Raw genomic sequence first — 72,089 nt, 5'->3', positions numbered from 1 at the left:
TGCTTTAGAATAATTTACTTACCTGGTTCAATTAAGTATTTCATAGAAGCTCTTTAAGTGTATTCAGTTTTTTTAGGTCATTAAAATATAAGTGTAACTTATCGAAAATTCCTTTATAATATTTACTTGCTGTCAAACTTTTGTATTAACTTCAGTTTGATGTTGAAGAATTTTTAAGCAAATTTTGATCTCCATAACAACGTTATGTAATGAAGCTATAAGGTTTAGAGAAATATTTAAAGATGCAGAAGACACTACAGGAACGTTAAATTTATTATTTAAAAAACGGATTATATAATTTTCTTCTCATTGAATGGAACACTTGCTGATGAAAAAAGCTCTGTGTTATTTGATAAAGAAGATCCAAATAAACCTGGTGAAAGCAGTTTATTAGTAAATATGTCCTTGTTGTAAATAGGTTGGTTTGGCATTGGCAATGATATTTTAGGAACTTAATTCAATGCCTATAATTGTTATTAAATTTATTTGCACCATTACCACTTTTGTCCTCATAATATCAGTTACCATTCTTTCTGAAAATAAGTTCATCAATGCTGTCATAAAAATGATAAATATCAAAAACAAGGCGATCACATTTATTTATACTCAATTCTAATTTTGGATAGAAATTCTAGTAAAACTAAAAATTCTAAAATTGATAGAAATTTTAGTAAAACTAAATAAAACAAGATATAAATTTAACAAAAATCCTAAAACAAGAAAACCAATATTAAAAAAAATAATTTGTGAATTAAATCATAAATTTCACCAACATACTAAGTATTTAGGTATAACTTATTTGACTAGAAATGTTAGGAAGCCTTGTCAGTATTTCTAACCTCTATTTCTTAAATATTAGACTAACTATTTTCTAGATTTTTTAATTTTTAAATAATTTTTTAAAGCATTAACAAAATAATATAAGCAAAATTATAGCATGTATCCTTGATACAAGCTATGTTTTTGTTTATATTATTTTGTTATCATTGCTTTAGAAATTTGAAATTAAAAAATCTTTAAATATATTCATAGTTTATTTATAAACATATTTGAAACTTTTTGTAAAATTGTAAAATATTAGAATTTTAAGGGAACCAAATTCATTATTAAATATTAAAATTTTAAATTGAACTTTATAAATAATAACATTAGTAATTTTAACAACATTTAAACATTATTTTATATTAAAAATAAATTGCTTTTAAACTGTTAAGTTTGTTATTTTTAAAGTTGTTATTGTTAATGTTCGCCGTTTTAACACTGCAGCAAAGTTCAGGCAAACAGATGTTGGACCGTGATGTTGCGTTGCCGAGTTCGACATTCTGTAAAAAAACAACAACGCTCCAACGTGCCCTAGCGTCTGTTTGCATTTCATAGGAAAATCAAGCTATGGACCGCTTTCAAATTGCAAGCGGAAGCATTTCAAATGATGGTCCTCTACCGGCATGTTTCCTGGGTGGCCAGAGGTTGCATAATTTTGAGATGCGTTAGCTCAAATAATGGTTTTTACAGCTGAAAAAATTATGGACTAGGACTAGAAACAATTTTAATTGCAAATATAATCTTAGGTAAAAACCTATTGTTGACACTTTCAAACTATAAAGGTAAGAAATACCGAAAACCTTCCAGACTAAATGTTAGTTGCTTTACTGTAAGTTTTACTTTTTGCATTTCACTTTATTGTACAAAATCCTTTCAAAGTTGTAGAATGTAAGTAAATTTACTTATTAATAACAGATTTTTTTTAACTGTAACTAAAAATTGTATTAAATGTAAGCTTTTGTGGTTGTAATTAATTTTATATAATTTATTTAAAAACCATTTAATTCGACTTGAAAAACAATGCGTCTAAAAAAAATAGCAATTAATGGCGCATTACTTTTATGTAATTCATTTTTAGATAAAAGTTTTTTTTTTCACAATCACGGTAATATATATTTATTAACCAATTATTTTTTAAATGTGAAAGTGATGTTTGAGAAACAATTAAATTATGTAACGTAATTTAAAAAAAGTAATTTACCTTGAAGTATAATAGTAAACTTCTTTTTTTGTGACATTTTCATGTAAATTACGTTTTGATATAATCTACTTTTACATAACTTACTTTTAAAAATAAATCCACTTTTATTTATATAATAAAGATTATTTTATGAAAGTAATTTTTTTTTTACACAAAAGTAAATTTGCTTTAAACTTTTACAATTATTTATATAGTTTACTTTTTTGTAAAAACTTAAAAAAAAGACAAAAAAGAGACATTAATTTTCAACTTTTTTTGACTTCAAGTGACTTGTAGAATATACACATATTTTTTAAACGCGAATAGCTCTGTCTGTTAGAAATACATACAACTATTGTTAAAGTGAGATCCATTGTTCATAAAATAAATATACAAGTTGAAAATAAAACTTGAAACAATTTATCAAAGTAAAAGTTTTTTTATAAAGATTTTAGCTGTGTTCTTTGAATTGTTCAAAAGCAATCTTTTGTATTAAAAAATTGCTCAAAATGAAAAAAAAAATGTTTTAGTTTTGTGTCTTTTATCATAACTTATGGTTACATATAAATACACCTTAATTTTGTCTGAGCCGAATTAACCACTACCCAATTGAAGGTGTTCGTAAATTTCATAATCACTTTTTTTTTAAATTTATTTAGGTGCCCCAAGAAGTGCCCCAAGAAGTGTAAATCTTATTACAGAGCACCGCGGAATAGCATTGAACTAAGAGATTCATCTTACCAATGTTGCATTTATGGAATGCATGCAATGCATTTATGGGCAAAATTAAAAGTCGGCTTCAAATTAAAGGTACAAAAATAAAATTTAAGTAAAAATGTAAACTTTTACATATGAAATAATATTTATTTTCATTATTTAAACTATTGACTAAATGAGCTTTTAATGTTGTATACTTGAACAGAAATTTTAAAAAATTTTTAAATTAAAAAAAAAACTTAAGCTTTATCAAATAAAATGTTTTTGGCGTTTTGAGTGGTGACCAATTGCAACCGAGTTGTATTTAACGTGTCTGTAACCTTATGATTAGCGAAAGAGTTGTTAAATCGCAAAAAATTGGTTTAGACAAAACTAAAAGATTTCGAAAATGTATTCAATAAGCTCTATATAATGCTTCCTTCTGGAGAACTTTTTGATTTTCTTAGATGAGATTGATTGTGAATTTCATCGGGTAAAAAGTATACTTTGATTCATTTTTTTTTTTTTTTCATTTGGTTTAAGCCATAACTTTTCGTTCGTGCCTGTAGAGAGGGGATCACCTTTATATTATTTTTTTTTTTTTTTTTTTTTTTTTATACTGTTATTTAGGTGCCCCAAGAAGACCTAATGGTCTTGTCACAGAGCACCGCGGATGTGCATTTAACCAGAAAGTTCACGCCTCATTCCTTACCGTGACGCGAAAATATATCCAAGGCTCGTTTCGAACCTGGATCTCTTGCTTATAAAGCAAGCGCTCTAACCACTATATAATAGGGTTGTATTGAATATATAGGCGGTCTCTGCGTGATACTAAAAATATCCAGGAGAGAATGACTTCAGAGATAGCAATTTTTCAGCCTTCTTAAAAGAAATAATTTTTTATTTTCGCTTTAGTTTCAGTGTAAACTTTGCAGACGATAGTCTATCAAAAAAATTTTTTACATAAAGGTAATGACGCTGCAGAGTGGGCTCATTGATGTTTGTTTATTTGATACTAATGACGCAGTTTATAGTAACTAAAAGAATTAACTTTTGTTTAAAAAGTTGCAAGTTACTTAAGAAGTTACGTAAGAAATTACTTAAGTAATCTGAATTTTATAGCTTTAAAAAAAAAGTTTTTAAGACAAAGTGATCAATTTATAACAAATTTATTAATATTACACTTTTAAAGACTTGGTCCTTCATATTTGTAATGATTAATTTATTATTGAAACAAAGGAAACAATTTTGTTGACTATTTAAATGAAATTTATTGGTAACTATTTAACTTAAATGTTATTTATTGGTAATTATAGCGTTATTCAACCGTTACAGACGTGGTATCACAAAAGAAAGTAATTCTACGTAGGTAACTACGTAAAATAAATTTTTTTACAAAATCACTTCCGGGTTTTGTTTTGCGAATAAAGTAAAGTACGACATAATCTTTAATTAACGAAAATCAAAATATTGCAATTTCAAAGTTATGTACTAAGATAAAAGACAAAATTTCTTTTTTAAATTCTGGTTACAATGAAAAATAAACTGAGATTGATATGCATACGTATAATATTGTTAGCTATAGGTTTTTCTTATTTGTATGTTGAATCTAATCTGAAAGAAGAAAGAGTCAACAAAGAGTCGTTAACTGATATTTTATTAGAAACTCATTTAACACAACCAGATTCTAATTTTTATAAAGAAAATAAGGAATCTCCGTATATATTGTCTTACTCCCTTTTTGGAAACAATTGGGAAAGGTATGGTAGTGCTGTTGAAAAGATTGCTTTTACTGCTTCCCGAAGTAGTCTTTATAAAAACTGGAGCGTTCGATTATACCATGATGGTAGGATGTTTAGTAAATCGTTACAAAGTACTTTAAAAAAAAAATATAAAAATCTTTTCTTTTATGATGTGGGATTTATACCTGAATTCGGAAATGTATCACATATAAATGGAATGACATGGCGGTTTCTTGCAGCTGGCGATCACAATGTTGACGTAATGTGCAGTAGAGATTTAGACTCACTTTTATTACCACGAGAAGAAGATGCTGTAAGAGAATGGTTAAATAGTAATAAGCTATTTCATGTAATGAGAGACCATCCCCTTCATGGGGTTTATATACTTGGAGGAACATGGTGTTTTCGAAACATGAAGAGACCATTTGTTGGTGATACTATTGCAAAGTTAGTAATTGAAAAAAGTATCAAACGTACTATTGATACTGAAGCACCCTGGGGAGATGGTCAAGATGTTTTAGGACAATATATATGGCCTTTGATAAGTGATGATGTTATGCAACACGATGCGTACCTGTGCACTCAATTTAATGGTAGTGTTCCATTTCCATCAAAAAGAAAAAACAAACATAGTTTTATTGGAATGATAGCAAATCTTCCGGATAGTGAAATCAACCTTCCAACTTGCCCATTAAATTGTAGACCTAAACAACACCAAGACTGGTTGTATTGTTAAGGTTGATGTAATTTTAATAAAACATTTTGAGGGATGTGGCAGAACTTTTTGATGTTTCAGAAATGTAATTTTTTAGTGGGCGCAACCTCCAATAGTGGGCGCAACCTCCAAACTTATGCTTACTCATTTTAAATGAGAGGAAGTGTTATTGAAATGAAATCAAAATGTTTGTTATTCTTAAACTGTAAGAACAATAAGTTAAATAAACACATGTTTTAAAATTTCAATCTAAATTTAAGTTCATTTACAGGTTCTAAATTTCATCTAACATTCTTTTAGAGTTCAAAGGGTATGAACATTTAAAATTTTAATTTGTTTTAAATGGAGAGGATAGTAACTTTTAAATGACTAAAATGTATAAAAATAATTTTATCAAACCATTGTTCTCATATTTAGGATGGAGAGGCAAACGTTTTGGAATATTTTTATTTCCAGGCTTACGTTTAACGTAAACATAATAATGCCTAATTTCGGACTTTACACAATGCCTGAAAGATATATTTGATTCATCATAAAATTCTGCTGGCGTCCCTGTATATATTTTTAAACATTTTTTATCTGATTATTTAGTTAGAATACTTATCAAATAATTGTTTTAAATTTATTAGTAACTATTGATTTTTTTTTAATATTGTTACAAATGTCAATAGCTAGTCGCTAGCCGATTTCCCACAGGGAATGTCGCTAGGTAATCGGCAGCTGAATTCTTGGTAGGAAATCGGCTAGCAAATAGCAAATATAATAGCAATAGGGCAGCAACTTGGCCACGAGGATTGCTAGCCAGAGAAGCTAGCGACAAGCTAACCATTTAAGCTAACGACTATGTAGCTATATAAGCTAGCGACTAGCTAGCTATATAAGCCAATGATTAGCTAGATATGTAAGCTAATGACTAGCTAGCTATATAAACTAGCGGCTAGCTAACAACAAATCACAACAATAAAGACAACGATTTGGCCACGAGGATTGCTAGCCAGATAAACTAGCGAATAGCTAGCTATATGAACTAGCGACTTGCTAGCGTCAACTCGTAACAATAAAGACAGCAATTTGGCCACGAGGATGGCTAGCCAGATAAGTTAGCCACTAGCTAGCTATATAAGCTAGCAGTAACCAGGGTCATCCCAAAGAGGTCTCTCATGGGTAGGGGGTGTTGTATTTGTTTTTGCCAACTAAAGACACACACAAAAAAAAATTCCTCTACATTTGACATTTACCAACTATACTTCAAAATTGGTAACTAAAATGCTAAATGTACAAATGTGCGAAATCAAATGCATGTATAACAGCTTTGGGGGGATGAAACGCCCCCTACAGCCCTTTTAGGATGGCCCTGGCGATAACTCGTAACAATAAAGATAGCAATTTGGCCACGCAGATTGCGAGATTTTAACTAACGACCAATCATAATAATAAACAGGGCCGCACCAAATGGGTGGATGTAGAAGGTGTCCCCCTTCCCCCCTTCCAAAAACTGCTATATATGCTTTTGAGTTGTAGCACATTTGAATTTTGAGTATACATTTAACATTTGAGTTGGTGAGTTTTGAACTATAATTAGGATATTTCAAACATCGGGGACCTTATTTTTTTTTTGGTGTCTCTAGTTTGCAAAAAATATATACAACGCCCCCCCCCCTTATCCTTTCCCCCAACATTATGAGAGACCTTTTCGGGACGACCGTAACAATTTAGACAGCTATTTAGCTAGGAAAATATTTAAGACAGCTATGTATGGCAGTTATGTATGACAGGGAACTACATTTTAATAAACATTTAAGTAAGATTACTTTTTACAAAATGAAATACAAAATGTAAAAACTATTTTTATGAAAAGATTGAAATTTCTGTCTAAGTTAAATATATTATAAAATGGATTATTTTTTAAAGTTAAAGCTGAACATTTTTGTTTTGTAAAGACTTTTAAAAAGATAATAAAATATATTTATAAGTATTAATTTTAGCTTTTCTATTCCCTTCTAACTTTTAAAAATAAATGGTAAAATATACATTAGGGTGGTCCTTAAAACAACTTTTTTTTAAAAAATCTGCTCCCACCCCTTAAATGTGTTCTATATAATACGAAAACATTAGGTTTAAATTTTTTTTGAAAAAAACATTTTTATAGAGGTCCCCCAAGACCCTTTAATATTTAACGGGTCCCTAATAATTTCAAAAAAAAAGTTTCTCAAAAATAGGTCAACCTGGTACTCAAATGAAGCGCAATTATATAAAAATTTCAAAAATATTATTCATTTTGAAAAATAAATTTGAAGTTTAAACTTATTTATCACAATTATCATGAAAAATTCACTTATTTCATTTTTTGCTAAAAAACAAGATTTTTACGTAGTAAAACCTAAAATAACTTTATTATTTTAAAATGAATGTTATTTTTGAAATTTTTATATAATTTCGCTTCATTTGAGTACCAGGTTGACCTATTTTCGAGAAACTTTTTTTTTTAAATATTAGGGACCCGTTAAATATTAAAGGGTTTTGGGGGACCTCTAAAAATATTTTTTATTTAACAAAATTTTAAACCTAGTGTTTTTGTATTATATAGAACACATTTAAAGGGTGGGAGCAGATTTTTTTCAAAAAAATTGTTTTTAGGGCCACCCTAATATACATTCCGTAATTTACTAACAAAATATAAATATAGCAGGGGCGAGAAGAAGACTAATATGTCTTATCACCAAGCCCCTTTATAAATTCTGTAAATATAAAATTTAATTTTAAAATAAGAAACTTCGTTAAATTTATAAAATAAACAATGTACAAAAGTGGTAAAATAATAAATAAAACATCTATTAATAAAAAATAAAAAAGTGAAGAATTAGCTAGAAGCGCTATAGGCTTAGCAAAAAACAAAAACAATAAGAATATATATATTAGGATATAAATAGATTTAACTCAGTCTTTTTCTAAGATTAATATACTTTTCATGTATTTGATAGATAAATCATAATGTAATTTCAGAAATAGTTTTGTGGTAAATCATTCTTTATTAATAGCTGTCTTAGTTTTGTCTTAAACTCATTAAGCATTGTTAGAGTTTTAAGTTCAGTTGAAAGTATTTTATTCCATGCCTTTGGTCCTCTTATTGAAATTGAAAAATCAGTTGCTGCACTCTAACTCTGCACACATAACTCTTGGGCTGTATATATCTGTTATTTGAATATCTAGTTAAATATTTGTTTTCCTTTATTTTGAATAACGGGTTAAATATTTTTGGAATGATACTTTTATTAATTTTGAACATAAAAATTAGGAGATGATAAATATTTATTTGGTAGATATTTAGTATATTTAAGTTAATAAATAAGGGTCGAGAGGGTGTATAGCGGCTTTATTGGATATAATTCTGATAGCATGTTTTCGCATATTAAAGAGTTTTTTCAATTTATTTTTATTGGTACTACACCATGCAATGCTAGCGTAATTAAGATAGGAATGAATAAAGGAGAAATATAAGAGTTTTAAACAACTTAGATTTAAAAATGGTTTTGCCCTATATAGCATGCCGATGTTCCTTGATATTTTACCTTCAATATATTTTATCTGACATCTCCAAGTTACATTTTCGTCCAGGAGTACGCCTAGAAATTTTAATGATACCTCTCTTTTTATTTCATAATTGTTAATACAAACATTTGTAAGTTTTAATGGAATTTTGTCTCTTTCATGATAGCGATGGAAAAAAGTATATTTTGTTTTTATTACATTTAGAGATAATTTGTTTGCTCTAAACCATTTAGAAAGATATTGAAGTTTGATGTTTACAGTTTTAAATAAGATTTTTATGTCATTGTGAGCATAAAATAGATTAGTATCATCTGCAAACAAGATTGAGTCTAATATATTACAAGATTTACTTAAGTCGTTGATATATATTAGAAATAAGAGCGGTCCTAATATAGAGCCTTGAGGTACTCCACAAGTTATATTCATATTGTTAGTTTTACTGCAATTATGAGAAATGTATTGCTGTCTATTTGACAGGTAGCTTTTAAACCATTTAAAGTTCGAGTGTTTAATACCATAGTTTTTTAGTTTGGTTAATAAAATATTATGATTTACAGTGTCAAAAGCCTTACTGAGATCAATAAACACGCCTAAAGTATATTTATTTTCATCAAAAGATTTCAGAATATCGTGAACAAGATAGGCAATTGCCTGATCAGTGGAGTGACCGTTTTTGAATCCGAATTGTTTATTATAAAGGATGTTATTAATATCTAAGAAATGGTACAATCTTTTATACATAATATGTTCTAGTATTTTTGAAAAACATGGTAGTATTGAAATAGGTCTGTAATTTGCGACACAAGTTGCATCTCCAGATTTTAGAACTGGTATCACCCTGGCCACTTTTGGTTTGTCAGGAAAGATACCTTGTTCTAAAGAAAGACTGAAAATGTGCAAAAGCGGAGTTTTTAAATAAAATATTGATTTAATTATTATATTGCTACTTACATCATCAACTCCATTACCTTTATTTGATTTTAATAAATTTACAGCATGAAGTAGTTCTTGTTCAGATAACTTATTATTTTCCATGAGATCATTATTAGAGGTCAAATATGACTCGAAGCTAGTTTTGCTGTTTTTTACTTTGGAAGCCAAACTCGGGCCTGTATTAACAAACTCATGATTGAAAGAATTAGAAATTAAGTTTCATTAGTAATTTCATAATTATTTATAATGAGTTTTTTGGGAAGTTCATTAGCGCTTATGTTTTTTTTCCTATCACCTCTTTCATTATGCGCCACATTTTTTGTGCATCATTTTTGCAGTTATGTAATTGGTTGGTATAATACTGTTTTTTCGAATACTTTATAACTGTCTCGAAAAGACGTTTGTAATTTTTATATTTTGTATCATTTTTATAAGTTCTTTTTTTTATAAATTTTTCGTACAAACGTTTTTTTTTTTGTGATGACTTTATTATTCCCGCCGTTATCCAGGGATTCTGATAGGATTTGGTTTTGATTAATTTACTAATAATTGGGAAGGCTTCATTATAGTGGTCTTGAAATATGCAATGAAAAATATTATAAGCTTCCTGTGCATTTTTAGTTTTTAAAATAGTTTCCCAGTTTGTTGTGGATAAGAGATTCATAAAAGTCATAGTGGATGTATCATTAATTATTCGCTTTTTAATTTCTTTTTTTTCTGATATTTTATTGATGCTTTTTTGTGAAATTATAAAAACCGGAAAGTGGTCTGATACATCAGTGACAAAAATTCCAGTCTTAACTTTTATGTTTTTGAAATTGTTTATTATGATTTGATCGATCAGTGAAGCACTATTTTTTGTTATGCGAGTTGGTTTATTAATTGTTGGAATAAAACCATTTTGAAATATAATATTAGTAAGATTTCTGACGTTTTTATTATTTTCATAATCGAGAAAATCTAAATTGAGATCGCCTACACAATAAATTAGCTTGCCATAAGTATCTTTTTTTGTAATTAAACCTTTAAAGTGTTTGCTAAATGCTTTTATATTACCTGAAGGCGGTCTATATATGACATGCAGAATTACGTTTTTGCTGGCATCGTTTAAGACCTCAACGGTTAGTAACTCAAAATCCTTTGTTATTGAGCACATTTCTTTACGCAGTTTAAAATCTAAAGAGTTATGTATGAAAATGCACACTCCACCTCCTATTTTTTCAGATCCTCTTATTTGATGAATAACTTTATAATTATTAAGTTGAAAGTTAGAGTTATTTTCGATTTCTTTATTCCTGCACCATGTTTCTGTTAGACATATAATTTGAAATTTTATTTTAACGCTAAACAAAAATTCTTTAAATTTATCAAAACTATATAACTAGTGATAAACTAATATAATAATATGATAAACTAATATAACTAGTGATAGCCGGAATCACTACATGAGTCAATAGTGTTAAATTCTATTCTTATTTTTTTAACAAGACTATGCCTGCTTATTAAAATAGACGTTCTTTTTCTTGATGCATAATATCGACTTTTTGATTTTTTAAAAATTCGTTCACAATTCAGTGGCCGTTTGAAATAAAAAGTAAGCTGCTTCAAAAATCAAACTTCAAACTGGCCCCATAAACTTAAGCTAAACTTATCTGTCCCAGTTTATACTGCAACACAACTTGTACTATAATAACAATACAAATACCGTAAAAGTTTTTAAAAAATTTGTAAAAGTAATTTTAGTAATAAAAACAATCCCGGTGGGAAATGAGCTGGCGACTAGGGAGCGACTAGCTAACTTTATAGCAATTTTCAAGCGATTTTTTTTTCTTATCTTATTTTTTCCTGGTGTCTTTAACATCTTTAAAAATTCAATTTTTAGTCTTGAGCCTATTGTAATTATGAGAATAATTGAACTTTAATTATTGCGATTTTGTAGCAATGTGTTGCAAGCTATATATTGTAGCTTTGTAGCTAGCTACAAAATATCTACAAATCTCTAGCTGGTTCCCAGCGGGCACGCGACGTTGGAATAACGTTGAAATAACGTTGATTGACGTTGATCGACGTTGATCAACGTTATTTCAACATTATTCCAACGTTATTCCAACTCCGTGTACCCGCTAGGTTGATAGCTACATATCAAAATTTTTTAGACAGCGATTTTATTACGATATGATGGTAGCAACAATAGCCAGTGGGTTTTTAGCTTATTAAGCTGCTGTTCTCGAAGCCAAGTTGCTGTCTATATCTTTACAAATATCAAAAGCTTTTCGTTAACTTAAAAAAGCTAGCGATCCTCGTGGCTTAGTATTAAATAAAATCGAGTAATTAAAACCTGTCGTTATTATAAGTAAATGTTAAATTGCATAATTAAAAATAAAAATTAATAAACATACTTACATAATATTAAATAAACTATATTTATACTTTTTTTCTAATCTTGATAATATTATTTTTAATCATTATTTCAGTTTCATTAAATCTCAAACACTAGAAAATGCTGGATCTGCCCCTGGAATATATATATATATATATATATATATATATATATATATATATATATATATATATATATATATATATATATATATATATATATATATATATATATATATATATATATATATATATATATATATATATATATATATATATATATACGGTCTTGTCGTCGAATACCATTAAGAAATAACCTTGTTAAAATTTAAAAGATATTTACAAGATAAAAAATAAGTTAACGAAGTAAGAAACTTAAAATATTCCGTTACAAATACAAGATACATTATTACATATTACAGTTGTTAATGATACATATATAATTTTTATAAATTAATGGTTAAATAAAGGGTAAAGAGAAAGATCACTAAAAAAAGTATCAAAAGTATATTGTTATATTTTCGATTGTGAAAATGAGTTCCTTAAGCTTTCGTTTAAAATAAAAGTATCATCAGCAAACATAAATGTTATTAAATCCGAGGCTTTGTATAGTACATTAATATAAATAAGGAAAAGAAGAGGTCCTTATATGGATCCTTTAGGAACTCCACATGTAATGTATAAAAAATTTAATGAAAATGTTTCATTGGTGTAAACAAGTTGTTTACCATTAGTTAAATAACTTTTCAACAATTTTAAAACATAGTCTGTTATACCATAATATTAGTATTTTTTAGCAAAATTTTTATGATCAATGGTATCAAACGCTTTTGCTAAATCAATAAATATTTCTAATGTGAATTTAGAATTATTATATGAGTCTGATATACTTCTTGTAAGCTGAATAATAGCATGCTTTGTTGAATTACTTTTTAATCCATACTGCATGCTATATAACAATTTGTTTGATAAAAGGTGATTGTATATTATGTTGTACAAAGTTCTTTCTAAAATTTAAAAAAAAAACAGAGAGGATAAAAATTGGACAATAGTGTTTTACATTAGTTTTTCCTCCTTCTTTAAATATAGGAATATTTGCCCATTCACATCATCTGGACCAGCTGCTTTATCTGACTTTAACAATTTAAAAGCACTTTCAAACTCTTCAAAAGACAAATCAAAAAAGTTTAGATACGAGTTTAGAGGGTCATATGTTGCCTTTAATAATTTTTCAGGGTTTGGAATTTTTTCGGCTAGGTTTGGTCCTACAGATACAAAAAGTTTATTAAATTCGGAACCAATTGTTTTTTGATCAAGATAAAAATTATCATCTACTTTAATAACGAAGGGCAAAGATTGCGATATTTTTTTAGTGTTACCAGTAATTTCGTTTTTTAGTTGCCAAGTGCGTTTTGAGTTTAATTTGTATTTTTCAAGTAAATTTGTGTAGTATATTGAATTTGAATTTTTCCTTAGGCGTTCAAATAGTCTTACGTAATTTTTATAAATGGTCATACTCTCAGCTGAGAGTAAGGCCATTTATAAAAATTACGTTTATATTTATAAATTTTAATAATAATGATAATAATTTAATAATAATAAGTACATTTATAAAAATTACATCTTCTAAACTGAAACCAAAACTTTAAAATTTTTATTTAAAATCAAAAACAGCAGTTGTATTTGATTTTAAATATTTAATATAAAGTTTTTGTTTAATTTTAGAAAATGTTAGAATACCCTTAGCAATCCATGGCGATTTAATTTTTTTGTAATTTATTTCTACTTTGGGAAAATTGATGTCATAAATTTAAAAAAAAATTAAAAAAAAAGATTTGTATAATGAATTAATGTCTTCAGAAAAGTTAATAATGTCCCAATTCACTAAAGAAAGTTGATATTTAAAAGACTCTAGGTTTTTATTACGAAAAGTTCATTTTTTAAATGATTTTTCTTCATTATATAAAATTTTCGCATTAATATCTATTGAAAAGAAAATAGGGAAATGATCAGATATGTCGCTTTTAATAATGCCATAAAAGTTTTTTAAAAGCTTTTAAAAGTATTATTAAAAATATCGTTGTTTTAAAAATATCGTTGTTTTAAAAATATCGTTCTTTTAAAAGTATTATTAAAAATATCGTTGGTTATAATGTTATCAATTAAGGAAGTTGTTGTTTGATTAATTCTAGTTGGGTTTTTTATTAGAGGAACTGCTCCATTTTCAATAGGCCATTATAAAACCCATTCATGTCTTTTTTGACGTGATACTTAAAGCAATTTGAGTATCACGTCAAAAAAGACATGAATGGGTTTTGTAATGGCCTTGGTTGCTTTTATTTATAACATCATCATGTAAAAATGTTCTAAATGTTTTAATTTCGCCAGTGGGCGATAACAACAGCTAATCACAATGGTTTTAGTTTTATTGATCAATATTTCTTTAAAATCTCTTTATTGACGTCAGAAATGCTCATGTCATGTCTGATATAATACCGTAGATTTTCTTTTACATAAATAATTAAACCACCGCCGCGTTTATTTGTTTTCCGCCCTAATGCAATCAAATTATATTAAAATTATTATCTAAATGTAAGTCATCAGAACTACACCAGGTTTCAGTTAGGCATATTAAATACTAAAAACGTTAGATTTTCCTCAAAACTATTTCAAAGATTTTCAAAATTTTTTTCTAAACTTTTTATATTTATATAAATATATATTTATCACGCTCAAGAAATTCTTTTATTTCAAAATTATAGAAATAAAAAAAAAGTTTTACAATCTGCGAAATTTCTGCGCTGGCTATAGTTTACCTTTCTACTCTTTATCGATTTATATTTATCATTGATTTATAATTATATTTATAATTATCATCGATTGATATTTATTGAACCTTTGACGTCTTGACTCTAAAATCAGCTTTCTAACCACTAAGGCATGGCTGGTCTTGTTACCGTATACATCAGGGAAAGTAATTCATTTTTTAAGCAATTAGTAATATTCAAGCAAATAACCTACGATATACTAGACTTATTAAACCAATATGCATATAATTCAAAGTTTATAATTTTTAAATTTATAGAATATGCATATATTTAAGAGAAAGTTATATAATTTAAAAATAATGCATATAAATAATAAATGTATATTAACTTTCTTATTAAGTCTCTTTTTTCATCTCTAATTTGATTTACAGTAATTATTTAGAATTTACAGTAATTATCTAGAATTTACAGTAATTATTTAGAAAACAATTTTCTTTTAGTTTCACATAAGTTAATATTATGTCAAATTAGCTTATGATCTTTGAAGTATTTTTTTCTTACAATTCGGTATCGAATGTCTATGCACATATATGCAAATATATGCACATATATGCAAATAAATCATGAAATAAATTGTAATAAATTTATGAATCTTTTATGCAAAAAAATGTTAATTTTTTAATGAAATGAAAAGTTTTTATAGTTTATAATAAATCATGAAATAAATTGTAATAAATTAATGAATCTTTTATGCAAAAAAAATGTTAATTTTTTAATGAAATGAAAAGTTTTTATAGTTTGTACACTTTTATGATTCATTGTGAAGAATTTTTCAGAATTACCATATAGTATGACCCCAAGGTTTTTTTTACCTAAAAAGTTGCATACTTATACGTTTGTATGCATTCATTTTTCGTTTTATTTTTATTTTGATGTTTGACGTTCCATATCTAATGATTTTTATTCCCATCTCAGGTTTCTTAGTACAAAACTTGGGAAAATAACGAATAAAAAATGTATGGCTTTACTAGTGTTGACTGTTATTATTGTTGAATATTAGTCAAAAAATACAAAGGTTTCCTTAGGTATTACATGTAAAAAAATATTAGGAAATAAAATTATTTAAAAGAAATCAATACAAAGGTACTAATTTACTCTATTGAAGTATCCCATTCCAATAATTATATTTTAATTCTCAATTTTATTACTCTGTTGTATTGTTTTTATGTAATTTTTTTATTTATTATGGTGACTCTCATACTGATTTGAATAAATAAACATGTATATACAAACCCCATGAACATGTATATACAAACCCCAGTTAGGACACATATACTGGGCCAGCCATGGCTTACTTTATTTATACGGCCGGATATTTTGCATTTTGAAGAAAAAAAGAGAAGGACGGTTTTTAAAATTGTAATGTTTTAAAAACTTAATACGTTTTGAACATTTTCAAAATTAATTTACTTTCCAAATTTAAAAAGTCCACTAAAGTTGTATATATTCATAATTTTAGATATTAAACGAACATTTATTAAGAAATAAATAAATAAAAGGAGTCTTTATTTTAAAACTTAGAATTAGTAAAAACAATGTAAGAAACAAGAACAGTTATAAAAAATATTAAAATATTTTTCTTTTTTCATTAAAAAATAAAATAATTATATTATATATAATTTATCAAACTTTCTCAAATTTTTTCTTTTTAAAAGATTTTACATGATCAACAGCTACTTCGCTGGTAGAGATAACTCTTTTACTATTAAGAAAAATATTGATAACAGTTCTTCCAGCAAGTTTTATCCCAATTTTCTCATGCATGGGACAAGAAAAAGTCTGAAAAGAGTCATTAAAGTGGTTTAAAAAATATTTTAAAGCTTATCGTGCATGTAAATTAAATTTCTTTATTTTGTTTTAAGAGTAGTCAATCATAGCAAAGGATGTGCAAACACAATCGAAAAGTGATGGTGAAGAATTGTGAGACCACCCCTAGAAATGATTGTTATATAAGTATGATCAGGATTGCTTTCATCAATATTGACACAACATAAAAATTCTTAACAACATGTACCAAAACGTTTTTTAAGTTTCTGTGCTATATATCCAGCAATATGAGCACCTACTTCCCTACTTTCTGGTGCAAGTGTCATGATTTCTGGAGTACAATCAATATAAAGCTTTATCAATATCAAGAAGAAAGTTTTTCAAATTTGTTAAATTATTTTCTGACACAAGAGGCATTTTCAAACTATCGTCAAAGTTAATACTTTCTTTAACTATACTTTTGATTTTTAATATTTTTTCAGAAATAGTGACATCTTTTAAACCCACCAAAAATCTTCCACCGCTCATTTGTCTATATTGTTCAAATCTCCTTTCTAATGGGTCACTTTGAAATCTCGCAGTTAAAACAAAGTGAAATTCATCATTAAGTAAGTCGTCGATCAATGAGGCATGACTATTAAGTGTTCTTATTAGTGCTGCAGCTGTCTGAACACTTAAAGTAAACTTCTCACAGTTTGGTATCTTTTGTGATTGCCAAGCTTCAATCCAATGAGTCATTTCCTTAAGAAATTCAGGTTTTTTATTACCAGAAACGACTGCATTACCTAAAATATTACATGTTGAATATTGACATGTAGAATTTGATAAAACCCACCACTTGTTAAATAATGTAAGAAAATCTCCACTACTTTTAAGATCAGGAAAATATGAGTGAATCGCTGCAGATGAAGTTTCATCAAAAAATCCAAGTGCTAAAGAAACATTTTGTTTAAAGTTGCCAGGATGCAATACTTTCATTATTATTTTTGGTGCTTTACGCAAGCCAGCTTCAAGAGCGAGGTCTTTTTCATAAATATTATGGAAGGTGCTCCATTTAATTTCTCCCCCACATACAATTATAGGATCTTTAAATCCATTAAAGTTAAAATCTGGAAATAAAAATCTTTTGCAATTTAACAAATTATTTCTGATGTTTTTAATAAGATGTACAGCATCAAAACAAAGGTAAATTTTGTTTAGATTGTAAATAAAAAACAAATCTTCGGCTTGTTGATTCGATGCACAAAGAATTTTTTTAAAACAAGAAACATTAGAGAAATGGTTGTCACACACAATAACTCTAACATTAAATTCACATTCAGTTAAAATACGAAGACATTTAAAAATTTCTTCTTTCAACCATTCAGCATTGATTATTTTTTCAGGAGACGTTTTAATCACATATGGAATGTTTTGTTTCAGGCCAACTATCATAAAACAAACTATTCCCTTATACATTTTTCCAGACTCATCACTACCCATCATCTCTCCAGCAAAATACTCCTCACATTTTTGCAAGTGCATTTCATCAAAAATCAAGCAAATGTTTTGAGATATCTTACCTTCTAATTTTAAACGTTTTGCATAACTTAGAGCATCAATATTTCCACTAGTTATTTTTTTAAGTAAATGATAATGATGGTAAAGGCAACTCTTCACGCAAAAGTTGGTATGACTGCATAAAAATATACCGTAATATCAGTGAATATTTTATAATATTGGCTGAATAAATAGGTTTTTTATATATTTAATTTGCTGTAATTCAGTCAATACAGATGAAAATTGTTCGGCTTGTGGTTTAATGTAGGTGGGAAAATTATGAAGCATACTTTTACAAGAGAAACGACAATCTCTTCCTTGACGAAACCACTAAGGCATTGGCAGAGGTGAACCTTTGTAAAATGATTTAACATGCATCTCATTGTTTACACGAATGCACTCTGTAACTTCTGGAATAGATAAAGTACTATGACTTAATTTATAAAAAATTGCATGATCATGATACTTCAAGAATGAAAAACCATCTGGAGCAAGACTTTCAGTAATATTGTCAAAGCTACTAATCAAATCATTCAATAAAAACTGTTCATATTGATCTGGCTGAAATATTCTTTTAGTTGGTGATTTTCTTAACGAAATTAGTAGATTTTATAAGTTGTGATGAATCTTCTTCAGTCAAATTTGTGCAATCAAAAATAGTTGGAATAGGCTTTAGTTTTTTTCATTAATTTAAAACGTTGATTCCTGTTACCTTTCTTAAAATATTTTTTAGGAAATAATTTTTAGGAAAGGTAATATTTTAAGAAAGGTAAAGAATTAAATTTGTAAATAGAAAAGATTGGACTCCACTCTTTTCTATTTACAAATTTAATCCAATTTTATTTTAACTCTTCATTTTTTGGAAACGAAAATACTACTGAAGATACTTCACCATAAGTATGATAATTTGAACGACAATTTACAACGCAACATTTGTTAACCATCTTTTTAAACTTTCAAAGCTGCTTCTTTAAAAAACTTTTCGAGAAAACTAGCCTTCTTTTTTTTTCTTCAAAATGCAAAATATCCGGCCGTATAAAAAAGTAGGCCATTGGTCAGAGTATAAAAACCCAGTAGACACGGGACCTTAAAACGATGCCTTTTGAGCGTTCAAAAGACGTCCAAAACATTTAAAAGACGCTCATAAGACGTACAAAACGTTCAAAAGAAGTTTAAAAGACGTCTTTTTTACGTCTTGGACGCACTGGAAAACCATTACAAATTCATCAATGGTTTTCCAGTGGGCCTATTACTTTTCTGATGCGCGTTCAACGTTGATCCAATATCATGTGATTAGCAATGATATCAATTCCAGTTAGCACACACATTGGAAAAACGTTAGAATCTCTTCCTTGACGAAACCACTAAGGCATTGGCAGAGGTGAACCTTTGTAAAATGATTTAACATGCATCTCATTGTTTACACGAATGCACTCTGTAACTTCTGGAATAGATAAAGTACTATGACTTAATTTATAAAAAATTGCATGATCATGATACTTCAAGAATGAAAAACCATCTGGAGCAAGACTTTCAGTAATATTGTCAAAGCTACTAATCAAATCATTCAATAAAAACTGTTCATATTGATCTGGCTGAAATATTCTTTTAGTTGGTGATTTTCTTAACGAAATTAGTAGATTTTATAAGTTGTGATGAATCTTCTTCAGTCAAATTTGTGCAATCAAAAATAGTTGGAATAGGCTTTAGTTTTTTTCATTAATTTAAAACGTTGATTCCTGTTACCTTTCTTAAAATATTTTTTAGGAAATAATTTTTAGGAAAGGTAATATTTTAAGAAAGGTAAAGAATTAAATTTGTAAATAGAAAAGATTGGACTCCACTCTTTTCTATTTACAAATTTAATCCAATTTTATTTTAACTCTTCATTTTTTGGAAACGAAAATACTACTGAAGATACTTCACCATAAGTATGATAATTTGAACGACAATTTACAACGCAACATTTGTTAACCATCTTTTTAAACTTTCAAAGCTGCTTCTTTAAAAAACTTTTCGAGAAAACTAGCCTTCTTTTTTTTTCTTCAAAATGCAAAATATCCGGCCGTATAAAAAAGTAGGCCATTGGTCAGAGTATAAAAACCCAGTAGACACGGGACCTTAAAACGATGCCTTTTGAGCGTTCAAAAGACGTCCAAAACATTTAAAAGACGCTCATAAGACGTACAAAACGTTCAAAAGAAGTTTAAAAGACGTCTTTTTTACGTCTTGGACGCACTGGAAAACCATTACAAATTCATCAATGGTTTTCCAGTGGGCCTATTACTTTTCTGATGCGCGTTCAACGTTGATCCAATATCATGTGATTAGCAATGATATCAATTCCAGTTAGCACACACATTGGAAAAACGTTAGAATCTCTTCCTTGACGAAACCACTAAGGCATTGGCAGAGGTGAACCTTTGTAAAATGATTTAACATGCATCTCATTGTTTACACGAATGCACTCTGTAACTTCTGGAATAGATAAAGTACTATGACTTAATTTATAAAAAATTGCATGATCATGATACTTCAAGAATGAAAAACCATCTGGAGCAAGACTTTCAGTAATATTGTCAAAGCTACTAATCAAATCATTCAATAAAAACTGTTCATATTGATCTGGCTGAAATATTCTTTTAGTTGGTGATTTTCTTAACGAAATTAGTAGATTTTATAAGTTGTGATGAATCTTCTTCAGTCAAATTTGTGCAATCAAAAATAGTTGGAATAGGCTTTAGTTTTTTTCATTAATTTAAAACGTTGATTCCTGTTACCTTTCTTAAAATATTTTTTAGGAAATAATTTTTAGGAAAGGTAATATTTTAAGAAAGGTAAAGAATTAAATTTGTAAATAGAAAAGATTGGACTCCACTCTTTTCTATTTACAAATTTAATCCAATTTTATTTTAACTCTTCATTTTTTGGAAACGAAAATACTACTGAAGATACTTCACCATAAGTATGATAATTTGAACGACAATTTACAACGCAACATTTGTTAACCATCTTTTTAAACTTTCAAAGCTGCTTCTTTAAAAAACTTTTCGAGAAAACTAGCCTTCTTTTTTTTTCTTCAAAATGCAAAATATCCGGCCGTATAAAAAAGTAGGCCATTGGTCAGAGTATAAAAACCCAGTAGACACGGGACCTTAAAACGATGCCTTTTGAGCGTTCAAAAGACGTCCAAAACATTTAAAAGACGCTCATAAGACGTACAAAACGTTCAAAAGAAGTTTAAAAGACGTCTTTTTTACGTCTTGGACGCACTGGAAAACCATTACAAATTCATCAATGGTTTTCCAGTGGGCCTATTACTTTTCTGATGCGCGTTCAACGTTGATCCAATATCATGTGATTAGCAATGATATCAATTCCAGTTAGCACACACATTGGAAAAACGTTAGAACAATGTTGTGAGTTGCGTCGGTCGCCAACTTTGTTTATGTATCTATTTGGTTAAAATGCGATGTTGCCAACAACAAGAAAACCAACGTTGGCACAACATTGTGTTTTAAGTTGGCGAAGTGTAATATTGTACATTGATAGAACGTTCTACTTTAAGCTAGATACTGCTTGCACACTTTTCACAGATATTTTTGATATGTACAAAACATTTTTTTGTCAAAGTTATGTCAATCTTTTCTAATGTAATAACTGGCATTGTTTCACATTTTCCATGAAATAAGCAAATCAGCCGTTTTAGTGGTTTTTACTTTTGACTAGTTACGTCCATGTTTCCGGTGTTAATGGTGATTCCGTAATAGTTTTGCCTTTACAGTTTTTTATCAAATAAGTTTTATACAGTTGCTTTTACAGTTTTATATCAATTAAGCTGATTGTGATAAATGTTCAAGATATTAAGACACTGATTTTTCTATTTAAGAGATTTTGTGTTAGGTTATTGTGTAGTTCTTTGTTGATTAAACTTTAACCCTTCGTTGTTGTTTTCAAGTGTTAGTTATTTCTTCCACCAAAAAAAATACACGAATAATTTTAAATTTTTAAGTTGATTAAGTTTTTTCTTATGTTCTCTTCGTATTTTAATTAGAATAATAACATGTAAGGTATCTTGGCAAATAACAACATCAAAAACTGCGTTTGTTATTGCGGTTCCTGCTCTGTCTGGTACGCCGTACCGGTCACAAGCGGTAACTACACTCCATAATATACATAAATGCACTTAACTTTTTTGAACGTTTTTAGTTGAGTAAGAAAAGCTTACTATTCGAGCTTTTCAACTATTTCAATATTGATAAAAAAAAAATACAAAAATAATTGATAACTTAAATAATCACTTTGGTTCAGTTAGTGGCGTATCTAAGGGGTGCGATGGGTGCAGTCTGCACCAGGCTTTTTACTTCAATAAATTTTAGTTATAAAAGACAAACTTCACTTCAAAATTTTACTATTAATTTTTTAGGAATTCAGAATTATAAACGAATACTTTGAATATTTTTTCTCATCGTCAAGTCAATGTAGAGTTATCCAATTAAAGAAATATTCTAGTAAATTGAATTCGTCTATTTTACTGAAGACTATTTATGAAAAAAAACCTATTTTAGAATTGAATTTGTTTTACTGAAAAGCATTTATGAAAAGAATTAACCTATAAACAAACAAAAAACGACCTATAAAACAAGCTTATTTTGTTTATAGACAGCAGACTAAAAATCTTATATCGTATATCACGGAAAAAAACACATCTAAACGTCTTACAGTATTTGTGTTAATAAGTTTAATAAACTCACAAAAAGAGGTAATCCACTGTTATTCAGAGCGGTAGCCCTCTCAGCTATTAATTTTAAGTTCACAACAAGAGGTAATCCATTGTTGTTCAGGGTGGTAGCCCTCTAATCAAGAGAGTAGACAATATCAGTTAAAGAATGAATTTAGATTTTCTTAAACAGGAAAATTATCCAAAATTGGGTGCCAGTTCACACTCTCAAACAACTAAAGACATTCATAATTGATGTAGCCAGCTTTCTAACGCTTTGTTGGAACTCTTTGAACGCGTGATAAAACTAGAAACAACAAAAACTGAAAATGATGAAAACATTAAAAATCTGAAGACAGAAATAAATAAAGCAGCTGAGTCAACCAAGTCTATCAGTGACAGGTCGCTTATTGTCAAACAAGGTATACAAAAAAAGAAGCCTACAGAGCAGCTGATGGTTACAAATGTAGCTATTAATGAGTTAGACGAAAAAAAAAGAAGAGCAAAAAATGTCATTATTTATGGAGTGGCTGAATCAATTAAAGAAAGGGTAGAAATGAAATCAAGAGAAGATGAGTCAAAAGTAAATGAAATTTTAAAGCTCATAAATCAAGAGAATGTAATACCAAAATTTGTTAGACGGCTGAGATCTAAAACTAATAAACCAGGTCCAATTCTTGTTGAATTAGCTGAGATTATTCTTCGCAACACAACATTAGCATTAGCTAAAAAATTAAGAAATAATGTCGCACATAAAGATATTTATCTTAATCCAGATTTGACTGAGGCTCAGAGACTCCAAGACTTTAACCTCAGAACTGAAAGAAATAAAATGAATTAGGCAAGACCAAACGATGACCCCTTTTAGTATGGCATTCGTGGCATACTAAAAGGGATCATCAAATTCAAAAAGAAATGAGATCAATAATTTTATACATAATTCAGTGTCAGATTGCAATGAAATTAAAAAGCTGTCATGTTTATACCTAAATGCTACCTCTCTCAATAACAAGTTAAATAAGTTCAAAGTGGTAATTGAACAATACAAACCAAAAGTAATTTCTGTGACTGAGTCATGGTTTAAAAGTGATTCAGTTATAAACATTGAAGGTTACCATCTGTATAGAAAAGACAGATCAGACGGAAAAAAAGGCGGTGGTGTTTGTTTATATATGGACAACTCATTAGACTCCTATGAACTAAATGATGCTGTTCTAAATCCCTGTAAACTAGAATAAGTGTGGGCAGTTGTTTATTCTACATGCCAAATAATTTTTTTGGATATGGCAGAATTTGATGTGGTTTTTGGCCAGGCAAATATATAGACAAAAATAAGTTCAAAGATTTACTTATCATGAGTGACTTTAATTTCCCATCAACATCATGAGTGATTTCAATTTCCCATCAACATCATGAGTGACTTCAATTTCCCATCAACATCATGAATGACTTCAATTTCCCATCAATCAACTGGTAAAATGGCTGTGTTGATGCAATTTCAAATGAGAATTGAATATAAATTTACAGATATTTTAAATGATAATTTTCTTTATCAGCATATTTTTTTTTTTATGTACATATTTCGCCGTTTAAAAAATGCTACAATACCAAAATGTATAAATAAATAATTACATCGCCAGGGCAAAAAGAAGACAAAAATAGTCTTATCATTAAGCCCCGTAGTTTACATCGTATTTTTACATTATAAAGCAGTGGTTTTATGAGATAAATATTTTATTATACCGTTAAAAATTAGTTGAAATATATTTTTATTTAATTAACAAAAGCCAAAAAACAAAAAAAAACAAAAAATATGACACAATTAAATAAAAGACAATAAAAACCTCAAGGTGTACGAAAAAAAAAAAAAAATTATATGTTGAGCTGATTTGAAATAAAGTTATAAAAAGAACTATTCGTTGAAATAATTTTATTGATTGTTAATCAATAACTATTAATAGTATTAAGATTTATTTTTTTACACTGTTTAAGTTAATAATATTAACATACCAACTTTCGATTCAAAATTTGTTTTGAGAAATATAACCAGAAGTCATCTAACAATATGTTTCAGTTTCATCTTGTTTGATAAAGCAATCCGTGACAATAAAAGTAAGCAAAGATTTATTTTTGATAATTCCAATTTTGAACTAATATCTGATCTAATTTCAAATGTTGACTGGATACAATGCTTCAGTAACAAAAATGCACAAGAAATGTTTGATGAACTGATTTTTTATACTGAGGTGGCATGTAATCATTTCACTTCAAGTAAAAAGACATTAAACTCTTTGAAAATTAGACCACACTGGGTTAATGCTAGGTTATAGTTTCTTATTAGAAGCAAACAAAATTTAATATATGAATACTGCTCTTGTAAATGGAAAGATCCTGTTTTGAAATCTAAATACAAAATGATTTGCAAAAATGTTGCAGACGAGATTAAAAAAGTGAGACAAAACTTTGAGCTTAATCTGGTAAAAAGAGCCATCAAGAATCCAAAGCTTCACTACAGCTACATGAACAACCAACAATCAGTCAAACATACTATAAAAGCATTAAAGGGAGAAAATGGTAAAACCACTCAAAATTCAAAAGATATTGCTGATAACTTAAATAAAAATTTTCAAGTTGTATTTGTGAAAGAAGATGATGGTCCACTGCCTTCTTTTGATTTAAGAACTACTGAAACATTCGTTATGACAAATGAAGATTTTTTCGATCAGCAAATTTCACTCCTCTGCACAAAAAAGGCGAAAAAACCTTAGCATGAAACTACCGACCGGTATCACTCACCTCAATTGCATGTAAAATAATGGAAGGTATAATCAGATGTAAACTTGAAACTTTTCTATATAACTTCAAACTAATAGTTAAGCAACAGGTTTTGTTAAAAATAAATCATGCTTAACGAATCTACTTGAAACACTTGATTTTATTTCAACCGCCTTAGAGAATGGTAAACCTGTTGGTGTTATTTTTTTGGATTTTGCCAGGGCATTTGACACTGCCACATAAAAGATTGTTGCTTTAACTTACAGCTTATGGAATATCTAGTCTGACAATACAATAGATTGAAGCATTTTTAAAAGAAAGAAAATAAAGAGTTGTGATAGGCGAAAATGTATCCTCTTGGACAAAAATTACCAGTGGTGTGCCACAAGGGTCAGTAATCGGACCACTCTTGTTTGCACTATTTATAAACGATTTGCCTGAAACTCTAAAAAATCTAACCAAGCTTATGCAGATGATACCAAAATTTTGAATGAAGTGCTTTCCAGTGCATCAACTCTTTCTTTGCAATCAGATATTGATTTAGCTTTTAAGTGGACGCAAGACTGGCTTGTAAAATTTAATATTTCAAATTGTACGGTCATGCACTTTGGCCGGAATAACAAAAAGTCACCTCTTTATATTAATGAACAAAATTTAAACATAAAAGAATCTAAAAGTGATCTTAGAGAAATCTTCTCAAGCAATCTGAAATGGAAAAATCATGTAATAAAATGCGTAGACAAAGCCAACCAAATGTTGGGTCGAATTAGAAAATAATTTGTTTAGTAAGATATTAGACTGCTGAGCATACTTTATGTTTCTTTTGTGCGACCACTGTTAGAGTTTGGAGTACAAGTTTGGTACCTAGTTGAAAGGGAGAAATTGAGTTATTAGAAAGAGTCCAACATTGTGCAACTCGATTAATACCCTCACTTAAAAAAATCAACTATGAGTATCGTCTTAAAGCTCTCGACTTGACTTCCTTGACAAAAAGGAGACAACGAGGAGATATGATTCAACTTATTAAATTCTTCTACGGTTCTAACGATTTGGAAACAATCAAAAAGATTAGTGTTCAAAAAACTCAAACGAGAAGTCACAGCTTTAAATATGTCAAAGAAATTACTAAGCAAGCATGTCGTGAAAACCTTTTATTTACTAGAGCGATTTGGTTAAAGCACAATCAGTTAGCAGTTTTAAAGCAGGTCTTGATTGCTGGATGAGCAGCAATTAAGCAAATCGGCTGTCATAGTGTGATAATACCACACTCACTGGCCAACACTAGTTACAGAAATTACTAATACTAATACTAAAATTAAATGCAGAGTGAAATACTAGTTTAAACCGCACCATTCAATCCAGGGTATAATGTAAAATATCTTAGGTCTCATCTATATCACACTTATTATCTATCTTGAAAGCAGTGCTGTTAGAATTAAAACATGAACTCTTGATTGTATATCTGTCACTGACATTGACCTTGACTACCAAATTCTTAACGCAACTATTGTCCATAATTGAAATTCAATTAAATGTGAAAAGAAAATGAAGCGTAGTCAACCAAGTGGCTCAGATAATAGATTTAACATCAAGAGTAGAAAATGAACAAGAAACACCAGATCCAGAGGTACCATATCTAGACACGTCTTTATTCAGTAATGATGCCGTGAAAGTGGTACAGAAAACGAAGATTTTAAAATCAAGGAAAGTAACCCAACCGCTAACTCATCTAATGGAATAAAGAGATGCGCTAAAACAAAACGATGTTATCAGTCAAAACCATTTGTGAAGATGATTTTTTTGGTTTGCCTTGTCGGTAAAAAAAAATGCATACAATTTTGCGTAATATAAATAATAATTACAGAAGATTTAATTAAGAAAAGACAATAATTGTCTTATCACTACGCTCTTTTTCTTGTGAGGTGTTTTTTCCTGTGATGTATTTTATTTATAAATTGTGTCTTACAAAAGTTAAAATGAAAAAAACAAGATTACTGTGATATTTCTGTAATAATAATAATAATAATAAATTACAACGTACCATTTAAAAACTACATACAACTATAGTTAGAATTACTCTTTTTACTTATCAATATAGCAAATAATAAGTAAAAGAAAATAATATTAATTGCTGTATCTAAAAAGATTATTTCACTGAAAAACATGATTAAAAATTAGATTTAAATTTAAGGGCAAAACTAAAACCGTTAAGATAAGTTAATAAGATAAATTTAAAAAAATTTTATATATAAATAAGAAAGAAAAGTAGACCTTGAATTGATCTTTTGGAAATACCGCAAGTTGTATATAAGTAATCTGAAAGCACGAAGAGAAATGTTTCCATCAATGGTTAAAATTATGAAAGAAATAAAAGAACGCATTGCATGTCCTGCAACAAATCAATGTGTTAAAAATATTTTTGTAAATAAAATGCATGCAAGAATATGTTCATGTGTGATACCATGTAATCTACTGGATGAATAACTTGTATGTCAAATAAATGACTTTATTGACATTATTAAAGAGCAGTTTCATATTGAAAGAAATACGATCCTGGTTTTTATGAACCTGTGGATGTATTACCTTTACCCAATGGATTTTAAGTTCACAAGCCAACTTCGGGAGCGAATTCTGAAATGTGGACCCTTTTCTCTTAAGGAACATATTTTACTGCGTATTATTTACATAATAATGAAACCAGCATCTATGACGTTTGGGCTGGGCGTAATCTTTTACGGTTAAAGTATTAAAAAAAAAATGAAATCAAAAAAGTTATGAGCCACACGGTGGTTATTAAGAGAAGATGCAGTGCTAAACCATAAAAATTTCTATGCTGATATTCTCAGTGTCGGTTCACATTAATCTGACAAGCATTTGCTCGAAGGAATGCGTAGACGCTAATGTACAATGAAAGCGAATTTAAAGTTTTAATCAAATTATGGGAGTTTGGGAGCGAGTTTTGACTGCCATATATTGCGTATCCCAAAATCTCCATCAGTTAGTCTCCTCTCAGAAGCACAAGATGAGCTGAAATACTTCAGAAATTCTTGGGAGAATATCTTGATGACTTCCAGTGCCGTGAGATTCACCTGTGGATTTCAACCCATGTTCACATAAACTAGACTTTTCAGAACTTTTCGCCGACAGCAGACTGGCCAATCCAATGCGAGTGTCACAAGTTCTTTTCCAGGTTCTTTTACTAGTTAGTAATGTAGCAATAAACTTGAATAGTGGTTTTAAGGACAGAAGCTGGTTGCAAAGATTTATATTCTTCTCTTTCCAAACACAAATCTTCCGCCGAGAGTTCCGAGCTAAAAATGAAAAACTGTGAGTGTGTCTGAAACTTATGTGTAATTTGTTTCGTCTTTAAAGAACAAAATACACAGTTGGAAAAAAAATTAGCTGGAGCGATGGGTTCTGTTTATTTGAGATAGAACTTTAAATAATACTTTAATTTTTAAAAAAATTAAAATTCTTAAGTGTTTATACTGGCTAGAATAATTTTAAGCTCAGTTGAAATTTAAACTCAAAATGTCACAATAAACTTATAAAAACCACATTGGAATAAATATTTTTTGAGGTTTAGTTGCATATAACAAAACTTAGTAGCACTTAGGTGTGGTATTTCTCCTCCTTTGATAATACTGTACAACAAATTATAATTTTTTAAAAAGTTTACGAAACCCATATCTTTTTTAAACTAATTTGACTATGCTCATTTCAAACCTAAAGCCAGATTATGCCCATCACCCACCTAAGTTTTCATCACCCAACACTATATATATATATATATATATATATATATATATATATATATATATATATATATATATATATATATATATATATATATATATATATCGGTGTATACACATTAATTAATTAACCTGACTGCTTTTTTTTACACGTTGCTTATTGTTCCTCTCCTTTCGGATAGTATAACAAATTTCTGAAAATTTTATTTCGCTAAGTTTTTTTCATTTCACTGCTTATATAACAAATTATATCAGGCTTGAATTATCCTGATATATTTTGTTATATAAGCAGTGAATATACAGTGAAGTTTTAACAAGCCCTTACAAACAAACTTAAAATTTTTTTTTGATTGTGCTGTTGCCAAAATTAATAAAACATGAGCACGACATATTTTGTTAACTCAGCATTTTATTAGCTATTTGAACAGTTCCACATTATTCTCAGTAACTGGTACCGGTAACACCTACATCCTGCCCCAGTGATCATCTGACATAAACTGTTATGAAAATAGCAGTGATTATGGCAATATTCCATACGAACCCATTGAAACATTATCTGAACCCTGTATCATATTGACAGTTAAGTTAAATGACCTAGTCCGAGACCTTCAACAAACAAAAAATCAAAGTGACCTACTGACGTCTTGAATTTAAGGATGGAGTTTAAAGAACACTAACAAAATTTTTTAGAAAACAAATTTTCGGCCTAACATCTCTATTTTAAATAAGTGGAGGTTTGTGTTATTGTAATGACAGTACGTTATTGTAATGACAGCTTTGTTCAACAAATTTGGCACTGACTGTAACACACAAGAATAGCTTTTTATGAATGCATCAAAACCCAGCATTTATGCTATTCTTCTTCACAATGGCAAAATACATCCATCTGTCCCTGTTGCTTATACTGGTTAGCAAGTGCAATAATTATATTGTACATAATTATAATAATTATAATAATTATATACAATTATTACAATACAATATAGAGGCAAGAAAAAGATTAATCTAAATCTTTAATAATGAAGTAAGAGGAGGTTCTTGGTATAAAGTAAAAGTGGTAAAATGCTACCTAATTAAATAATTAAATGATTACTTAATTGAAAATTTTTTATGAAGATAGTGAAAACTTTCAGATAGTCTAAAGGACTTTATAATTATTTGTTGGAATGTACAAAAGACTTTATATGTATTAGTTGGAATGTACAAGTACAAAAACTACTAATTTTGTCACGTTTAAAATAGTTATTTATCTCATTAAAAAAAATTATTATTTAAGTAAATATTTTTTATAAATCTGAATCTGTATTTATACGTGTTTATATGTGTGTTACATATATTTAGAAATTGCACACTCTGTGTGCGTTTCTATCTACCACCAAATTATAAGGTTGTTATTTTTACCAATTAAAATTAGTTGCCATAAACTATATAAAATTATTGTTTGTGATACCCCAAAGCAAAAAGAGCAACACTAGTATTGGCGAAATTTTTGATTAGTGTTGGAGGTTAATCTAACTTTAGATCATATTTATAATGAATGCGAAACTGTGATCCGTACACTACAGCCCAAAAGAGCACTTGCGTGGTCTATCTGCTATTAAGAAGCTAGCAACAGCGGCGAATGTTTCTGGAAAGATTATTAGCAAATAGTCAAGGAAGCAGGCTGTGTAATAAACCTAATACATACGAGGTTGAGGGCTGACAAAGTCAGAATTTTATTCACTCAACGTTGAGTTTGTTAACGTCCTTCTTAATACTTAAAATTAAGTATGGGTGCTTCTTGGGGTACTTGCTCAAGTTGAAACGCTAAGATATTTTATGGATGTCTTCGTAAATGTTTTAAGTTTTATTCTTTGATAACCTCAAACAGACAATTTCTGTGCGTCACATTATCTGTGACAGCGTGTAACAGTTGTAATCTGCGTGTAACAGTTGCACTTTTCTGCTGTATATAGTTTTTAAGTTATTATATCAGAAATTATAGATTAAAGCTTTAAGTAGTCAAAAACTGCCTGCCCTGGGTATATAGACCTATTTATTTTTTTCTGAATAGAGCTATATACACAGGGTAGGCAGTTTATGCAAAAAGTACATTCGGTCAACAACTAGTTTACGTAATATGTTTACCTTGCAAAAATGAACGATGTAAATTTTATTTAAGCACCTTGTCTAATTTTAGCTGATACTCACTCAACCATTTTTCTAGAATGACCAGGGTTTCCATAACTAGTGAACAGCCATTTTGAGTGTCATGCAGGTGATCTGGGCATTCAGTTTTAACTTCCAGAACATAACTTTCCGATGCGTTGTCAGATGTAGCTAAAACTTTTTTGAGCTGCTCCTAGACTCACAGAATTGTTAGCTTTAGCGAAACTTTTTGATACCGTAGAAATACCGCTGCCTATTTCTCTCTTGAACAACAGGCACATGTAAATGCCAGTTTGCAATTAACATTAATTTCAGTCTTTTTTAGAATTAAATTCCACAGCATTTCAGGCAAGCTGAAGTAGTGTGCTCGGTCAAGAATGTGGTAACGCATCACATTTTCTAAATTTTTTTAAGACCTCTGCTAAAAGCGTCATATTAGTTTTTAGATATGAACCCTTGTAGTCGCTTAAGGACTTACAACCAAATACCTTTCATTTGTTTTGCACTTGGTGGTAACCTTCCTTTTATATTCCTTTTCTAGACAGATTTAATCAAAAATATTTTTTTGGTTTTGGTTATTTTTTATTAACGCGGGCATGGCTATCTACATACTTATATCACACCTTAGAGTGTGATATAAGTATGTAGAACAGTAATGCGCTATTAACGTCGGTCAGTTGCATCGCCTTTGTGGAACAGTAATGTTAATTCAGTTTCTTTGAAATCTTTTTTATTTATAATCAAACCTTTTTGCTTCATGTTTGACAGCAGGCTGTCAAGTGAGATTTGTTTATTCAGCTGCAGTTCATCAATTGCTAGCAATTAATAAACTGCAGCTGACTCGCGATTAAATTTATTTTGCCACAGTGTTTGGAATATTGTTTATTTTTTGGTCTTCTTTAAGTACGATTGCTTATAAAACCAATATAATAAAATCTCCATTGTGTCCCTGAGGTTGTGGAAAACAATTAGAACGTTAATTTTACCTGAATTTATGCTTAGCTTAAAGTTGCATGTATTTGTGTACAACGTCATGATCACTTTCTGGTAATGCTGCAGTGATTACGTATCTTATCCTTGCGTACTTTATCTTTCAACGGGTGTGTTTGGCGTCTTAAAGTTGACATGGATAATAAAAGCAATCAGAATTTGTATGCGACAGCTTGCAAAATTTAATATACTTTTTATCATTTTTTTGCATTAATTTCCGCTGCAGTTTTTCTCCAATGCTAACGCAACCATTTTGATGACTTCTTGCAGGTCATCATGAGAAAACTTTTGCAGATAGCAGTTGCGTTGGTACTTTAGCATCTTATGTTTGCTACTATAGTAACATGTTTTTGCAAAAAAAAATTAAGATAACGCAAGTTTTCTTTAGGAAGAATGAACATTGAAAGCTCATAACTTGAGCGCTTAGGTTCTGGATTAACTAGCTCAGAACTGGAATAAATAAAAGTTTGGTTTAGAACGCGGCCTTGTTACAGCCATGACATTTTAAACCAACTCCCGGGTCTATTAATTCTGCTCATAGGTTTTTTAACTCTGCTTGCTATTCGGTAAAAATTAACTCTCTTGCATAAGAGTTTGATAGGGTCCTTTTTTTAACCGGGTCCGTTGCGTGTTAAAACCTTTTACTTTGCTCTATTTAATTGCTTACTTAATCCAGGTATATTTATTGCGCAAAATATTCTGGAAAAAATATAATTAATTAAAGGTTTATAAAAATTCAGATATACTTATTTAGCTAAAGAATACAAAGTGTAAAAGAGTTAGAAAAGATGCTCGGAAACAATTGCTTTTAATAAGTATGTTGAAAGTCTGCACCGTGATAAAAGCACGTTTCTACGAAAAAAAATTTCATTAATCAAAGGTAACAACGCTACTTTAAGCCCGTTGTCCATGCAGCATTGTTGCACTTTGGTGGAAACTTTCGCGCGAAAAAGTTCTTTGAGCATGCACAAAAATAGTTAATTAATAAAGCTAGTGAAAGTGAAAGTGAAAGTGAAAGTTGTTGGGAATAATAAAGCTAGTGATGAAAGTTGGTGGGAATAATAAAGCTAGTGATGAAAGTTGGTGGGAATAATAAAGCTAGTGATGAAAGTTGGTGGGAATAATAAAACTAGTGATGGAAGTTGGTGGGAATAATAAAGCTAGTGATGAAAGTTGGTGGGAATAACAAAGCTAGTGATGAAAGTTGGTGAGAATAATAAAGCTAGTGATGAAAGTTGGTGGGAATAATAAAACTAGTGATGAAAGTTGGTGGGAATAATAAAGCTAGTGATGAAAGTTGGTGGGAATATAAGCTCAACAATATTGAGCTTTCTAATATTTTTATTAAAAAAATGGCTAAGATAAAAACGATAAAATTTAAATTCTTTTACCATTTACATAGTAAAGGAATTTAATTTTTATTTACATAAAACTTTAAAATTACAAAATCATTAAGTATACTTGGGATACAATGATATTAGTTCAAAAGTATGCTATTTAATAAAAGTATTCAATCTTAATTAGATGTAGTAAACGGACAATTAGTTTACTAATTAGGTTAGGAATACTTTAATTGTAAAATTTTATAAATGTTTAGCTTTAACCATATATACAGTACTGTGCAAAAGAAAGTTGCGCCTAAGAAATTTTTTTTTAAATGTACTTTTAAATAAATATAAGTAAATAATATTGAGATTTTATTAAATCAAACTAAGATATTGTTTTAAATAAAGCTATATTTATTTAATTTAGTTAATGATTTCGTTAATAATATAATTTCAGTATTAATAAAATGCCAAAGATATCAATAAATGACAGAAATGGCATCATTGTTTTACATGAAGAGGGTTATAGTCAAGTTAAAATAGCCAAAAGTGTGAACTGTTCACGAGCCTCAGTTCAAAAACTAGTTAAAAAATATAAAGAAACTGGTGATGCAGTGGATAAAAAGAAATCTGGTCGTCCCAAAAAGTTAAGCCGTGATGAACAATTTTTAAAAATAACAGCGCAACGAAATCGCAAAAAAGTAAGCAAAGAACTCGTTCAAGATCTTAAAAGAGCTGGTGGAACTTTAGTACGTGCATCTACTGTGCGACGATCTTTACTAAAATTTGGATTAAAAGGCTGTGTAGCTATTAAAAAACCTTTACTACTAGGGTTATGTAAACTTTAATCTTTTTTCTTTACTTTAGGTAGTAAAGAAAAAAGATTAAAGTTTACATAACCCTACTGTGCCTTCTGGACGACAACTAATCGGGGATTATTTTATCCTACAACAGGATAACGATCCCAAACATACTTGCAAATTAGTTACAAATTATATGTCAAATCTGGAAAAGGAGGGAGTGCTTCAAACCATGTCTTGGCTTCCTAAGAGCCCTGATTTGAATATAATCAAACATGTTTGGGACTAATTACACAGAAAGAAGATGGAAAGGTTGTCAAAAAAATGTAAATTAGCTTTGGAATGTTCTAAAAGAAGAATGGTATAATATCCCCATAACATTTATTGAAAATCTGTATAAAAGTATATATAAAAGACTCCAAGATGTTATTGTGGATAAAGGTGGTCACACTAAATATTAATTAAGTCTCTATGTAGAGTTATAAATTTAAATGTTTTTAACTCGTATTATATTACACAATTTAATAAAAAATATGTTTGTACCTATATTTTTGTTTTAATTTCATTTTGATTGACATTTTATCTTGAATATATAAAAATTCTCTTAGGTGCTACTTTCTTATATATGTGTATATATATATGTATATATTTATATATACATATATATATATATATACATATATATATATATATATATGTATATATATATATATATATATATATATATATATATATATATATATGTATATATATATATATATATATATATATATATATATATATATATATATATATATATATACATATATATATATATATATATATATGTATATATATATATATATAACCGTACTTTGATAAAAGTTTACTTTAAATCTAATTTGCTTTTGACTTCTAAATTGAGTTTAATGGCATATATAGAACTTTTATCATATTTAGAACCGAATATGATCACAATAAATTTAGCTGAAAAAGTTGGTACCAGCAATTTTCTACAATTGAAAACAAAGCCTTGCTCAATTCGTACTAAAAAAAGACTCGAAGCAATTAGTTTCATTGATTATTTGTTGAAAGTTCAAAACTAAATAAAGCTGATGCAGTTAATTGATTCTGATAACTTGTATTGTGAAAGTTTAATTTAAAAAGTTTTAAATTATTTTTTTTAAATAATATTTATATTTAAGAAAAAAATGTAAAAAGTTGTCCATTTTTTCATTCCATATATATTCTAATGTTTGAATTGAAATCTCTAAAATACTTCTTGAAAAGGATTCAATGTACTATTAACTATTGTATCTTACCATAATATTGAGCTCCAAATGAAAGTAATTTTTATATTATTTCTAATAAATTTTGTTTCTACTACTATAAAATTATAAGCTCCTTGATAATGAATTGCTCTAAGTCCATGATAGTTTTTTGTTTCTTTTCTCCATTCACCAGATATACTCTCGTTTGGTGTTTCTTGATCAACATGATCACTTGAACAATATAAAAAACTGTCTGTTACTTTTTTTAATCTCATCAAAAATTGTGCAGAGCTACACGGCACTACAGTTGCTTTCACGATAAGTTTTATATTTTAAACTGTTGATACGATTGGTTCTCTAAATATTTGGAATCTGCTTCTTCCCTTCTACCTCTCGATAGGCAATAATTTAACACAATTTGTGTTTTATCGAGATTAGTCCTTCGAGGATAAGGCCTCGTCATATGCAACTTCTTATTTATGATGAATCAGGAAAGTTTTATTAATATTGTTAATAGCGGACCCAACTTTGCAGTGGTTGTGGATAACACCGTCGTTTTGAGACCGGAAGCCACCTATACTAACCAAAGTGAATTAATATTTTGCTATACACCTTGCTAAAATTACAATGCTAAAAAATGTTTTTTAGTTCAATACGTTTACAGTTTGAGCTGGCAACTCAATAACTACATATTTACCATCTATTGCACCAGTATGATGAGGGAAACTCCATCATTTGTAAAATTCTGAAGATATTTTGAGGTATTGTTGTTCGGGAGATGGTGCCAATAAACATTCTTTTTTCCATTAAACTCACGAGTTTCTTATATTATTCTTTAACTACTTAATTATTCTTTCTACAGTTGTAAGATTCAATCTAAAATTTATTAAAATTTAAAATCTGAGAATCGCAATCAGCAAGATGCATTAATGTTAAACATAACCTTTCTTCGGGAGTTGCAACCACACGTCTTTAGGGATTGTCCATAAATTACGCAACGCTAAACTTATTTACAAAACCGAAGTAGGAGAAAGTAGGCTTTTTTAAGTGGCCATTTTCGTTAAACTTAATTTTGATTTTTTTATTCAACTTTAGGCTCTGCGAAGGAAAACTTTTAATCTTTTTTGTTTTTTATAAGTGAAATTTAGCATTGTGTAGTTTATGGACGATCCCTTCGAAAAGATTTAGATAAAGAAAGAGCAACCCAGGGTATTAATACTTCAAAGATTTGTGAATTCATGCAAAATCTCTGAAAAAAATAATCACTTTTAAATAATTTAAACTTTTTCATAGAACAAGAGAATAACAAAGCCTTTCTGCAAACGTTCTATAAAAATTCTACGTATCTACATACGAAATTTTTAGATTTTCTCAATAAATTGCTTTTTTAATATCAGTAATAAAGCTATTTTCTTTTTAGTAAAATCCTTCTGTTAAAGCCATTATAACAACAAGCAAAAACACTTAAAATTTCCACACAGAGAAACCATTCTTAATAACAAATTTTACTTCAAATTTCCACGCCAAGAATGGAGATTAAATTCCACAAGAAGTTTTTCTTCAGCGAACAATTTTTATCGCGCGGAAATTTCCTCCAAAGCGCTTGCAAAAACGGATTTTGAAATTTTTTTTTTCAGTTGTTAAACTAAATAGTAAGGATGAAAATAATAAAATGGAAAGTATGAAAATTATCTTGTTTTCGTTTTTACACTTCTACTTGCGCAGCAAAAACCGAACTCAAGACAAAAAGATTTTTTTATAAATTGTTCTTCAAATTGAGTAGAAATTTGGGTTAATCAGTTAACTGTGCAAGCATTTTGTCTAATACCATTAAAAAATGTCCACATTTTACCGACTTTTTAACAAAGGTAAGTCGGTACTCGGTAAAAAGCCGACTACCCCACATTTTATTTTTTCGGAATCAAACTATTTTGCAAGAAAATGCTTCACTTAAGTATTTTAATTTTATGCTAAGAATACACGTAGTAATCATGTTAAAACTTTCATGCTAAATATTATTTGATTCATTAAAATTTTATTCAATGCGTTAAAATTTTATTCAAATCGTTCGTTTTTCGCGAATTCATTTGGCTCAAGTTTATGCAATTGTTTTGCACTTTTTTGCAAGTTCGCACTTATTTCAGATTTTGCACATATTTTCAGCGCACTGATACAGATTTGCACTTAGTTTTTGCTACTTTTAAGGATTTTATTCAGATTCACACATAAGCCTCCGGGTAAAAAAAATATAGAAAAAAATAATAAAGATAAAAACTCGTTTTATAACAAAAAAACACAATGCGTCTTGTATAACAATAAAAAGCTGAATAAAATTAATAATAAATATATAAAGATTTCAAGAAATACCAAAAATATATCAAAATTTACAACAAATGTTTTTTTTAAATCTCAACATTCAACAATAGAGAATAAGAATTGTCTTTTATGCTGCTTATTTTATAAAGACTGGTTAATAAAGACTGGTTAATAAAGACTGGTTAATAAAGACTGGTTAATAAAGACTGGTTAATAAAGACTGGTTAATAAAGACTGGTTAATAAAGACTGGTTAATAAAGACTGGTTAAAAAAGAGCAATTTTTTTTTACTTTATTAAGAACAAACTATATTTACTAAAAACAAATTTCAGATTTACTATAAAAACTAATTTTATAATACAAAATAAAAGTAAAAAAGGAGACCAGGCCAGCAAGCCTCGGGACTCGTGTCCCTCATAAATAATAGCTTATAAAAAGATTTTTAATGTTATTAAAAAAGCCAGTAAAATAGAAATACAAATAAAAAAAGCAGCTTTATTTTTTAATTATATATAACATATTTTATATAATTATATATAATTTAAAATATTAATAAAGAAATTTGTTTATTTATAGCATGATTCGACTACAAACTACCGAGTCGATTTTTTTTTTTTAATATGTAAATTAATTTTTTTTTTGTTTTTTAACCCTGAATGATGGCTTCAGATTCAGGTATTTATGATAAAGAAAATAAAAAAAAAATATTTTAATAAGAAAAAAATATATTACAATTAAAATTAGTTTTCACAGCACCCCCCCTTTGATTTTATAGTCTGATTTTTTAAGTCAAAGTTTTGTACATACTGCGAACTTTCTTCAGGTAGTTTTTTGGTAATCTCTTGAAATATATAAGCAACATTTTGAGAAGTCAATGCTGACACTTCTGCAAAGACAGCACCAATTTCAGAAGCATAACTTTCTCCTGCTTCGAATGAGACTTCTCGTTGGTCTTTTAAGTCACTTTTATTTCCAGCAATTGCAATTACTAATCCAGGTGGACCAAGCTCACGCAATTCACGCACCCAGGTCTTAACACTTTTAAAAGTATTTTCCACTGTCAAATCATAAACAACTATTGCTGCAGCAGCACCCCGGTAATACATGGGTGCAAGCGATTTATACTTTTCTTGACCTGCTGTATCCCATATTTGATATTTGTATGAATTTTCACCAAATGTAATTGTTTTAGACATAAACGAGGCTCCTATAGTTGCAGTTGATTGAATATCAAATCGATCAGTAACAAAGCGTAAAACAAGACTTGATTTTCCAACACCAGAATCACCTAGTAAGCACAGCTTAATTTCTCTCATTGGGTTGTATGACATCCTTTTTTTAGCACATTAATGTTGATTACATTAAAAACATTTATTCAATCATTTATTTACTAATTGGTTTAAATTTATTAACCTCACTAACATATTTTTTTTTCTCCAGGTGTAATTGATGTAACTATATATAAAAAATAATCTGATTTAATTCAATAACAACATTAAATATAATTTGGTTCAACCCTCCGTACAGCAAAAATATTTCAACAATTATTGGAAAAGCCTTTTTAAAATAAGTAGATAAACATTTCCCTCCCTCTAATAAATTGCACAAAATTTTCAACAGAAACACTATTAAAGTAAGCTATAGCTACACAAATAATATTGAAAGAATTGTAAAAAGCCACAATTTCGCATTGACTAATAAAAATGAATTTCTTAAAGAAAAAAAATACTGAAAATTGTAATAGCAAGCAAAAAATTGCCCTATGAATGAATGAATGGCAAACACTTATCAATAAATATTATTTACAAATGCATTGTTTTCTCATAAAACAACCCTGATAAACAATATATTGGCTTAATCTAGGGTGAATGGAAAAAACATAATGCCAACCACAATCTTTTAAACATAAAAAATACTCAAAAGAGACTATGCTCTCAAAATATATTTACGCAACTAAATGAAAAAAATACTAATCTTAAATTAAACTGGTCTATTTTAAAAACTGCGCCTGCCTATAATAACATTTCCAAAAAATGTATATTATGTTTTAGGGATGCAGAGTCCAAGTCCTGGAGTCCCTATTTTATTCTGAAGTCTCGGGAGTCCATAAAAATTAAGGGACTCCGGGACTCTTTTTTTATTTTAGTTAACTATGTGCTTTAGACATGATCTCATCACAAAGCACTACAAAAAAGCATTTAACCGGAAAGTTCATCTCCTTCCTTACCAGTTTTGTATATTTGCCCAGATTGAGTATTGGTTCAGAATTTTTTATAATGCAGATATTTAATATGTCACGTTTTAAAATTGTAGATGGACAAATGTCAATCGCGTAACATCACACCACAAATGCTTGCTAAGATAATAAATAAAATTTGATAATAAAAAATGCAATAAAACCATTTTATTGTGACATAGTTGCATTGTTTTTTAACTTGTGAGAACACAAACTATGTGGCTTGCCAAAAATAATGTGCATAATTCAACATTTCCTGATTTTAAAACTTATGAAGTTAACAAACATGTTAGTCATGGAACATTATATTATAACTATGGCTAGTTATGTCTTTAGGCATTGGTTTTCAATTAGTAAGCAACCGGGGCCAGGGCTAGGTTTGATAACATAGCCATGACCAGGGCCAGGTTTATGATCAGGGCTGCATTATTATTGATAGATCCTATAAAAATGTTATCTTTAATTAAAATTTATGATATGAATTTTATTTAAAAACAATATTTTATAGGATCTATCAATTTTAATGCAGCCCCGGCCGGGTTTATGACCGGGGTTGCATTTATATTGATAGATCCTATAAAAGTATTGTTTTTAATTATAACTCATATCATAAATTTCAATTAAAAATAACATTTTTATAGGATCTATCAATATTAATGCAGCACTGATCATAAACTCATCCACGGTCGCGGCTATGTGCTATCAAACCTGGTCCTGGCCATAGCCCCGGTTGTTTACTATTTTCGATATATTATATATATTTCGTTATATTTCACTAACAAAATGGTTATTTTAATAAATAAAAAGTTGAAACAAAAGTGTTAAGGTTTAGATATGCAAAGTTATTAAAATTAACTAACAAGTTAGTTACATCCAATAAAAAATTTGTGTCAATTAACAGGATGAAAGTCATGAATTCAACAAAACAAGTTCATAAAAAACAACTTTGTAATTTTGCGCTATAAAGTCAAACAAACAAGCTAGACAATAGGTAAAAAACACAATAACTAGGTCACAAAGGAGCCAAAAAAAGGTTATAAAATACCTTAACAAATAAATAAAAATTCTTTTGCGTAATAATTTCGTTCAATGAAGGAATTATTTTTAACTTTAATGCATTTTCCTAAATTTTTTTGATTTATTTGAAATATTAGAAATAATAACAGGAAACATATAGCAATAAATATATTTATAACAATAAATATAAATATATAGCAAAATTTTGTTTTAACAACAATAAACAAACAATAAAACGAACACTAGCCGTGCTAGATGATATGAGTAGTGACAATTTGAATAGCTTCATTACCTCGTAGTACTGCTCACATGTGTACTTGGTTTGGAAAACAGTAGATAGCATTGCTTGTTATCAGGTGTTTGTGCTTATATTAATGTTACTCTTCTTTAACTTGATTTCTCTTACTAAAGCTTGAGTTTTAAGGCTTAAATTTATTTGAATGAGTGTTTAATAATGGACTTTAACCATTGGGTATATCATTAAGCTCATTATTTAAAAGTTCTAATTTAAGTTTATCTTTAAGTATACTAGCTTTTGTGTTAAGTGTAACTGACACTACCAATGTGGAGGCAGGCTGCTGAAGCCAAAATAGGTGCATTTATATTAAGTATTTACAAAAAGATATAATTCTATTTGTAAACATAACTCTGCTTTACTTTCCTGCTATGAAGTTAAAGTTGATTATAAAATATTATGTTTATTACTAGTCATAACAACGATTTTTCAGTCTTCTGAAACATTTTCAGCATGAAAATATCACTGCAAGCGAATTTCTTTTTAATTGGAATTCAATAAAATATGAACTAGATAGGAAAGACACTGACTTAGCCAAAGATTTCCGAAATGGAATGATTAATAGAGAAAATGCACTATACAAAAATTTGCTGTTTCTTGCAGCAGTTTACGTGGATATTAGGCATGGCTGTATGCTGACAGCGACTGAAGTCAAGGTTTTTTTTTTAATAAAACTTTATTCATATTTTTTATTATATATTTAACTTTATAAAATTCATATCGAAAAAAAATTAATGTTTTTATAGATAGCTGCAGCTGAGGATCTTTGGAAAATTAATTACAAGTTGATTAAACTGGCTGATATAAATAAGAATGATAAACTCAACAAAACCAAAAAGCAATATTGTGCAACTCTTTTACAGTTTATGTAGCAGACTGTAGATTTATTTTATGCTATGTGAACAGGAATTAGAAGAAAAATCTTCGGAAGAACAAATGCAGATTCTACTAGATATAATTAAAACAGAGTTTAGAGCAGGTCTGAAAACAATTCCAGAAGTTTGATCAATGTTTATAGACAACATATATATATATATATATATATATATATATATATATATATATATATATATATATATATATATATATATATATATATATATATATATATATATATATATATATATGTATATGTATATTAGTGATGTGCGAAACTAAGATTTTAAGTTCGAAACGATTCGAAACGAAACTAAGCCACTTTCGTTCAAATTGGATTCAATTCGAAAGTACGCTGCACTGATATTGAAATTTGGTATTTAAATAGTAATAATTTATAGTGTGTGACAGAACACAGAACAGAAATGAAACATTATACATTTTATATTTATAAACAATCATATTGCAGTTTTATAATGTAAACAAAATAGTAAGCAACACAGACTAGACTCTAGAGTCAAATAAAAGTGAATGAAATCAAATGAGACTAGTATCATACAATACAATTACAATGTGTAATAATTCAAGTTAAAAAAAATCAAGTCAAGTACTTGCAATGCAGTGCATAGAATAAAGACTAGGACTAGTATTATATTTACAGTTATAGTTTAACAGATAATACAATACAAGTAAAAGTAAAACTGTTATGTATATATATATATATATATATATATATATATATATATATATATATATATATATATATATATATATATATATATATATATATATATATATATATATATATATATATATTAGTGATGTGCAAAATTCGAAACTTCGATTGCGAATTCGAAACTGACTTTTAGTTTTGTTTCGAATCAAACTTTTTTTTTAGTTTCGAACAATTCGAATTTTCGAAGTATAGTATCTTTGTTTCGAAGCGAACCCAAAGTTAATCGAATTTTGTAAATTCTGAGAGATTGAACTCGACGTCTGGTAACATTGTTACAAGAAGGCGATGTAATCTACTCTCTGAGCATGTGGCTAAACTAACTTTTATTCACGAAAATTTGTAGTATAGCACATAGCAGTAGCGTACTGAAGCCAGACTGCCCTGCCAGCCACAGTCAGTACAGTACACTGTAGATTAAGGTCTCGGACTTTCTGGAACAATTGCCTATGCATGTACTACTACTTTACATAACTGTATAGCATTTGCATTCATTATAGCATTGTACTTTTACTTGTATTGTATTATCTGTTAAACTATAACTGTAAATATAATACTAGTCCTAGTCTTTATTCTATGCACTGCATTGCAAGTACTTGACTTGATTTTTTTTAACTTGAATTATTACACATTGTAATTGTATTGTATGATACTAGTCTCATTCATATATATATATATATATATATATATATATATATATATATATATATATATATATATATATATATATATATATATATATATATATATATATATATATATATAAACGTTAACAATAAAAAATTATATCATTTTAATTATTGAACTAAAACATTTTATTAATAATACTTATAGTTGTTCAGAAAAGTAGAAGCAGCATACCTATGATTTGTTTAATATTAAATTTACCATGTTTTTTTTGTTCACCTCAATATTAATGTCAAGATGTCAATGAGATATTTTTTCTTATGCCCGAGACATTTATTTACACGAACAAACATAAATCTGGTTTTTAATAATAGAATGAATCAAAACGGGGGAGGGTCTCGGGTTCATTTAAAGTTGTTTTAAAAATACCACTTTTGATATTTTAATGCTCCACTCTGCATGTGGTATCTATATATAATGAGATGATAAAAATCCGAAAATAAATGAAATAAATGGTTTTTAAAACTTCCATCATATGTTTTAATTTTATTAAACTTGATGGGTTTTTAGAATTTTTATGTAGCATGTTATTTTTTTTCTGAAGGATTTTGATTAATTTATTATTAATGCTCAGTAGAACAACTGAAATCCTTAGTTATGAAACTATATAGAGTTTTACCAATACAAAGCTGAATAATTGTAATTACTTTATTGTTTTTACCACTTTAATGTTATTCTTTGATTTCGTTTGGTTTTTGTTACCAATCTTTCAACCGCTGCACTTAGATAGCTCAGAAAAGTGAAGTTATTAATGAAAAATAACATACTCTACATTTATTTCATGTAGAGTATGTTATTATTATTTATAAAGTAGTAGTAACATATTCTACATAAAATTAAGGGTTTTATTGGCGAGGATTTAAATTTTTAGGTTGCACCTATCCCACCTATTTCGTATATATATATATATATATATATATATATATATATATATATATATATATATATATATATATATATATATATATATATATATATATATATATATATATATATATATATATATATATATATATATATATATATATATATATATATATATATATATATATATATATATATATATATATATATATATATATATATATATATGTATATATATATATATATATATATATATATATATATATTTCGTAAATATATATATATATATATATTTTACGAAATATATATATATATATATATATATATATATATATATATATATATATATATATATATATATATATATATATATATATATATATATATATATACATTTCGTAATTCAAATATTTTATATATTTTCGTATATTCAAAATTAGAAAATGCTCTATATATATAGCATTTTCTAATTTTGATTTAAAATATGCGATTCATTTTTCACCATTACGTCAAGTTGTAAAGATATTTTGGTTCAAGTCTCTCGTTATGAGCAGCCGTGGCGCAGTGGCTAAAGTTCTGACTCAGAACCCAGAAGTCCTGGGTTCGATACCGGCTCCAGCTCAATAAGCGACATTGGTAAGGAACCTCTAGTTAAATGCTCTCCCGCGGTGCTCCGTGATAAGACCGTAAGGACTTCTGGGAGCATCTAAAAAATGAAGCGTATTTTTATAGAGATTTTAGAAAACATAAATATTTTTTGTAAATTTTACTAAAAATTTATTGACAAAAAATATTGTAAAAAAATGTTAAACTCATGAAAATTTTAACAAAATGTTTCTCAGCAATTATACAAAAAGATTTATTTTTATTACAAACGAATATTATTATAAATATCTCTATGAAAATACGCTTCTTGTGAAGCCTCCTAAACTGCCTCTTCTCCCCTATATTTCTTTTTTTTTTTTAATGAAGTTTGTCTTTTATTAGATATTATATGATGCCCGAACAGCAAAAAAATTTTGTCCTTAACAGCATTTTGAAATTTTTAAATTTTCATTGTTTATATATATTTTACATTTATTTTTAAAGTTACGTACCATTTTAAACTTTGTTAAATTTTTTTATTTCTTTAATAATTTAATTTTCCGATAAGATTGTTACGAGACCTTTCCTAAACATCCTCCTTCTCTCCTATTTCTGTTTGTTTTTTTTAATGAAATTTTCCATTTACTCTATATTAAATCATGCCCAAACAGCAAAAGTTTTGTAAAAAACATTTTTTCTTTGTCCTTTACAGCATTTTGAAATTTAAGTGAAAAAGTAATCAAAAATTTTCTTATGAAAAAAATGTAGACGAAATTTTACTTATTCAATAAATACCTTAAATTCAATTTAACGTATTTATAATATAGTTATTTATAAAAATAAAGTTATTTATAAATATTCAATAATTTGATATAAGCATAAACATCAATTTATGTTGCAAAATACTTTGATTTGATATAAGCAAAAACATACCCAAAAATTGTACCTACTCTGAGAGTTATCTCATGCACCAATAAAAGCTGCCGTAGTCCCTGCTTATACAACTTGGTTACATTGTCTGGTACTCCGTGCACAACTTTGATTCTGCCTCCTGCCATACTCTGTTATCTATCCCCTGCATGTCCCCAATCATGCTCCGTTATCTTATAAATAAAAAAAAGTTAAAATATTTGTTAGATAACGATAAAAAGTATGGTGGGGTCAAATAATCTATTAGAATACTAAAAATTTACTAGAACTTTTATTTCAAGAAATTAGAATGGGTTGTTAGTATTACAAATATTATTGATTAAAAACTATTAAAATCAGTAAATATTTATATAAATTACAAGAACATATTTCTTGAATAATTCTTTCCTTATAAGGAATTAATTATTCAAGTTAATGATACTTGTCACACTTAATAGAAATTTAGATGAAAATTTATTTGACGATACAGTCAAATAAGATCTCATCTAGCCAGCCTTAAAACATTGGGGTACAAGACACAGCAATCACTTAACATTTATTGATGCTAATTTATAATGTTTCTCTAAGAAAACTAAGATTAATTCAAAATGCAAAGGTTTTATTCTGCATTAGCCATGGATAATGGAGTTGTTTCAGCCAGATTACTTCGCACGATTAACCTTAACATATCAAATCAAGATCTGACGTCTTTTTGTAGAACTGAACAGATGTTTTACAGCTCACTAGCTAGTTCTGTTGCATATATGTCTGATTCATTAGACGTAGAGTTCGTTAAAGCAACTTGCAGAATCGTAGGAAAATTATTGATACCTTCATTTGAACAAATTTTCATTTGCTGAAAATCATATAGGAAACTAAATTTGACATTGAAGTCTTCCAACATTTAAAATTGTTCGTTGAGCTATTGTTGTTTATTCACGTCAATTAACCGAAGAAGAATTTAATTCGAAGTTACACATTTGCATCAGCATCTTGTTCGTCAGGCATAATCAAATATTTAGCAAAATTCGTTTAGCTCGACGTTGTCGCTTTGTATGAATTACACAACAAATTTCAAGCACTTCTGTGATTGCAGAAATGTCCTTTAGAAACTGTTGCATTGTCTTTCGCGCTTTTACAAATCCCAAGCAAAGTGTCGCAAACTTTTTTGAGTTGGATGCAGAAAACCTTCCAAGGTTTCAGAAAATGGCTTTACAGTAAGCTGACAATGCTGTTTATGAATTTCTCACCAATAAGTAGACGATTAACAAAACACATAGACTCAGCAGCAATCCAAAGAATAATATAGTTGTAGTCGATGAGGCAGTAGTATAGCTGTAAGTTGATATCATTAATAAAAAGTTATTGAATTCAGATTCAAGTTAAAAGGTTTTAAATCCATTTTCCAAAAGTCAAGTTTTTAAATCCATTTTCCAAAAGTTTTAAATTGATTTTCCAAAAGTCAAACTTTTCTTTTTACAATGATCTCATTTGCAAAATATTCTCAGAAGTATTTACTTCACGTTGTCCAACAAGGAATTAACGATACATTGAAAAATGTCGTTCTAATGGATCCCTTTGGAAACAAAAGGTAAATCAGAAATCCTTCAAATAAAAGATCTTTGATTAAAAACTAGAAGTAATTAGCAATTAGTGCTTTAGAAGTCTGAGTTGTGAGACAATATATACCAGTGGAACTGTGTTGCAAATTTTGCCAATTTGTTCAACCCATTGAGCAAATGCACGCAAATATTGTGGTTTACCAACCCCCATATCAGATGCATTACCAAACTTATGGTTTGAGTACTTCATTTTTGAATAGGATATTACGCCTAATGCAATCGGATATTACCCACAATAAATTATTGAGTCTTAAAAATTCAGATTCTGAATATTCATAAGAAAAATAACTTTGAATTGCTGCTGAAATTGTTTCATGGAATATATTTAACGCTTTGTTGATATCTTGTTTATCTTGGATATAATATCTTTTCTCCTAGTTTTGATGCTTCCCTTAAGTTTTCTGAAAAAGTTTTATCTTTTTTATGTACTCTATGAAGCAACCCCCTAGATATATCTCCTGCAGACACACTTATGTAAAAATTGTAATCAGTGAACTAAAGTAGTAAAAAAATAAACTTTTTGGTACTAATTAAATTATTTCGTATGTTTTTAAGCAAATGTACACTGTCATACATCAAATAAATTATAGGATCTTAATAAGTGATGAAGAGGTTTTCTTATGGTTTATTTAATCTATAAACGCTGAGCTTTTCTGAATAAACTGACACGTTAGTTGGATGGTTATCAGCAACCAATGCGTGAATGTTAAAACCAGCAGATCTTAATGTAATTAAACTTTCTTCTATTTCATCTTTAATAAAATTTCCAGTTACACTAGTCTCTGGGATAGCTTTAGTCATATAAGTGATTGGTTTTTTGTGACCAACAATCATAAACACAATTATTCCGCTGTAGAGATTACCCTCAGTATCTTGTCCAAATAAATTACCATTATGGTATTCACAAAACTGTTTTAAATACGTTTCGTCAAAAAGGAGAACGCAATCATTGTTTATTTTCGCCTCATTTAATAATAGTTTTAATGATTTTATTGAATCAATTCCAAAAGATACTAACTTTTTCAATAGTGACATTTTTTTTCAATAGTAGCATTGAAGTTATTTCATAAAGAAGCAAGTCAGTCTGAGATAATAAATATCTTTGCATTAGTGCAAAACGTAATATCTCTGAAGAATATGGAGGACGATCTTTGGATTTGTAAAAGACTAATTTTGACAGTTCATTAGCTAAAGAGCAAGAATTCTCTTTACCAAGGTTGTGCATATAAGACATCAAATTGTTTAAAATAAATAAACATGTAAGCTTATTACTTCTTCAATGGTTTAGAACAATTATTAGTTGTTCTAAACCATTGAGGAAGCGTTATTTATTTATTTTTTCAGAAGCGTTATTTATTTGTTTTTGTAAACGACGACAAATGTAAATAACCAGAAAAAATTACAAAAAAAAACAACCTTCTTAATTTATTTACTTTTTCAAACAACGTGCTGAGTTAAATATATAGATTTACAAAAGAGTATTTCAAAGTATTTAAGGAAAGGGGAGGACAGCCGCCCCTATCGGTCGTCGCCCATGGATCGACCGTTGTAAATAGTGATATATGTTATTATCATATTATTTAATTTAACTTAATTGTCATGTTACTTAAATTCCGCTTTTGCAATATATTTACGCTCTCCTTAGAATAAGGAATCTTTCCCGATAAACTTTAAGTTGCAAGGGTAATACCAATACTAAAATCAGGAGATAAGACTAGTGTCTCTATTTACAGGCCTCTGCATACTATCATGCTTTTCAAAGTTATTAGAACACAATATGTATAAAAGGTTGTATTACTTTTTAGGTGCAAACAATATTCTCTATAGAAAGCAATTTTGGTTTAAAAAGAGGCACTCTACTGATTAGGCTACTTTTTATCTTGGTCATGATATCTTTAAATCATTTAATAAATATAAATATACTAAGGATTTACTGAGATCAATAAATAGGTGTATTTATTGGTCTCAATAAGGCTTTTGACACTGTCGATCATTACATTTTATTAACAAAATTAGAAAACTATGGTATTAAACATATACATGTTGCGTGGTTTAAAAGCTGTTTGTCAAATAGAAAACAATACATTTCTTATAATGAAGGTAAAACGACCAATATGAACATAACATTTAGGGTTCCTCAGAGATCTATATTAGGACCACTCGCATTCACATTAGAACCACTCGCATTTACATTAGGACCACTCGCATTTCTCATTTTTATAAATGATTTAAGCAAAGCTTGCACTGAACTAGAATTTTATTTGCAGACGACAAAAATCTATTTTTTGCACATAATGATATAAATATTCTGTTTAAGTCAGTAACAAAGAGCTATTAAATCTTACTGAATGGTTTAATGCAAACAAATTATCTTGAAATGTAACCAAAACAAAATATACTTTTTTCCATTGATTTCATGACCGAGATAAAATTCCTTTAAAACTTCCAAAACTTTGTATTGTCAATCAGGATATAAATATAGAAACCACTTTAAAACACCTCGGCGTGCTTCTTGATGAAAATGTGACGTGGAAAGATCACATAAAATATCTCGAAAATAAACTCTCAAGGAACATAGACCTCTTTTCAGAGCAGAGTCTTTTTTACATCCAACTTGCTCAAAGCTTTTATATTTCCCGTTCATTCATTGCCATCTTAATTACGCAAACACTGCTGGCGCAGTACAAATAAAAATAAAATAAAAAAGTATTTAATAAACAAAAGCATGCAATTAGAGTCATTTCCAATGTGGGCCATTATACACACTCCCAAGCATTATTTGTTAATTCAAACATAATGAATGTCTATCAAATAAATGTCTATCAACTTTTATATTTATGCTTATATTTATGTCCAAAATTAATAAAAATTTATCTCCTAAATTATTTAACCCACTATTCAAAATAAATCAGAACAGATATCTAATTTTCAAATAACAGTAATATTCAACCCAAAAGTTATTTTGCGGCGACTGAAATTTCGATTTCTACTAGAGGGCCAAAATTATGGAATATAATATTCAAAATGAAGTCAAAACAATTGCTTAATAAGTTTAAGTACAAATTTAAGCAAAAACTATTGATGAACGACGTAGCGCTCAGCTTTTTCTGAAGTTTTAATGGTTGCTACTGATAAACTTACCCAACAATTAGAGGTTTGTCATTATCGGCTTGACGATCTTAGAAAAGGATCGTGCCACTTGTTATTGCTTCAATTCATATGATTTTGGGGGCTTTTTCCTTTTCTGTAAAACTTCCACTGGCATGGATTTCAACAAAAATGAATTCACAGGACTACATTGACTTATTAGAAATAAGTTTGCTTGAACATAGTGAGAAATTGATGGGTGAAAATTTCACTTTTCAACAAGATAATGATGCTATCCATAACTCAAAGCTTACAAAAGCTTGGTTTAGAGAAAAAAATATTCACGTAATGAAATGGCTCGCATCTAGTCCAGATCTTGAAAATCTATGGGGAATACTTTCTAGAATAGTTTATGAAAATGGTAAACAATTTAAATCCACCTTGGAGCTGAAAACTCGTATCAGAGAAGCTAGGAATGAGATATCTATAGAAACAATCCAAAATCTTGTGACTAATATGTCAAGTCGCATATTTGAAGTCATTAAAAATTGAGGAAGCAATACTAAGTATTAAATGAGCGTAAAACAAAAAATTTTCTGTATTTTTTTGTATATAACGTAAATGAGGCTAATTCTATTTTCTCCGCTGTATTACACAAAAACGGCATCTTTAAATAAAGTCAAAACTATGTGTTTCTATGCATTTTTTTTAAAACGAAAATGGACTGGATTTTTAGCTTAGATATTTTTCTTTATGAAAAAATTAATTTCATTATTTTAGCACCAAAATTTCACGCGACAGATTTAATCATGCGTGATGGTATTATTTTACCAACGCAAAAAATTTAACAGCATTTTAATTAGATGATAGCCGCTAATTACTGCACATAAATTTACGCTAATTGTACTGATTCCCGTTATCACCACATAAAGTTGATTCAAAAAATATAAAGCAACTTTAACTTCACTGCTTACATCTAAGAAATCTTTAAGTATGCCCATATTACCCTAATCTACCCTATAATAGTTCTAAGGACTATATTTAATTAAAAACCTATTCTGCGATTAAGTTTTCAAATGAAAACAGAGGTTCTAAACTATGGAACACGCTTTTGAATAATGATATAGGGTGTTCCAAAGTAAACAAAACCCATTAATTCAATTACAATTTATTATTAAAACTAAATACGTTGAAAATTTTAAAATTCTCTGAGAGCTCACATAATAACAAATAAATATTGAATATTTTGACCCTTTAGCTTAATTTTAAAGTTTATTTAAACACATCCAAATGTTCAACATTTTGTTTCAGACATTTTTAAATTCGGCAAGCATTGTTATCAGTCACTTTACAACTTAATTTTTTCTATTTATTGAACAAATGTTCTGTGTAATAACCAATTTCAGTTCAGCAACAGTCTGGGGGATTCAAGCCAGGCAAATGTGGCGACCATTTTGGATCACGCCGCATGCTAATTAAACAATAAGGAAACCGTTTGTTCAGCCAAAAATGTTTTCTTTTAACTTCCAAGCCATGGAGTTTTAAAGTTAAGATATTTATTCATACCGATTTTAAATCTGAAAAATAAAAACAACAGGGTTAAAATCAGCATATTTATTGGAAATTCTGTGGATTTTGTTTATTTTGGGACACCCTGTATCCCAGTGGACACGGTACGTTTTTTAATCGTTCTTTGGACGTTTTTATTAGATTTAAACCTAATAAAAACGTACCGTGCCCACTAGGATGTTTAAAAAAAAACTCTTATTTTTAACTTATGTAAACGATTTAAGCAAATCTTGTAATTTACGAGACGTTATTTTGTATGCTGATGATAACGGTTTGTTTCATGCTCATCATGATATTAAAACGTTGTTTAATTTAATTAACACCGAACTTATAAAACTTACAGAATGATTTAATAAAAATAAATTATCAAATTATTTAACTAAAACAGAGTATACATTTTTCCATCGCATTCATAATTTTCATTGATTTCATGATTTCATTTCATGAACGCGATAAAATCCCCTTAAAACTTCCGATACTTTGTACTGGCAGTCAGGCTATAAAAAGAAAACATTCATTAAAATTTCTTGGCTTACTCCTTGACGAAAAGTTAACTTGGACAGATCAAATACATTATCTTGAAGGTAAAATCTCAAGAAATATAAATAAATATTACTTTATAGCAAGGCCTTTGCTTAATCAAACTTGTTAAAGTTGCTAAATTTCTCCTTTATTTGTTAGTACCTGAACTACGCAAACATAGCTTGGTGTAGCACAAATTAAAATAAAATTTAAAAACTCTTGAATAAACAAAACATGTAGTTTGAATATTATCTAATGTAGGCCGCTTTACACACTCCAAAGTACTGAATATACTCAATGTCTACCAACTAAACATTTTTCATCTTTTAGTTTTTATGTTCAAAATTAATATAAAAACACTTGACATTTTTAATTCGTTATTCATAATAAATAAGCATAGATACTTAATCAGATATTCAAACAACACTTACATTCAAATCAAAAGTTTTTTTGCTGTAACCGAGTTTTCAATATCTATTAGAGGACAAAAAGTATGGAAGAGGATAAAAAGTATGAAAGAGGACAAAAATTATGAAATAAAATTCTTTCTAATAAACTTAAAACTCTTGAAACTCTTAAGGAATTTAAAGCAAAATTGAAGCAAGTGCTTCTGGTTAGTGACGCTTTTTCAATTTATTTTAAAGTTCAGTCTAGTACCGTTTTGGTTAATCTAGTACCGTTTTGGTTAAATCATGCTTAAATATATTTTTTTAATATGGAGAAATTCAGGTCCTTAGGGTTAGAGCATAAAGTATGTACGCTTGGATGGGGGAGAGGGGGTTTGCAAATGGCGTATATGAGATGGGGGCAGGTGGTCAATTATAAAAGTAAGGAGATACTTTTTATTTTAAAAAGTATAATAAAATGTTGGGTAGGTAGTACTCAAAAAAGCGTATGGCTAAATGTTTGGGGGGGGGGGTTGGGGATGGGGGAATGGAAGGGGGGGGAAGGGTCGAAATAAATGCGTACGTACTTTATGGACGACCCCTTATCAATTTTGTTATTAATATTTTTTATTTACATTTAATCTTAATTAATTAATTTTTCATTTTTAAATTTCTCTTTTTAAAAGAGTTTAACTGACATTTTATTAACTATTTTTTTCTATTTTGTAACTTTTTATACTATTTTTTTAAAAGAAAAGTTATAATGTATTAATTTTATTGCATATATATATGAAGACAACAAGGGAAAAAAGGCTCCTGTCACAATCTCCAACTATTTGAGTTATGTCCCCTACTATATAAGCATACCCAGTGAAAAATAAAACCGCGTCCCACATGGGTTCCGCGTGGGTTCCGTGTGGGATTGATGGGATTTATGTGGGACGGATTTTCCCATGTGGTATCTGTATGGAAATTTGTCACCTTAAACCCATGTGGGTAATCCCACATGGGTTACATGTGGGAACCATATGGTATTTACACACATGGGAAATCCCACGTGGGTTTCCTGTGGGATTTGCATGGGAATTAATTTAAAAGCTGGAAACTAAAAAAAAAATTTTAAATCGACATTGCAATGCGTTACGTTGATATTGTGTGAAAATATTTTATATTAATAAAGAGAATGGCAAGCAAGTATGTAAGTACCACGAATAATTTTTATCTTTCCTTATAGAAATAAGATTAAGATTTGTGCGAATAGACGTATTATTAGGATAATATAATAGTTATTTGAATATAGGTCTCGAGTAAATTATTTGCAAACAATTAACTGATGCAAGTTGAAATATTGTCAAAAACCAATCTTGCATGCATGGGACACTGCAGTGTCCCACAAAGAAATGCAGGTTTGAAAGTCAAAGAATTCCCAATTTTCTTTATTAAAAAAAGAAAAAAATAGAATGAGTTTCTGTAACTTTTTTTATGCTCCAAAACTTTTAACTTTAGATATAATAAGGTCCTTAAGACTTAAGGGACTTACGAACTACATTGTCAATGTAGTTTGTCCAATCCTGTTTTTGTTCCTCAATGTCACTGAGGAACAAAAACAGGATATTTACAGAAACTTTTCAATTTTTAATCTGGAGTACCACAGTGATATTGATAATAAAGCCTCTGGGTCCAGTTTTCAAAGTAATACGATCTAAGTAATGTTGAAATAAAATAATATGCTTTAAAATGCATATAGTTATACATATAACTCCTGATAGTTAACTATATGTATAACTAGTTATACATATAATTTGTTATAAAAACTTATTTTTTAAGGTTATGCTTGAATAAATTAGTACCAATTAATTCAAATTCAACGTGATTTTATGTTGTTACTGATGTTAAATTTATTACATTTCAATAACTCAGATTGAATCTTAACTGAATTATTGTAAGCTTTGTAGGGGTTTGTTTTATATCAAATGGTGTTGTAAATAAAGTAAAAATAATATATATATATATATATATATATATAAATATATATATATATATATATATATAAATATATAATATATATATATATATATATATATAATATATATATATATATATATATATATATATATATATATATACATATATATATATATATATATACATATATATATATATATATATATATATATATATATATATACATATATATATATATATATATATATATATATATATATATATATATATATATATATATATATATATATATATATATATATATATATATAGAGATATATATATATATATATATATATATATATATACATATATACATGTATATATATATATATATATATATATATATATATATATATATATATATATATATATATATAACATTAAAACAATAAAATTGATACAAAATTTCACTTTAAAACGAATACCATTAACATTGTGATGATAATAGCATTAGGAAACTAGTATTTATGTATTATTATTATACTATAAATAAACAGTTTTTTAATTCATTTTATAAAATGATGACAACTGATAATTAATGGAAATAAATACAAATTAAAAAAATCATGTATTATTACTAAATACTATATTAATGCTAGTCTACAAAGTTAAAATCAATTTAGAGCATTGTTATTAGTTCTTTTGCGATTCGCACTTCCACTTCTGTCTCTCAAATTTATAAAATAGGTGGTCAAAGCTTGCTCAATAGGTAGGTTCTCAGCATAACAATGCTTTTTTCTTACACTTTCTAAAGAGAAATATGGCAAATTGATTACTTATTTTACTTAAATCGTAGGGTCATATATGCATAATGATGTCAGATGATTACCCGGTTTGTTGAACAACTTCACCCTTTATCAAACTCAGTCAATTTTTTGCCATCTCCCATTGAAAATGATGTCAGTTTTTGTTATCGTATTATGATGGTATATCTGAATTGTTAATATAGTATAAAAAAAGCATATACCATCAATTTTTTCCTGGTTCAATTATACATTTATTCTCAACAGTACTAAAAGTAAAAAAAAAAAGACATATTGTTCTTTCAGATAAGCAAGCTAATTTCTGAATTTAAATTGTTTTTCCTATGATCGTCTACAGTTTTAAGCAACAAAAGCAAGAAGTTTTTAGACCGCATTGTTGGTGTAAATACCTCTAAAACCTGCTCATAGCTAGCATAAATTGTTTTACTTTTTTTTAAAATAAAATATTTTACTTTTTTTTTTAATTCAATTTTTTAATTGACATTATTTTGGTCTCAACATTCCCTCCCCATTGTCAATTATTGTTAAACTCACACTGCCCCTCTATCTACTGGCATCATTTATGGATGATCCCATAGCCTAAGTACTATATATATATATATATATATATATATATATATATATATATATATATATATATATATATATATATATATATATATATATATATATATATATATATATATATATATATATATATATATATATATATATATATATATATATATGTATATATATATATATATATATATATATATATATATATATATATATATATATATATATTATTTTTACTTTATTTACAACACCATTTAAGAAACAAAAAAGCTTACAATAATTCAGTTAAAATTCAATCTGAGTTATTGAAACGTAATAAATTTAACATCAATAGAAAAGTAAAGCTGTCATCATTTAAAATGTAAAGGGTGTTGTCAAAATATGTTGATAGTAAAATTAAGTTACTAATAAAATCACGTTCAACAATGATAAATATTCTTACTGTAGTAAGAATTAGTACTAGTTAACAAATTTGAACAAATAAATATAAAATAGTGAAAAAACAATGAACAAATAACTTGAACTTGAACTAAATCTTGAATTTGAATTAATTGGTTCTAATTTGTTCAAGCATAACCTTAAAAAATAAGTTTATATAATAAATTTTATGTATAACTAGTTATACATATAGAGACTTTATTCCCAATTACACTGTGGTACTCCAGATTAAAAATTTAAAAGTTTCTGTAAATATCCTGTTTTTGTTCCTCAATGTACTTCATTAGTCCCTTAAGTTTTATGAACCTTATTATATATAAAGTTAAAAGTTTTAGAGCCTAAAAAAAGTTACAGATACCTCCCTAACTCCCCCCTATTTTAATTTTTTTTTTTTAATAAAGAAAATTTGACTTTCAAACCTGCATTTCTTTGTGGGACACTGCAGTGTCCCATGCATGCATGCTTGGTTTTTGACAACATTAGAACTTGCATCAGTCAATTGTTTGCAGATAATATACTCAAGAACTATATTCAAATATCATATGAACATGTTAGAGAATGTTCATATGATATTTGAACATCACAAATTTAATAATATTGTTGTGATATGTTATATAAATAATTCCATAATAGATTATGATATGAAAATAAGATAGGATATGAAGGCCAAAGAATATCAAAAGAATAATCAAAGATCAAAGAATAAATTTACTTATAGAAATTTAGATTTTTGTTTATTAGTTTCAGAATATTATATTATGTGTGACCGCGGCCTTCTATAATAACAGGCCTTGACATCGCGCAACAAACTGAATGCCAATTCCTAAAACTGTGTTTACATTTTCATCTTTTAACATTAGACGAAAGTTTGTGTTCGCGCTTTTTTAATAAATCTTTAAAATGTGATTGGTTTATAAATTAGATAGCCCAACATCACGACGATAACGTTGTAAGGTTCAAGGCGTTACATTGTAAGGTAATAATATTGTCAAACTAACGATAAGTTTTTTAATAATTAAAATGCCTTAAAAATGCCTTTAAAATGCTGTGTATCTCTTTGCAAGTCGAACTATCTCAACTACAACAAAAATATCAATTTATACAACTACTATATCAATTACAACTACAACAAAAATATCAATACTCAACTACGACAAAAATATTAATTTATAAATTCCCGAAGAATCTAGAGGAGAGAAAAAGATGTAGTGAAGCTATCCCAAGAACTGGTTTTATTGTTACAGACTATACAGCATTATGTCAACTGCATTGGCCAAATGAAGCACCTTTTGAAAGCATATATGGGAAGCAACGACCTTTAAACCAACCATCTGTTTTTAAAATATTCCGCCTAGTTGTTTAGCCACACCAGCAAGTAAAGTTAGAAAAAATGTTACTTCAAGCGGTTTTCGAAGCATTTTACCAGATGAGTTAAATGATTTTCTAAAAGAGGATGAACTTATATTTGACAATATTCAATCTTTGTTAAGTGATAATCAAATGTTATTGTTTTCCAGCTTAATAAAAAAAGTTTGCACATACAATCAAAAATGTACAAACTTGGTGTTCCATTATTTATTTTAGTAATTTTTAATGATTATTTATTTGTAGCTAACCATAATGGCACAATTTGTAATATTTTATATTTAGTTGTAAACAAATTAAAGTTAATAAAAACAAAATCAGCTTTATTTGAAGCAGTTAGATTTTTAAAAAATAAAGAAAGTTCGCTTCTGTCAAATATTCTATTCGAACACCTTAATGCTATGAGAAAAGTTAATGTTGGTGAAGTTTTATATACTTCAGATATTATATGTAGAGTATATGAGTATTTTGCTATGCGACGAAGTTTATATGATTGTTTGTGTATTGACTACAAGTTGCCAAGTATAAGGACTTTATCCCTGTTGAGATATATTGATAAAACTTTTTTTTTTGCTTGAATCAACTTTTGTTGGTGTTTTTTATTGTTGGTGATTTTTATTGTTACCATTTTTAGCAAAAAAAATTAAAAATACAGTTATCTTTCTAATATATAGATATATACTTTGTTATGGTTCTGCTTGTTATTGATACTATTTAATATTACATAAATATTCTTAATGAAATTTGAAATACGAAAAGCATGATTATCTTTTAACAATTTTTTGGTTTTCTTTTTATATTTCCGTTTTTACTAGAGATTATTATTAGAAAACATAGACTGCCATTACACCCTACCTAATATAAAAATATATTAATATAAGTAAAAGTGAAAGTTTAATCGGCCTTCAGTTTTTACGGCATTTTGCGCGATGTCAAGGCCTGTTATTATAGAAGTCTACATCATTGAAAAGTAGGTTTTTACGTTTTTGTTTTTTTGTTTAACTACTTATCCTTATTGATCACTTTTTTTCAGGATTCTCCTCATGGGTTCAAGCTCATTACGCATAATATGTGTTCAATTACGCATAAACGTTAGTCATTGTAAGTAATAAATTAGGAAATAATTATTTGTGAAATATTGTCTCTGTCTCTCTCTCTGTCTCTCTGTCTCTCTCTCTGTCTCTCTCTCTCTCTCTCTCTCTCTCTCTCTTTCTCTCTCTCTCTCTCTCTCTCTCTCTCTCTCTCTCTCTATATATATATATATATATATATATATATATATATATATATATATATATATATATATATATATATATATATATATAAATATATATATATATATATATATATAAATATATATATATATATATAAATATATATATATTTATATATATATATATATATATTTGTATTTATATTTTTTTTTTTAGAAAATGTTTGAAGAAAGTTAGAAGATACTAAAAACCTTGGTATTATACAAGCCGAAGCGATTTAATTAATTCAATTGACAAAAAACGGCTTGTAAATCGCAAAAGAAAAAATAATATTTTTAATATTCGTTTTGGATGTATTGATTAATAGCATTTATTTTTAAATAAATTCATTTTGCAACACGTTTTTTAATTTTATAAAATTTCGTCATAATAGCTTAAGGTAAATCCAACATAGGTTATAGGTGGAAAACATCACATGTAAAAGATCAAAAATGCTACACGTTTTGAATACCAAATGGGATAAAGTAGCAAAGACCAGATTAAGTTAAGCCTCTCTGAAAGCTTCGATGATTAATTTTAAATTACTATTTAAGTAATTTTTAAATTAAAAGAATTTTAAAAATTATCATAGAAGCATTCGGACTTTCATTTGTCTAGTATTGACTACTTTTATACCATTTGGATTAAATAATGTGGCATTTAAGATCTATAACATGTCGTATTTTCCACCTATATCCCATGTAGGATTTACCACATAAAACCCATGTGGGATTTACCATATGAAACCCACATGGGACAAAATAATAATCCCCATATGGGTTACATATGGTAAAAACCCACGCGTATCCCATATGGGATTTACCATATGGAATCCATGTGGGATTTACCATATGAAACCCACATGGGACAAAATAATAATCCCCACATGGGTTACATGTGGAAAAAATCCACGCGTATCCCATGTGCGCTTTTTCACTGGGTAAGCCTGAAGGTTAGCAAAATAGTAAAATCGAACCCAAAAACGGTCAATCTAGACCTTTTTTGTGTTGGATTTCTTGGGACTTAGTGTCCTAAGAAATACAGTAAGAACAAGCATAGCGACTTTCAAAGACAAAATTTCATTTATCTCAAAAGTGGAAATTTTTTCGCCTGTAGTCTTCATATATGTTGTGCAAATTTATTTATATTTTATTTACTTGTTGCTTTTTTTCCTACGAATTTGTTGTTTAATTTTTTTTTTACGAATAATTTCATTATTTTAAATCAAGTTTAATAAATATTGCTTGCTATATTTTAAAATGGATCATTTAATAATGTCTATACTTATGTATGTATCTATATATGTATATATGTACGTATTTATGTATGTATGTATATGTTTTATGTGTATTTGTCCATGTGTATACTTGTGTTCATACAAATGTTTTTGTGGAAATGTTTGACATATGATGTTATGTATGTACGTACGCATAAGTGACTAAAATTCCTAAAGAAAATGTAAACTTTTTTGGAAAGAAGATGAAAAGAAAAAAATTCGTGAGAAATATGATCCCAATGTGGAGTCTACCACATTTCAAGTTTATTTAATAATAACTTCAAATGCGATTATTATTAACAAGAAACTATTAGGGAGCGTTTGTTAATAGACCATTATGTCTCGCTTTCACAACTTCAATTTGGCACTTTTTATCCAGTAGTTAATTTTAACATTAGTAGACAAGCTAGTAATTTTATCTTTATTTTGGGGTAATTTCTTTTTATAAATGTAATCTAGAGAGCTTCAGCACTCTAAAACTTATATAAATTATTTCCTACAATAATTTTTGAGCTCAATTTTACCACAAAAATGGCAATATTTCACTTTTCAAAAATCGGTCAAAATAAAAAATTAAATATAAAAAAGAATTATGAAGCTTTACATATTAGTCCATAGAAATCCAATATTGAAATAAAAAGAATAAATATAAAAATTAATTTCTTATGTTTTTTCCAAAGTGTTTTTCAATAATACCCCTTAATATGCACAACCTTTTTTCTTACACTTACCTTTACACAAGATTAGGGGTGACACAAGATTAGGGGTGGAATGAAAGAAGCAAACTCAAAATTTGAAATCATACTTCAAACATAAAATTCGACTTAAGTGTGTGCGTAGAGAAAACTTAAACTCATGTTATACTTAAAAACCGATCGTTTTCAAGTTAAACTTAAAAATGCTACTTGAAAAAGCAAAAATAGCTTGAAAATTAATTTTTTAAGTCTAACTTGAGAAAATCAGACAAAGTTCAATTCGAACTTTACTCAAGTTTGCTTCTTGCATTCCACCCTAGATCATATTTAGACGCACCTTTTAATTTTTAATCATTTAAAACTTATTTTATATAGCATCTTTAATGTTGTTGTTAAACTTTATAGAATATTCTAGGACGACTATGTGGTTTTCATTATATTTAAACAGTTTTTTAAAGCAAGTTTTTGTGGACTATTGTTTTGTGTTAAATTTATGTGAACATGTGTAAAAAGATGATTTATAAAAGAGTTATTATTTGTATTTATGCATGCAAAGAATTTTTATTTATGTAAAAGGAAGAGTCAATTAATTCAGTCAAGATAAATTAATTTGTTCACTAGAAAAAAAGATTTTTAAATTTTTGTTGCACTGAAAGCGAAAAAAATACATCATCTAGTACTTTTAATTTTAATGTCGTCAAAACAACTTTTCTAAAATGCCGAAAAACAGATTCTAAAATGGAAAAACAGTACATCATTTGTGGAAGATAATCATTTCATTTGCTCTAATATTAATGATTTACACTAAAACATGAAGTGTGGGGCAAAGATGCGTTATGTGTATTTTCCCTTTTTTCTAGAATCTTTTACAATAAAGAGCAATAATATTAGGGATCAAATTTTCTATGATTACGACATAAGTTAAGTTGACCAACTTACCAAGGGTATCTAGTTAAATACTATGTTGCTAGACAACATCGGAAAGGGGCAGGAATTTGCCAAAGTTAGGCTAATTAGACTTAATCGTGGCTGGACTAAGTCTGGTAGGAAAAGAAGGAAGTTCTTTATGGACAATCGGGACTGGTTGCTGGAATAACTTATAACAAAAGATGGAAGTTAATAAAGAAGGTAAACCAAATATTATTATACTAAAATTATAGAATTTTTTAAAGTGAATGATATACATATATACATATGTATAGTTGCATATATACATATATACATATGTATAGTTGCATACATATATACATATGTATAGTTGCATACATATATACATATGTATAGTTGCATACATATATACATATGTATAGTTGCATACATATATACATATGTATAGTTGCATATATACATATATACATATGTATAGCAAGTTTTGTAACAATAGCTAAAAGAGGATGATTTATGAGACAAATCTCCAAGAAATTAATCAAAATATTACTTAGTTTTTCACAAATCATTTAAGGTGATGCTGGTAAAAGGGAGGGAGGAAGTCCGAGAAAGTCATTTGAGGAGGCTACATCGTCGATGATTTAAAAGAGGACGGCAGAGAAGGACGATTTAGGAAATGGCTCTGGATCAGATACTTTTAGCCAGCTACTACAAGTTGAAAAAGAAAGGGAGAGAGCAGGATGCTCAAGTTCTGAAGAAGATTAGAATGTTCAATATTGATGGATCAATAACTTAGCAGGAGTGCTACACTGATTTTAAAGTTTTTGCCCTTATTTTGGATTGTGAGTAATCTATGTAACTTTTATGTTTAAAATAGTAATACACATAGCCTTTGTTTCTTACCCGCCTTGTTCCCCTACAAATCTGCTGCAAAGAGCAAACCCAAATCCCTCCTTCACACTTAATTTCAAGCTAACCAGAATTTAATACACAAAGAAAAGAAAAGATGTTATGATGGAGGAAAGGAACTTTTTCGAGAGATTTCAAGAAGTTTTTTTTGTCTCTAAATTGTTAAATGGATTCATAAGCCTATGTTTGACAAAAAAGTTGTCATTATTCATAATGAAGTGAATAATATAACTTATACTTGAGCATCTACAATCGGTCCAGCTCCAATCTGAATGAACTGAATTTTTCCCCATCCAGTTCATTTCAAGTGCCAATTCGTGCGTAAACAATCTTTTTAACACTTTTTAAGCTGAATCATTTACATCAGTTCCACCAGTCATTCCAAGGAAAGCAATCTGAAATTTAAAATAATAAACTTTTTAAATAACTTATTAGCAAAAACTTAGCGACATCGTTGAATTTTTTTAACGTTTAAAAAATTTAGCATCAAGTAAACTATTTGTTTGCTGAGTTAACTAATTTAATAAGCATTTTTAAAGTCACTACATTCAAGCTTGTCATCAAAATCTTTAGTCTCTGCCCAAATCGCTAATATTTTAAAACCTTCTGGAGCTTTAGTGTTCTGAGAGCATACTCCAAGCTCTTTCAATATTACATTCAACATTGCATTGCATGTCTTTATTTCCATGCATAGCTCCTTGATCTCCTCCTTTTGTTCAACTATCAGTTGCAACATATGTTGGTTAATACCCATAAAATATTGTAGTAAATATATTTTTAAAGTGAAAAATTAATTGTTCTAGGAGGGCTAAGTTGCCTTCACTGCGACAAAGAACCTAATTTTCAATTAAGTATCATAAAATACTTTATATATTATTGAGTACACATTTTATATAAATTATAACGATAATTTATTTTTAATTAACCTGATAAATGTTTTGGATATAATTTGTCATCATTTAACGTAAAGTGTGACAACCTTCTGGGAAAACACTCTAGTGTAGAGCTATCTAAAACAATATCTTTTTTTACCTTGAAAAAATATTATATATATATATATATACATATATATATGTATGTATATATATATATATATATATATATATATATATATATATATATATATATATATATATATATATATATATATATATATATATATATATATATATATATACATACGCTCCAATTAGTTGAGCACTCTACTCCAAGTCGTCCACACAATCGAGAAAATAAACTTTAATTACTAAGTCAAAAATATTCCTATTTTAACGGAAAAAGAACTCTTATTACAGTTACTGGAGAAGACTGAAGCACTCATAAAAAGAATGAGGTGGAAAGCTTTATTCTTTCTTAACAAATTTTCTGACGAAACTAATTCATCCAAACCCAAAAACTATGGCATTAAATCTCCAAACTGTCCTCCATATATAAAAGAAACGGCTATGTTTGAAAATGATTTAATTAATCTAGTTAAAAATGTTAAATTTCGTAAAGTGAACAACAAGTTTCAAGAAAAGCTTTCTAGCGGTATAAAATCTTTGCGCAAATCACATAATACTTTAACGCAAGCCGACAAAACCTCCAATATGTACAGAATTTCCAAAGAAGAGTATAACCACCTCCTTAAGGACGCCTTTACATCTAGATATAAAAAGGCTGACCAAAATCTGAAAGATCGAATAAATATTGAAAGTAAACACCTTTTAACTAACCATGATGTTTTCAACAGAATTGAATTAAATGGCACCTCCAATTGTTTGATCACTCTAAAAGTCCACAAGGATAATTTTTTAAACAACCCTACAGTTCGCCTATTAAATCCTGCAAAAAACGAAGTAGGAAGAATTTCTAAAGTTATTCTATCAAAAATAAATAGTGATCTTAGAAAAAAAGTTTGGATCAATCAATGGCTAAACTCACAGAACGTTATAGATTGGTTTCAAAGTAGTAAAGAAAAATATCAATACAAATTCCTAATTTTCGATATAACTGATTTTTATCCTTCAATTAATAAAAGTTTACTGAAAAATGCTATAACCTTAGCTGAAAAATACTTAATTATAAAACAAGATGAAAAAAAGTTAATATATCACGCCAGGAAATCATTATTATTTAACAACGGTGAAGCCTGGATTTAAAAAAGTGGAGGTTTATTTGATGTTACCATGGGAGCCTTTGATGGCGTAGAATTTTGTGAATTAGTTGGAATATTTATCTTATTCCAATTATCACAATCTTACAATAAAGATGAATTCAAATTGTATAGAGATGATGGTCTAGCAGTGTTTAAGAACCTGAGTGGCCAATAGGTGGAAAAAATTAAAAAGCACTTTGTGAAAATTTTTAATAATAATGATCTCCTTATATCCATCAGCTGTAATTTTAAAATTGTTAATTATCTGGACTAAAATTGTTAATTATCTGAACGTTAAATCTAATGACAGCTCTTTCCAACCTTACTGCAAGCCTGGTAATTTATTCAGTTATATAAATGCTGCCTCTAACCACCCTCCTAGTATACTAAAAAGCCTTCCTCAAACTATCGAACCAAGATTGTCAACCAATTCTTCTAAAGAAAATATTTTTAAACAATCCATTCTTCCTTATCAAGATGCATTATTTAAATTAGGTTTCATCTGCAAATTTGCCTACCATTCAAATAAAAAACAAATCCCATTCAAAAATCACAAGCGAAACATAATCTGGTACAACCCACCTTTCAGTACCAATGTTGCAACAAAAATAGGCAGTCGTTTTTTGAACATATTTTGACATACAAAGGTGATAACTTGTTAAATAAACGAAATGAGTTGATTTCAAAATGCAGACACAAGAATAAGTTCCTTTTATCTTTTTTTGACACCGGTGATTATCTTATATTTTGTTTTTTCTTTCGTTGCCATCAAGTATGCCTTAGCGACGTTAAGATCGAACTACACAGTATTTTGTAATTTTTAGCGGTTTTTTTTGTTTTCGAATTTGTATTCAATGGCTGATGATTGCCGTATAGGCACGAAACTTAAAGTACCATAGAAAAAGTTGTTTTTTCTTCATTAATATATATGCGGTAGTGATGTAGTGGGCCTCGCTTCATAAGCGAGAGGTTCCGAGTTCGACTCCCACCACATCCCTGGTAGTACCGTGCTCAACTTTTTTCTCCGCGCAGCGGCCTTGTTCGTCAAGGTTCGTGTTTCGGAGTTATAGAGTTAGGAGAGGGTTATAACCACAAGTAGCCTCCTCATCTGTAGTGGCTTTCTTGGCCTTGGGGTGGTAAATTACAAAAAAAAAAAAAAAAAAATGTATATATACATCATTGGCCATAAATTAGAGCTCACTTTTTTTTTATAATACATTAATTCAAAATAAAATGAATTGACAACCAAACTTATTTTTTATATTTTATTTTTTAATATCATCAGTAAAATCTATATACATTATGGAAATCAAAAAAATAAATTTAAACATAATGGTCTTGATACCAAAAAATGAAAAATAATGAAACATGTTATATTATTTTGAAAAAAAGATTGAACGAAAGTTATATTTCAAATAATATATAAGAACAACAATTTACAAATGGAAAACCATAAAAAAAAAGCATTCTAATAATTTTTTGAATCTCCTTTCTATTGTAAGCATTAGTTTACTCTCTTTGGCATCGAATTTACAAGATTTTGAGTTATTTCTTTAGGCACATTGTCAAGCAGTTTTCTTATTTCATTTTTTAATTGCTCAACATTTAAAATTTCGATTTTTCCAAGATGATGATCTAACCATGACCATAAATTTTCTATACAATTTAAGCCAGGGCTGTTAGCAGGCTAAGACATTATCGATATTTGGTTGTCGACAAACCATTGTTTGCATATTTTTGCTGTATGGCTTGGCGCACCATCTTGTTGAAATATGATATTACTGTTTTCTTCTTTAAATATATCAATTTAGGGAAGAAGGCAATTACCTAAAATTTCAATATATCTATCAGCATTAAGTCAACCTTCAAATAATTGATAGCATCCAAGCCCTGCATAATTCATGCAGACCCAAATGCCTATACTCCCACTACCTTGCTTAGTTCGTTTTAATGTACAATTCGAATCAAATCTCTCTTTAGGTAATCGCCTTAGCATAACACGGCATTTTCGAATATCTACAACATTCATTTCGTCATAGAATATAAGATTTTGCCACTTGCAATCAGGCTAATTTTTATGTTGATTGCGCCATGCAATCCTTGCTTTTTGCTGTTTCTTTGAAAGTCTTGGCTTCTTGCATGCAGATTGCCACATATAATTATTTCTATGAAGAATTTTTCTAACAATTCTTGAACTCACTTTTATTCCAGATGTATTTTTTAATTTATGGCAGAGAACGCTTGACGATAATTTTCTGTCATGTTTCATTAAACGAGTTAATAAACGTTCATCTCTTTGTGTTGTTTCAGCCGACCAGATCGTCGCCGATCCTTAATGTCACCTGTTTCAGTAAAACGTTTTAAATTACGTGCTACAATTGAATATACAATATTTAACTTATTTGCTATTTGACGATGAGATAGTCCTTGGTTTCGAAGAAAAATTGATTCGTAATGTGTTTTTTAAGAGATTTTCGACCGTGATTTTGGAGTTTCATGCTGTATTTCTTTTTCATTTTGTAATTTTTTTATTATTTAATTTATTCGTGTTTTTATTAGTACTATTTAAAACATAAAACAAAAAAATATTAGAAATAATAAATGTAGATGATAATAAAATCAAAATTATTGAAAAAAATCATGAATATATTACTTAAATTTTAAAAATTAAGCAGTGAGCCTTAACTTTTGATCAAAATAAAAAATAATAATATTTTTAGTAATTGTTATCAAATTATTTATAATTAGGAGTACAAAATAAATTTTAATGAAACCACATGTCAATTAAACAGTAAACATGATACTTATTATTTAATTATATATATACTTATTATTAAAATAATTTCAATCAAACTTTTTAAAAATTTAAAAATTAAAAAAAAAATAGTAAGCTCTAATTTATGGCCAATAATGTATATATGTATATATATATATATATATATATATATATATATATATATATATATATATATATATATATATATATATATATATATATATATATATTACGGATAATGAATAGTATCAAATGACTTAGGAAGAGCACGAAAAGTATTAGTCCTCCGCTATTGTAAATGATTGTATGAAACAGATTATTAAAGAATAATAAGGTTAGAATTAAACAAACACTTTTTATTGGTATTCTAAACAAAATTGTAAGTTTTTATCTTACTGTTAAATTTAATACTTAAAATGGTATCGTGTATTATTCTAAATAAAAATAATTACAAACGGAAAATAAAGTGTTTTCTTACTAATGGCAGAAGGAAGCCCAGAAGGAACAGTGGGAGCAAATGGCAACAGGCCATTTAAGTACTTTTTTTGTTCTTTGCTACTCTACCCTTCTTGTGACTTTCATCAGGAACAAATTTAAGTTCTTCTAAACTATAAAATGCATTCATTTTAGATGCTCAACTTTATCTATTATCTTCAACTTCAGTTGTAGAGCTTAATTCAGCCCTTGTTGCAATTTCTATTACTTTTTCATATGTTTCTATTAAAACAACATAGTTGAATATTTCATTTTGTTTTTAATTTTCAAAAAAATAAAAAATTCTTAAAAAAAATTCATTCCATACATTATTCAAATATTATTAAGAAATAAATATAATTTTTAGTTTGAACTGACAGTTCAAGATCAATATTTAAAAAAACCTGCAGTTCCAAATGAACGAATCACTTCATGCATAGACCAATTGTCTGTATTAGGTATTTGAGAAGTAATAACAGCTTTTTTTATCTTTGAAGTTCTATGATAGGGTGGCCAATAACAATACTTTTAATCTCCAGACAACCACGTTAAAGGAACAGATTCTACTTCATCTCCAATAAACTCAACAACTATATATTTACCACCAGCCATAGTTTTTCTAAATTAATTAGCTTTAAACAATGTGTCAAACAACAATATATAAAATCAATATAACGTAAAACATAAAAAACTGTTTAAAGACAAATAATCAAATGCTTCAATTGTATAATTATCTAATATAACTATCATCAATACATGTTAATTGCGTAATCTCTATATATTTTTTATGAAATAAGAAATTCAAGAATATGTGGGAATGAGTGGTAAAGCAAGATATCTAGTGTTATCCAATTTTATAAGTATACACTTGCTTATTATATCCGACACTAGAAAACTAAGCAGGTTCGTGTTTACATATTTTACTACACTGATGTGTAGGCAGCTTGATTCTAGGGGGTAGTCAAAATAATCATTTGATGAAATAAGTTTATGGCAGAGTAAAAAGATTTTACTATCTTGAACAACAACGTCTGTTGAACGAATGTTGAACAACTATCTTTGAACAATGTTTTTAACAAGACAATACTGATTTTCGCTCAGTAACACACAACAGTCTCTATAACATTCAGAAACACTTATTAAAAAACAGCTAGTTTTCAACTTTAAACACTGAGCACAATTTGAAAATATTTATAAAATGGGACCTTGCTCATGTTTGCCAGACATAACAAACTCATCAGAAATCGTATCTTGTTCTACAGAAAAACTTGACATCTCAGCTAATCGATATACAACTTGCTGTATTGGCTGCTTTGGTTTTCTAATCAACTTTTTTAGCTATCCCAAAAAATTTCGAATGGAAATGCACTAAAACTATCAAGAGGACCAAATCTTTGTGCGTCTGTGGCTCCACAAGATTGTGAACATTATACAACTCCACAAGATTGTGAACATTATACACTTAAAATTCTTTTCCGTACAAAATGTGTGCATGCTGAACAAACAACTTGAGGAGACTGCCCGCATACTCAGAATGTGTTTTACATAGAAGAGGGTTCACTAAAATAATATAGCACGCGGTTTACGAGAAAACTTACTTGGAAAACATTTAGCCATGCTAATTAGTTTATCTAAAATTTCAGCAGTTTTTTTGCAGGGTAACGGCCCATAAGACCACCTTTACCTATCCACTGTTTAACTAACTTACCAAAAACACCTATACAGACTAGATGCATATAATCAATTGGAAAATTTGTCACCATACCTACTCCAAGCTCAAGTAATTGAGTTGAACTTTTATGGTGTTCTTGGTCATCCATTGCAAAAAAAATTTAATTGGTACGCAATGGGCAATTCACATCTGTGAATAATACGCTTCCGCACCATTCACCTTCAACCACACATTTCTCACAGGCAGAGTATCCACTGTGAAGCTTAATACTTTTTAAAAAAGCTCTCGCAGGTGCGTCACAAACGAAAGCACCTATTTGTATAGTGTAAAGAGCTCCGTTATATAAAATACCTTGTAACAACAATTCGTTAGCTTCTGTAATAAATTGGTTTAAATATTCATAAAGTGAGTCTGGCTTTGTTTTGCCCATGTATATACCAACAACAAATGGTTTTGGATTTTTAGATTGCATAACATAACATAGCATTGGCCAAAATTGATCTAAATTACTTTTAGATAAGGGAATGCCATCAACATTTAAACATAATGTTATCACACTTTCTTCTGTCGTGTTGTTAGAGAAAAAGCATTCAATATCACTGCGCAGTCCTAAATAATAGTAGTATCCATTGCCTAGTTCTCTAACTACAACACTATGTGGAGTTTTAAGTAGTGTTCTGGAATCTTGAGGCAATAAGGCGTGATATGGATTCAATAGTTTTAGTGATGTTACATGTGTTATGTGGTCTGTTAAGTTTGGTCTGTTAAGAGTGGTCTGTTAAGTTTGGCATAACACATGTATTATTAACATCACTATTAAAACTAGCAGTATAAAAACAGCAGTATAATTATATATATATAAATATATATAGCAATATAATATAAAATATATAACAATATATATAAAAATATATATACAGCAATATAATAAATATAAAAACAGCAGTATTCAATTCATCATTTCAGTATTTAATTCATCATTAATAACAGAAGCTCCATTTGTTTTCCATTCTGTTTCAGATACATATTTCATTACAGTTTTAGATATCCGTCGCCTCTTTCAAAAGTATGTTGAACTTGATTGATTATTTGATTCCATCATTAGTTTAACACTCATTGTAAAACAATTTTAATACAATAAAATTTCCATACAAGTAAAAAGTGGTCAAATTAAACAATTAGGAATTATATATCGGGTAATACTGCAGTTAAGTGGCGTAAAATAATTTTTAATTTTTGCTTGATTAAACTCTGCGATGG

General features: G+C 28.2%; 3 protein-coding genes and 1 long non-coding RNA gene across 4 annotated transcripts; 2 read left to right on the top strand and 2 right to left on the bottom strand.

The window, feature by feature from the left end:
- The first annotated feature begins 34,330 nt into the window (after positions 1-34,330).
- On the top strand, positions 34,331-34,711 carry LOC136079461 (uncharacterized). Its single transcript, XM_065795200.1, has one exon. The coding sequence runs from the start codon at positions 34,331-34,333 to the stop codon at positions 34,709-34,711; it is 381 nt and encodes a 126-aa protein (XP_065651272.1).
- Positions 34,712-38,172: 3,461 nt separating this feature from the next.
- LOC100201797 (ras-related protein Rab-22A) lies at positions 38,173-39,719 on the bottom strand. Its single transcript, XM_065796533.1, has one exon. The coding sequence runs from the start codon at positions 39,558-39,560 to the stop codon at positions 38,970-38,972; it is 591 nt and encodes a 196-aa protein (XP_065652605.1). The 5' UTR covers positions 39,561-39,719; the 3' UTR covers positions 38,173-38,969.
- Positions 39,720-54,540: 14,821 nt separating this feature from the next.
- LOC136079102 (uncharacterized) lies at positions 54,541-60,362 on the top strand. The gene is made up of 3 exons (XR_010637945.1): positions 54,541-54,815; positions 59,783-59,850; positions 60,180-60,362. It is a non-coding gene; the product is annotated as an uncharacterized LOC136079102 (long non-coding RNA).
- Positions 60,363-70,989: 10,627 nt separating this feature from the next.
- LOC136079460 (uncharacterized) lies at positions 70,990-71,862 on the bottom strand. Its single transcript, XM_065795199.1, has 2 exons — positions 71,818-71,862; positions 70,990-71,604 (listed from the first exon to the last, which is right to left on the bottom strand). The coding sequence occupies exons 1-2, from the start codon at positions 71,860-71,862 to the stop codon at positions 70,990-70,992; spliced, it is 660 nt and encodes a 219-aa protein (XP_065651271.1).
- Between the last annotated feature and the right edge of the window lie 227 nt (positions 71,863-72,089).

This window comes from Hydra vulgaris, chromosome 04 (genome assembly GCF_038396675.1).
Source record: "Hydra vulgaris chromosome 04, alternate assembly HydraT2T_AEP".
In the NCBI taxonomy this organism is placed as follows: domain Eukaryota; kingdom Metazoa; phylum Cnidaria; class Hydrozoa; order Anthoathecata; family Hydridae; genus Hydra; species Hydra vulgaris.
The sequence above is the reverse complement of the archived record's forward strand: the minus strand, read 5'-3'. Positions and strand labels throughout refer to the sequence as shown.

Coding starts and splice junctions, on each gene's coding strand:
- LOC136079461 (XM_065795200.1), top strand. CDS start 34,331: ATGCCAAAGATATCAATAAATGACAGAAATGGCATCATTGTTTTACAT.
- LOC100201797 (XM_065796533.1), bottom strand. CDS start 39,560: ATGTCATACAACCCAATGAGAGAAATTAAGCTGTGCTTACTAGGTGAT.
- LOC136079460 (XM_065795199.1), bottom strand. CDS start 71,862: ATGAAATATGTATCTGAAACAGAATGGAAAACAAATGGAGCTTCT. Junction 71,605..71,817: donor GGAAAACAAATGGAGCTTCT/GTTATTAATGAT, acceptor CAAACTTAACAG/ACCACTCTTAACAGACCAAA.